Source organism: Salvia hispanica, chromosome 5 (genome assembly GCF_029641045.1).
Source record: "Salvia hispanica isolate PSC_SH4W2 chromosome 5, Shi_PSC_v1, whole genome shotgun sequence".
NCBI classification, from domain to species: domain Eukaryota; kingdom Viridiplantae; phylum Streptophyta; class Magnoliopsida; order Lamiales; family Lamiaceae; genus Salvia; species Salvia hispanica.
Window position 1 is genome coordinate 29,518,173 of NC_142696.1, and position 60,948 is coordinate 29,579,120.

The window sequence follows — 60,948 nt, forward strand, 5'->3', positions numbered from 1 at the left end:
GAAGAAAAACGTATTCACGACCTAAATAGGCTTTGGCTACCTATTGGTACGGTTGCGATGTTTGTGCTAATTCTCTCTTCTCTCTTACCTAAGAAGAGATTAGTAACATCGGTGTGGTAAAGCACTGAAAGGATCTAATCCGAAATGTATTCTTTATTGCTATCTACTGAAAGAATATATTTCAGAGAGTTTAGTATTTTCTAGTCTATGATATTAATATCAATATTGTTTATTCAATCAAACGCCACTTTGACTTATCAATATGTGAGAGTTTGTACGTAACTCAAGTTCATGATATCTTGGGTGGTAGTAATTGAATAACTTGAAGGTATTGGAATATTATTTCATAGAATTCGCGTGCCCAGTGTGGTATGATTAAATCCCTAAGGGGTGATCCCCAAGAGGTGTTTGAAAAAGGAATTTATTATTCAAAAAACTGCGCAGTTGGAATTTATTCCACGAATAATAAATAAAGTTTCAAACTAGAAAAACTCTTTGGAGAATTAATTTAATTATAGTCACATAGCAGACAAAAGAATTAAATTGACTGATCAAGATAATCTTAAACGCGGGAAATATTATAAAATAAAATGGACTCAAGTTATTTGTAATTTGGTGATTTAGATGGGAGTGCATTATTATTCTTTAGTGGAACAAAATAATATTCCATTGATAATATATTAAATCATGGGTCATTTGATTTAATTAGAAATTTATCTAATGGGTGAGCCTAACATCTAAGTCATTCCATGGATCCTCATCCTAGCCCAACAAGTCCATTATAAATAGTGATGAGATGTGGAAACCCTAACACACCACAAGTCACACCTCTCAACCCTAACCCTAGCCGCCACTAGCGTGGTCTCTCTCTCCCTCATTTGGCTCGATTTTCGAGCCTCCAAGAAATAGGGAGCTAGGGTTTTTGGTTTGATCTTGTCTTGTTCATTCTGATCCATAGAATTGAATCGAGATAGATAGTTTGGTGTAGTGTTCCTCCTAGATCTCATCAAGACTATTTTGGTTGTTCGAGATCCACCCACACGGATGAATAATCAAGGACAAGGGAATAGGTTGGAAGATTCATGTTCGATAAACAAAGAATCTCCGGGTGGTGCAGCTAGCAACGTCAATCCAATGATGGATCAAGAGGTAACAATCGAATCTACATCAAATATGCATGATTATGTGTTTATTTGATGTTATATCTATAGATCTATGTTTATTGCATGAAATTGGAGTCGAATGCATAATCACCTAAATAGATCCGTTAAGGACCTGTTTGTTTTCCGTGTCTTCCGCTGCGGTAGTCCCAACAATTGGTATCAGAGCCAATTTTTAGGCTCTGGTTTTGTATTTGATTAATTGAATTTTCGAAAATTGTAGTGTAAAAACGTGGGATTTTCGAAAATAATGCAATACATGTTATATGTTTATAATATGTGTTGGATCTATGTTTTTCTTGATTTCCTTTTCGGATCTATGATATGATGTTCTAGATCGATGAAAGAATATTATGAATCTTGAATTTTATTCAAGTTTTTTCACAAAAATATTCGAGATCTATGATGAACATCATTAGATCTATATGTTCTAAGTAATATATACTAGATTATATGTCTGTTGATTACATATATGTATGTATTTAAGTTAATATGTTTTTGAATCAAGAAATAAAGTGGCCCATGATTGAATACTGGGATCGATGAAAGAATATTATGAATCTTGGATTTTATTCAAGTTATTCACAAGAATATTCTAGATCTAAGCAAGTATTCATAGATCTATAGTTTTATGTTCTTAATATGCTAGAACAATTTAAATTGCTAAATGCTTGATATTTAAATGTGCATATTTGATATGAACATAAAAGATTGTTACAAATTAAGAAACGATTAATTAAGATTTAAGATCGCGGTCGCTTCGCTTGACCGCGATAAATCAAGTTAATTAAAATTGAAAACAAACAAAGGAACACAAGGGTTAAACCCTAGGTGTGTTCGAAGACCAGGCTGCGGATCTCGCCTTGTCGGGGATCGCCGATCCAGATCCGGCTGAATGAGGCAGCGACGGTGGCCGGGGAGTCGCCGTCTTCACCGGGCAGCAGCCGCAGTCTTCGGACAGCGGCAGTTTGCTTTCCGGGCATCCAAGGCAGCGACGAAGGGCTGGATAGCAGCTTGTTCACGTTGGTGTTGACGAAGACAGGAAGCCATGGATCCTTGTTGATCCAGCAGCGGCAGCGGCGTCATCAAGGGGTCAGCGGGCAGCAGCTCCGGCAGCGACTGCAACTCCATTGGGCAGCGGCAGCCCTGACTTCGGTTGGGGCAGCAGCCGCAGTGTTCCAGGCGACGGAGGGCAAGCGGCAACTGCAGTGGGAGCGTCACGGCGGCAACGCTGCAGTGACAGCAGCTCTTTCTCCGGGCAGTGGCGACGCTCGCGGCAGTGGCAGCGGCGGTCAAGCGGCGACGCTGCAGCGGCGGCAGTCGCAGGAGGCGGCGGAGGCTAGACGCGGCTGCTGCGAGGCCCGTGGCGGCCCAAACCCTAATTAGGGTTTTGGGTTGCATCGTCTCGTCGTCTCGTTTTTCATTTCGTTTCGTTTCTTAACGCACAAGTAATTTATAATTGTGGTTTAAAATCCTAAACCTAGAATAATTAAATATCTTGTGGGAATTAGAATGATTTTGCAATTAAATCAAGATTCTAATTTAAAAGAGAATAATTGCTTTCTTTAAATATTGCCAATTGAATAATTAGTCAAATAATTGATTTAATTTGTTAATTAGTTGATTTTGGTGGATTATTTCCATCTAGATAACATCATGATAATTAGCATAAGGAAATTCAATATTTGTTTGAACTAATTTTTGGCTTTTCCATAATTAGATGGATTTTTAAAGAATATTCTCGCTATATGCTTTCATGTTTTATTTTAAGGTTTAATTGAAAATTGTCTATATTTTATTTGGTGTGTTATGGAATTATTTCCTAGAAATATACCTAAGGAAAAGACATGAATTTTTCAATTCTTTTAAACCTTTAAAATTTCGAAAATTACATGTTTAATAATTGGATGAATTTTGTCTTTAATATGATGTAGGTGAATTTTATTTCATCTAGATAACGTCAGTTTAATTAAAGAAGTGAAAAATTCATTTGACATTAACATGCTACTTAAATCCTAAATTATTAAAGTTTTAAATGATTAATTGGATTTTAATTGGAATTCAATTCCTAGTTGGAAATTTGAATTGTATCTTTAATTTTGAAGAAGATGATTTTGTTTCATCTAGATAACATCGAATTGTTTTAAAGATGTGAGAAATTCATAGAGCATTAATTTTGCTATTAAAATCCTTAATTATTTATTTAAGTTGAATTTTGTCTTTAATTTTGATGAAGGTGAATTTTATTTCATCTAGAAAACATCATTTTGAATTAAAGATGTAATAAGAGTCTTCTTGTCATGTGATTTTATGAAACCTATGAGAAATTTAGTTCTCAAATTTAATTGGTGTGTTTTAAATGGATGTAGTCTTAATTGGATACATGCGGATTTATATATCCAAGTGGGCATTTTAAATTGAGACTTAGCTAATCTTTTATGATATACACCTAGACATTAATTTTAGGATAAGGATGGATTAGTTCTATTTAAGTAAATCCTAATAGTATTAAAAGGTAATTCTAATAATCAAGATACGTTATTTTAACTAATAATGTATGATTGTTTAAGATTGGACTTAATGTCTAGATAATCTTGTTTATGTGAAGATAGAATTTTAATTCTATCTATTTTTTTAGATGCTTAATTAAATGATCAAGTTTCGTCATTATGTTTATGTGAATGATAAGGCTAATTTCATGCATCGGTTATGTGATAAAAAGTCACCATTTACTGGGTCTAACACAAATTTTAAGCCAGGTGTGTGAAGGAATTCGCCAGGTCCAGGAAGAACTGAAGGCAGTGGACCAGCGAAGGAAAGAGGCGGAAAGTGAGCAGAATCAAGAAGAAAATGGCTAGACGAAGGGAGTCCAAAGCTGAGGGCAAAGAAGACTATTCACACAAGAGATGCCCCTGCTGGACCCACTTCCACGCCTATATAAAGAGGAGCATGCAACACACGAAATATACATGATTTAGCTCTCAGCTCACACACACACTCACACACTTGGGAAATTGGGGATTCTGGGGTAGTTTAGAGGTTCATCTCAGAGAAATTCTGTTGCAACACCGTCCTCTAGGGCGAAGATACAATTGTTTACCTTTCAGTTTTTGCGTTTTGATTTCTGTCGAACTTCACCGTTTTCGAAGTCGACTGCTCGTTGCTACTTATCGTTGTTCTATGAAGTTTATTTTATGTCATGATGTGTGTAGATTGGTGTTGATTTACGTTGATTTTATGTTCTGAGGAGTTTTATTTCGAAGGTTGATTGTTGTTCTCTGCTTTGATGTTTCTGTACTTGATCTGGGAAATATGCTGTTGATCTGTGGTTGTTGTTGTTAATCTGTGGTGAATCGGCGAATCTGTAGTTATGGAGATGGTTTTTATCGAAGTTTGTTTCGGATGCTTGGATCCGGAGTGGATTTAGCATCCGAAGTGTGGATCTGAACAGGGGAACTAAGTTGTGCATGGATTTGATTTTTTTGCTTTCGATTTCACGTTACTTCGTCTAGTAGCCGTAGATCTGCCTTAGTTTTAACTGTTCTTCGTTTTTGTTGCCTTTAATTCCATCTACTTCGTTTCGATTTACGTTCTCTCTCTATTTTTACTAATTGTTTCATGCCAAAGGTTGGAGAAGATGATGTCGATGTTAGTTAGTCCTTTAGTTAGTTATTTTGCAGCTTTTCAACCGTACTCTACTTTTTCAGAAAATGGTCCCCACCTTCAGTTGTTTTCCCATGTCTAGGTAAGTTAGGGAATAGTTCTTTAGATCTAGTGATTGCCTCGCTTGTTCCGGTTTATATGCATGTTTCATGTTTCTGCCTAGATTTAGCCGTTAGCGTAGCAAATTTTAATTACCAAGTCTAGGATAAAAAGTTCAACCCTAAAATTGCGTGGCAGCAGCCAACACAAAAATAATCCCCAAATCCTTGAACATATTTACTTGCGCATTCATCTATGTGGATTCGATCCCTACTTCCACGTACTAGTTTCTTTTAGCTAAACGGGTTGAGAATTTTTGAAGAGGGAGTTAAGGGAGTGATTGTGTGCCCGACGACAGGTAGTTCAAGGTTCTCTGAGTTCCTAGACCAGTGTCTAGCGGATTTCTTGGACCGAGGGTTTTCTTCAGTATTTTTTTAAGAACACGCTTTCACTAATCATCATTAGCTTCTAGACACACCCAAACAAAACATCTGGACTCTTCAGTGAACCTTTTGTAAATGTGTTTACATGTTTTATTGATGAAAGATGGGTATTTATTTTGAGTTATGATTTTATTTGTTAAAATCTGGTTTAACTCATGCATCGCATATGTACTTATTGCCTTGCATGCATAGCTAGTACATGTTTAATTATTCTTTGAATGTGGATACCTGCCTTATCTTCTTAAGTGATAATTAAACTATTAAAACCACCAACAAGAAAATATGAAGCGATAATTACAACACGTTTGTATATGGCCTCCATAAAATTGGTCTTAGTGCGAAGTAGTGACCGACCTGTCTTTACGGGAGGAACATTACCAGTTCGTAAGTTTGGACTTCTCTAGATAAAGGTTATTAAAATCGTAAAATTAGTTTTTCAGTAATATCACGACTGGTCTTTACCGGAGCAATATTGCTGCGAAATTATAAGGATTGTATTTTAATAAGGCTTAGAGGGAGCTATAGGAGGAGGTGCTTGTCCGGTTCGACATTTCTTTAGAGGAGTTCACGTACAAGTAAAGAATCCTTAGTGCTTAATTTTATGGTTAGACGCTTTAGCAGTGTTAGTCAGCCATGCCATTCTTATGGTCTCTGGACTATCTGTCGACATTGTGGCCAGTAAAAATAATGGATTTCTTGCATGAATATGACACGGCTTCCTAGTAGAAGAACGTTTGTGCTTGATTTTTGTGGATGTAAAATTGATGAATTGTTTTGTGGTTATTTGCAATTCTTTGAAATTTTACATGTTTATATTATTGGTATTTATTCTCAGCTTGAACGAAAGATGTTTACTACTTGGGAAGTTTATAGTGCGATCCTTAAATCAAAGGAACGCGATTCTGATTCTTATTTGGATTGGAAAAGGAGACTTGACATTGATCAGTTGGATAGCGATTTGAGGTTGGTCCTCACTAAGGATCGCCCCTCAGCTTATTACATATCAGACAAGGAAAAGGATGCTTGTGATCGATGGGATATCGCGAGCGGTCATGTCAAGAGGTTTTTGTTGGCCTCGGTCGGCAATGCTCTTGGCTGGATTGACAAGCCCGACAGGTCATTGATTGAAGAACCTAAATGGTTTGATGAAATGTCCACCAAGTGTCTCATGAGATCGGTGGTGAACATTTTGAGGAGAAAGGTCTTGAAGGAGAACCAAAACATTAACGACTATGTTGTGGAAATGGTTGACGGTTTTGATAGACTCGAGGCGTTGGGTGGGAAAATAGGCCCAGAAACCCAACAACTCATGATTCTCGACGGACTTCCAAAGAGCTATGAGAAAGTAAAGAAAGAGATAATGGACAAACTTTGGCCAACATCTCTTCTAGTACTCTCTAGCAAGCTCCTTGAGGCACAAGTCCAGATAAGGAAGATGGAGGGTGGGATGGTCAATAACTCCACTGACCTAAGACGCAAGTCTGACATGGAATAGAGTTCGAGTCAACCCAATGTGATTAGGAGGAAGACATGATCTTAGTCAAGCTATGACATTTATGTTTTGAACAATGAAAGTCTTATTTTGCTTTGTTTATATTGTTGAATTTTTTAGGATTTTTGATACTTGTACATTGTTTGGTTTTGATATCATATGGATTATTGATGTTGAATTTTATTCCTAGACTATCAATTGTGTTTTTGGATTATCGATGTCATTTTATAATGCTTGCATTATTAGATAAATGAAGTTTTGATTATCCAATTATTTATGACATCAAATGTAACATGGTTAATATCAAAATGTTTACTTGTGATTAAATTTGTTGATTCAATTATTATGAAGTTTTCTTCTAGAAATATTGATTATTAAGTTTCTTTAATCCTTAAGTCTTTTGAACCATTATTTTGTTGATAAATCAATAGAACATTAATGTTCGACATGGATTCAATACAAAATAAAATGATCTTATTATCGCGTTTGTTCAAATAAAGGTGTAAGAAAAATAATCACAATAATTGATTACAAGACAAGTAAATTGAATTCAACTAGAAACAAGATAAGTATTTGTTATAAATACTAGAAGTTCTTGTATAGTAAATATATTGTGCACATTAAATTTGTTTTAATGTTCTAAGCCTAGAGTTGACTATTTGATTAGTTATTGTTTTATTTATTTTGTTGTGAAAGTGATAATTAAAATAGTGGGAGCTTTTCTTAATGAAAAATTAAATTCCAAGTGTTTAATAAGAGCGTCATGGCTCGTTTTATTAAACTAGAGTAAATTTAACTCCAGACACTGTTTAAATTGTTTTAATAGCCTTAAAAAATATTGAGACTGGTATTTTTCTACTTTTAAAAGTGGGAGCTAAATTTTGTCTCATAGAATATTCATAAATGGAATTAAGGTAATGTTTGATAGAGTTAAAGGGGTTCACACCCTAGAATGAAAGAAGTGATGAATTGCACACTTTCTAAGACTCTAATAACATTAAAAGATATTTCCAAGTTAGCTATTAAAAATTAGAATTACTTTTGGGTTTCCAAAGGAAGTATTCCTAAAATTCACAACAAATGGTTAAATAAATGAACTCTTGGAATTTATGACTATAAAACAAAGAATGCAATCGTTCGGTTTTATTTTGTCATAAGGACTAATTTCCATTTAGTCATTGTGATAAGATAATTATGTTCATACATAAATTTATATCACAAATTATATAGCAAGGATAATACCAAGTAAGGTTGGTATTATATAATTAAAGTTTTGGGAATCATATTCGACATGATTAAAACTTTATATATTGCTATAGGTATTCTACTTTAATTAGTAGAAACTCAGAATGATCAAAATAATGGATTTTGATAGAGGAATATGTATAAGTGCACTTGAGAAAGACACATAAAATTATTCCACTGGATCAAAGGGCCTAGAAATATTTTGGTCAAATAATCGTGCTCCTTAGCAAGAATTAAGGTTATAAATTACAAGTATATTTTCGTTTTATGTACTCTGGCAAACTATGTTGGTAGATTCTTTTAAAGAGTTATAGTTTTGAGTAAATAGTGGCCAAAGCCTGCTTTGAGTATAAGTGGGAGAAAATGTGTGTGAATGTGTAGCACAACGCCAATAAAGCGGTAGGTATACTCGAAAGCATTCTTTGAGTATAAGTGGGAGATTGTTGGGGTTGGTATACTAAAAGATGCTTCGAGCGTACATGCCTTTGTACAGTTAGCTTGTGCATGTATACGAGAAACGCCACGTCCACTTGTTTACCTATTTATGAGAATAAATAATATAATATAATGGTTTATTATTGAAATATATTTTTGGTGTATAATATTTACTTCTCTAACCATACACCAAACTCAAACCCCCATTTTTAGATTTTTATATGAAACAATACGAAATATGGTGTTACTGCAAATATTTAATGAAATAAAAACTCAAAAAGAGTGTAAAATTTGAATTTGATGGAAATGATTGGAATAAAACTACTTTTTAGTGTGACACATACTCAAAAATGAATTTGAGTTTAATGTAAATGGTCAGAGATGACCGAACAACTTAGCTAATTAAAAGTTGATGAACTCTTAAAATAAAGAAAATTAAAAAGTACTCCTACTGAATAAATATAATGTCCGTAAAGTCAAAAACTTTGGTCAAAATTTGGTATTTCCACAAAGTTTAAAATTGGTCTAAAATATCACAAACTTTATTTTATTTGGTAAATGGTGTAAAGTTTGACCAAAGTTTATGGTTTTAGGGACCAATATCCCTAAGACCAACTCCAATGATATACTAAAACCCATTTTGGTGTAAAAATCATCTCCAATCATACACCAAACTCAAACTCATTTTTGGTGTTTTCTATGGATTTACCCAAATATGGTGTTACTGCAAAAATTTATGAGATATTGGAAATTATTTAAATATGTGAATTAAAACACGAAAAAACTTACAATAACAAATGAACATACTCGAAAGTATTTGAGTTGATGTGACGCAAAAAGAGATAAAATGCTCCTCTGGACTTGTACTAGTTGATCAGTCGTGGGAACAAACACAAATTTCGAGTTTTGAATTTTTTCAGTTTTATATCCATATTGCGGTATAACTTTTTTTGTAATTGTGATATTTTTAAATATGTTTTGATTTATGTTTTAATTTTATCATAGCATGTGAAGTGTATATTAATTTTCAAGTAAGTGTATATTTTTTTAAAATAAGTATAATTATATTATAAGAAAATTTAGTTTATTATTATTTAATTTAGTTTAAATAAGTATGGCGTAAATAATTGAAAAGGTATAAAAAGTAAGTGGATATGGAATATTCTTTTTGATTTGAGTTTGGTGTAAATGATTGGAGTAAAATTACTTTTGGTGTTAACATATATCCAAAAATGAGTTTGAGTTTGGTGTAAATAGTTGGAGATAGCCTAAGCAGCAAAAAGCCACATCTTTCACTAATTGAACCATTAATTTAATAATAAGGGATATTGGCCCCTAATATCATGGAACTTTAAAAAAGTTGGATTTTTTCCACAAACTTTAAACTTGACAAATAATATCATGAACTTTATCCGAGTTTATTATTTCCCACAAACGAAAAAATTCTGGCTATACTAATGGACTGAAGAGCAATTTTAGAGGATGTACTTCAAGAAAAACCTTCCTCAAAGATTGAAGAACCTGAAGCTCTCGAAGTTGTTGTCGAGAAATTAGGAAAAAAATATCCATATCATAGTATTATTTGCCATATTTTTTCACCGATGGAAAATAACAAACTCAAGTAAAGTTCGTGATATTATTTTCTAATTTTAAAATTCATAGAAAAAACTCAATTTTTTAAAAGTTGAATAATATTAGGAGCCAATATTAAAAAAAAATCCAAAGTGCGGAAGATATCAGATATGAATAGGGGTGGCAAAATGGGTAGCGGGTAATGGGTAATTTCCATCTCGACCCGCTAGACGATAACGGGAAACGAGGCGGGATCGGGTAGTGTATTTTAGAGTTTTGCGGGTAGTGGGTATACTCACTACCTGTGCGGGTATACCCGTTAGTCCCGTAATACCCGTTATTATTAGTATTAGTCATATTCCATCTTTTAATACTCCCTCCGTTCCAAGGTGTTTCAAATAGTTAAAGTGGAGAAAAAAAAAGTAAATAGTTAAATAATAATAGCCATATACGCACTCATTTTGAAAAATTAAAAATAAATAGTTAGAACGGAGAAAAAATAAAGTAAGAGAGATAATAATGTAGAAAAAAGTATTCATATTACTCCCTCCGTCCACGAATATGAGTCCCGTTTTTCCATTTTGGTCCGTCCACGAATATGAGTCCCGTTTTTCCATTTTGGTCCGTCCACGAATAGGAGTTCTGGTTCATAATTACCTTAAATGGTAAAAAGACCTCACATTCCACCAACTCATTCCACTCACACATCATTTAAAACTAATATATACAAGTGGGACCCCTATTCCACTAACTTTCTTGCACCCACTTTTCTTAACATTTCTTAAAACCCGTGCCGGATAGAAATGAGACTCCTATTCGTGGACGGATGGAGTATTATATTTCCAAAATGGGTGAAAAAATGAAATGCCTCTATAAAGGCGGAACAGTGGGAGTACTTTATATAATCTAAGAGTTCTTTTAAAACATTTTTATATTCAAACGAACATATAATTGAAAATTCACCGGAACTAGCTATAGAGTGTAACCTTACTTCTATTCTCAATCTATTCAACGTTTACCATCGATATTAATAAAGTAAATTAGGGAATATTGACGGTTATTATTATGGTTTTCAAATTTTTTATTAGGATCTCGGGTTGGGTATGGGTACCCGCAATGTCGGGTACGAGATACCCGTCACGAGTATCGGGTAATCCCGGTATGTCGCAGGGCGGGTATTGGGACAATAAATTTTGCTAAAATCAGGTACGGGTACCCGACTTGTCGGATACAGGTACCCGCGGATAATCCGTCCCTAGATATGAATATTCAATGTGGGATTTTATTCGTAGAAGTATTTCATCAGCAGTCTAACATTTTATTTTTGGTAAAGAGCAGTCTCACTTTTTTATTTTAGGTGTAATTTTCGCAAACACTGCTCAATTGTTGGCATTACAAATAGGCCCAATGTCTGAGCTTGAAAACCGAAGTTTAGGGGAAAATTAGGGTTTAAGCATTCACAGACCAACCAACTTCTGCTGCTTCCGAGCATTCAACCGTATTGGTAAGGACTCCTATCTTCGACTATGAAACGCGCATACGATTCATTATTTCTGTTTAGTTACATGCATGCAATCAATCAATCCTGTGTAAGAAATCAGAGAGTTTGCTTTGCTTTTGGTCAATCTAGGTTTCTGTTCTATCTGCACCGAGCTGAATTCGCAGCGTATGTGTTCTCTATTTGCTTTCATATCCGAAAATGTGGATTTTACTTGTGTTTCTTATGAAATTTGACACTACATTTTCTATTGCTCCAACTATGAGATATTCTGGAATCTGTGGTTGGTTCAATTGGTCATTAATTCCGTGTTCTGAGTAATTTGTGAGATAGAGTGCATTTGTGGGTTTGTACTTTTTCGTTGTTTGTCTATACAATCTCGTCTATGTGCACAGACAACAGCGAAAGACTCATTCTTTTATGATGGTTTGTTACAGATAAGGGGGGTACTAGTGGGAGCAGATGGACGGAACGCCTTCATCCGTTAAAAGGAAGCAGCCGGAGGAGGGCTCACAAGAACAACAGGAAAGCAACGTGCGAGAATCTCCCTCTAAGAGGCGTAGCTTATCCAGGACATGTGTGCACGAGGTGGCAGTGCCAACTGGATATGTTTCGACCAAGGATGAATCAACTCACGGCACCCTTGCGGATCCTGTTTATAACGGGGAGCGAGCTAAGACCTACCCATTTAAGCTTGATCCTTTTCAGGAGGTTTCTATTTCTTGCTTGGAGAGAAAGGAGTCTGTCTTAGTCTCTGCCCACACTTCTGCTGGGAAAACTGCAGTTGCAGAATATGCAATTGCCATGGCTTTTAAAGAGAAGCAACGAGTCATATATACTTCTCCTCTGAAAGCTTTGAGTAATCAAAAGTACAGAGAGTTGAGTCAAGAGTTTTCAGATGTTGGATTGATGACAGGTGATGTCACACTTTCACCTAATGCAAGTTGTTTGGTGATGACTACGGAAATCCTCAGGGGGATGCTTTATAGAGGTTCTGAGGTATTGAAGGAAGTTGCTTGGGTCATATTTGATGAGATACATTACATGAAGGATCGTGAAAGAGGTGTAGTTTGGGAAGAAAGTATTGTCTTCTTGCCCCCTGCCATCAAAATGGTTTTTCTTTCAGCGACTATGTCAAATGCGACCGAATTTGCTGAATGGATATGTAATATACACAAACAGCCTTGTCATGTTGTTTACACAGATTTTAGGCCGACACCTCTACAGCACTATGTTTTTCCTGTTGGTGGATCTGGTTTATATCTTGTAGTTGACGAGAATGAGCAGTTTAAAGAAGGCAACTTTTTGAAACTCCAGGATACTTTCAGTAAGCAAAATCCTGTTGATGGGAGCAAGAGCGCAAATTCCAAAGGCAGTGGCAGAATTGCTAAAAATGGAAATGCTTCAAGTGGCTCTGACATATATAAAATTGTGAAGGTTAGTGGCTTCAGAGGTTGCCATGTTTGTTTAGCTTGGATTCATCTCGGTATCTATGTTATTTAGACATTTAAAATAATCTATTTTTTGTGATTCTTTTATTTATTTTTTTATTTTCTAAAATTCAAGTTTTTGATTGCAGATGATAATGGAACGAAAATTTCAACCAGTCATAATTTTTAGTTTTAGCAGAAGAGAGTGTGAGCAACATGCCATGTCAATGTCCAAACTAGATTTTAATACTCCAGAGGAGAAAGATGTCGTGGGGGAAGTGTTTCGAAATGCTATCGTATGCTTGAGTGAGGAGGATAGAAATTTGCCTGCCATAGAATTAATGTTGCCATTACTTCAGCGAGGCATTGCCGTTCATCATTCCGGTTTGCTTCCTATCATCAAAGAGCTTGTAGAGCTTCTCTTTCAAGAAGGACTTGTGAAGGCCCTATTTGCCACAGAAACGGTATCATCATATCCAGCCAATTTGCCTTTTAGCTCAAATTTGAATAAAGTGATACCAGATCTTTCAACACTGTCACAATTGCTAGAACTATTTACATCTTAATACCCTTACGTATCTTTTTGTTTAAAATTATTCATCCCTTTAGTAGTCTATATTATGCTGTAAGCTAATTTCATTTACTCACTATATGTCAGTTTGCAATGGGGTTGAACATGCCTGCAAAAACTGTTGTTTTCACAAGTGTGAAAAAATGGGATGGTGATAGTCATCGCTATATTGCATCTGGTGAGTATATCCAGGTGAGTAATTTATTTCTTAAAAACATGTGCACTATATCTGCTAACCTTACACCGCTCTTAACATATATACTTGTATGTAGATGAGTGGTAGAGCTGGACGCCGTGGTAAAGATGAGAGGGGTATCTGCATTATAATGGTTGATGATAAGGTAAGGTTGATATTCTCTTGGTTTGATTGAGAAACATCTCCTTCTTTGGAAATAATTTCTCACTAAAAGATGTTTTATAGAAAGAATTTGTAAGCTGGTAGTATTATCAATCCATAATTCCATATGCCTTAGAAATCATTGTTTTGTTTGATGCATCCACTTGACAATGTGTAATGCCTTGGACATGTATAACTATTCTTACAATTTAGTAATTTACACATTAATAGATATTAATATATAGGACCTCAAAGTTAAATTACTTATGTTATATGGAGAAAAGTGAGGGTAATTCCTTTAGCATTTTCCACTAGCCATGTCTAAACAGGCAGGCACCCTGTTACTGTGCTTCTAAGCTGAATAATTATTAAGTATTGATGTATGGTGAGTTTTCTTACAATATACCTGTGCAATGTTTTATCTCAAGAGATCATTGTTCTTAGTCAAAACGATGTTGTTATCTCTCCTTGTCCACAATTAACCCCAAGGGAAGTACTTTTCTCTCTCTAAGAGTAGAAATATCATGGTATAGATATCAGATCAAATGCTAAGTGAGTTCCTAAACCGTCCAAATGAATATTCGAAGTTTCTCATCAGACCGTATATCTAATCATTATGTAAAACCAGAAGACTCTGAACTAAAACTTTTCTTAACGATCCTTAATAGATGTCTGTATAAGTGTTTTTATATATTTATATATAACCTAAAGGGGTTGTGTTAGTGTGCTAACTAATTAACAGTAATAACTACTAACTTTCAATATTGTGTATTAAAATTATCAACACAAAGATATAATTATATCAATACAACATGTAAATTTAAAATGTCAAGACAAAGACATAAGTTTATCAACACAAGAAGATTGATAAATTTATGTCTTTGTGTTGATGTTTTTAACATACAAAATTGATATTAGTTATTAGTTATTACCGTAACTTAGTTAGTATTTGATCACACACCTAACCTCTAAAGTTCTATATATCTTTAGTGGGGTATTAAAAAGAGATAGATGAGATTGTTGCTCTTGGAAAGATAATTATATTGTCCAAAGGTATGTAAATCATCACAGGCCTAGTTAAATCACCTTTTCAGCAATGATACTATTACTGTATTTTAGCTCTATTGTTTCCATCTTTCTTGATTGGTGATTGGTCTTCCATACAAATCTAATTTTGTTACCTCTAATCTGGTTATTTGAAATTGGCAATTGAAAATATACTTTTTGTACAATTGATCTAATAATTCTAAAAATTTGTTGTGTTTCATATAAAGAGCAATTTATCTTAATTAACATTTACCTTTCTTGTTTTGACATCAGATGGAGATGAACACACTTAAAGACATGGTTTTGGGAAAACCAGCACCTTTGGTCAGTACTTTCAGATTGAGCTATTACTCAATTCTAAACTTGATGAGCCGTGCCGAGGGACAATTCACAGCTGAGCATGTTATCAGAAATTCCTTTCATCAATTTCAGCACGAGAAGGTTTTACTTATAACTTGATTTTCCTGTTCTCTGATAGGTTCTTCATAATTTCTAAATCTATGAAATTTCTGCTTTTTTAGGCTTTACCTGACATTGGAAAAAAAGTCTCACAGCTGGAACAGGAAGCTGCTGTGCTTGATGCTTCTGGAGAGGTAGGATTTTGCTTTCACCTGGAGCTTGTAACATCTTTTTTAGGATTATATATCATATAACAACAGAGTTCTCCTATTTCACCTACTAGGCTGAGGTGGCTGAGTATCACCGGCTTAAGCTTGAGTTGGCTGAACATGAAAAGAAAATGATGGCAGCAATAACACAACCTGAAAGAGTTCTCTCTTTCCTTCTACCTGGTAGACTGGTATGTCCCAGTATGGCTGTTTTCTGATAACATCTTGATTGCTCAGGTCGCATGTATGGCCAACCTTATTTGTGGCTCATTTCAAATTCTTTCTCTATATAGTTGTTGTTGCTTTATAGAACAACTTATCTACTGGGTTGGTTGGTCTATCTTTAACACTTTTTTACTTGACTCCGAATTTTCTCACTGAGAGCTTCTTATGTAACTTTGCAGGTTAAGGTAAGGCAAGGAGGAACTGATTGGGGTTGGGGAGTTGTTGTCAATGTGGTGAAGAAACCGCAAGCTTTATCAAGTTCTATGCCAGCTGAACTTGCTTCTTCACGTGGTAACAACTATATTGTGGATGCCCTGCTCCACTGTTCTATCGGCACAAGTGAAACTGGTTCTCAGCCAAAGCCTTGTCCTCCTCAACCAGGAGAAGAAGGTGAAATGCACGTGGTAAGTTGATATTTCTAAACAGGAGGTGGCTGTGACTCAACATATTTGAATTCTGTCATCTTAGTGCAACTGACATGTGCCATTAAGAATTACCCTTGTGATTCGTGTACTTTATTTATTCATCAGGTTCCTGTTCAGTTGCCTCTTCTTTCTGGACTTAGCAAGCTTAAAATATCGGTTCCTTCTGACTTGCGACCAAAAGAAAGTCGGCATAACGTTCTCCTTGCTATGCAACAGCTTGAAAAGCGCTATCCACAAGGCTTTCCAAAGCTCAACCCTGTGAAGGTGTGAATGTTAGTCTGGTGATGCTTTTCTGATCCTATTTTGCACTATTTGAGGATATTGCTCAAATGGGACTGGGAGCTTTGTGGCTACATATTGTAGCCTTTTTAATTTAAACCGTGTGTCACATTGTTGGTCTGACAGTTGGCTTGAAATATTTCTAGGTCTTAATGCGAAACTTGGGAATTTAACAATCGTCTGCAATAGCCAATCAAGTGCTAATGTAACATGTTCATGTGGTGTGATAGGTTTAACATAATTTGTTGCTTGTAATTACTCCGAAAACATGATTTTTTTGAATAGTGTATGCATACTTATTGTGAAACTGAGACATAATATGGTGCGATACTAAGCAACTAATAGCTAAGAGGACAAAGTGGCTAGTGATGGCGCAACAGTAATGTTTTCAGTCATTGTAATGCCACACTTGCTGATGGTTATATCTGTACCATCACAGACTGCCTCACTTGTGAGCATCATGCAACTCCTGTTGTGGTGTGGTCTTTTGTGTATGAGTGATTAATTTCCTTAATGCTTCATAATTGCCTTTGCACCTTTTTATAACTTGTAATGTTCTGCGACTAGGTCTAAAAACAAAGTCATATTTCTGGTAGCCTCAAAATGTTTCTGTTATATGGAACAAATTTTCTGGACTTGAGTCTGAGAGAGGGTATCTGTTTCTGACATTGTGTAAATTTTGTCAGGATATGGGAATTGAAGAGCGGGAATTTGTTGAGTTGGCTAGCCAAATGGAGGAGCTTGAGCAGAAGTTGTTTACTCATCCCCTACACAAGGTACTTGGAAGTGTCCCTCTCTCTTTCTTCTCTCTCTTACATTTAGCTCAGTTTGCTTGTTTTCCCATTAATCTGAATTATGATACAACAACGGTTAACTGGCATTCTTGCAAGCATGCTAATCAGCATTTTTACCCGCCTAATTCTGCTTGTTGCTTCCAGTCGCAAGATGTACATCAGATTTCCAGTTTCCAGAGAAAAGCAGAAGTCAATCATGAGATTCAACAGCTAAAGTCAAAAATGCGTGATTCTCAGGTACTTATGTCTTGATGTTTACACCATGCCTTAGACTTTCTGCACTGGCTTCTTACTCAAGATTGATCAACACTTTTTACACATTCAGTTTTTTATTATATCTGGACTAATGAATTACGACACTCTTCATCTGTTTGATTCCTTGGTGACTATATTTGAAAACACTGTTTTTAGGTTGGCTCTGGCCTCTGTGGTTCCAAATACATCATGCTTATTGATTAATTTAAGAATTGTTCTCCTTTTATTTTCTTCAACCCCCCCTCCGTTGGTTTTTTCTAATCAAATACTTAAACCTTTTTCAGCTTCAAAAATTTCGTGACGAACTTAAGAATCGATCAAGGGTTCTCAAAAGACTGGGTCATATTGATGGTGACGGCGTTGTTCAGTTGAAGGGACGTGCAGCTTGCCTGATAGACACTGGAGATGAGCTCCTTGTCACAGAATTGATGTTCAATGGTGAGCTTCCTGGAAGCGATGTATATCTCAAATTCATGATTGCTTCTTGTAGCATCTAGTTTTAACAACAATTATCCGTTGTCTAATTTTTGTTGGTGTTCATTGATAAGTAACAAAGTTTTTTCTCTAGCCTTAATAAAAATGTGCTCTCTGACATAGTAAAAGTGTTTTTTGTTCGGTAATAGCTTCAATTCTTCACTCTTTAATAATGTATTGTGATTGGTTAAGTTAATTTATCCTTTCACGGTATATCCTTCGATGTACTCGAACTTGGTAACAAACATAATGTGTTTATTGTGGATTCTGTGGATGTATTGGACAGGTACCTTCAATGATCTTGATCATCATCAAGTTGCAGCTCTAGCTAGTTGCTTTATTCCTGGGGACAAATCGAGCGAACAGATACATTTAAGAGCTGAACTGGCTAAACCTTTGCAACAACTTCAAGACAGTGCCAGAAGAATAGCTGAGGTGTCTTTAGTTTGATCAAATAACTGTTTTTCGTAAAAAAGTTTTAGAAAAATTTGTTCCCCAACAAAAATACGGACAGTGAAATATATTTAATGGAAAATTGAATTTATTGTATTTTGCAGATACAACGCGAGTGTAAACTCGAAATAAATGTGGATGAATACGTTGAAGCATCAATAAGGCCCTTCTTGATGGATGTGATTTATTGTTGGTCAAAGGTCAGTTTATAGCTACACCATCTCCTACATGGCATGCAAAACTGTTAGTGATGCTAAAAGTTGCAACTTTTTACTGTCTTTTGGAGCATAGCCTGTCTGAATTTTTGTTTACATTTTGCTTGGTTGACACTTAGCATGACTGCATTTTGATAACTTCTGTCTGTACTTCTATCGCATCTCTTGTTGATAATGTTGAAGCATTATCATATCTTTGTTTCAATTCAGGTGGAATTCTATTTTACCCATTTTTTATGAGGAACATGTTAGAAATCACAATATCACATGCATGGTCAAAACTTGCCACCGGCAAATACCAAAATCCCATTTTGCTGGAAATGGCGTTTGTTTTGTCTTTTGTTAGAATACTGTTTTTGCATGCAAAATTTGTCACATCCAATGCCTTCTTGTCCCTTCACTTAAATATAGGTGTTTTTAACACCTTTTTGTAAAAGTGGGTACTTTTACCCTGTACCACATTTCTTTTAACATAACAATTAAAGTCTGTTAATTAGTTGAGGTTGTTTATGCAATTAAATTTTATTGTTGATTTTCCATTTTTTTTTTCAGGGAGCATCTTTTGCAGATGTTATTCAAATGACTGACATTTTTGAAGGTAGCATCATAAGGTTGGCAAGAAGGCTTGATGAATTTTTAAATCAGGTAAGAGTTTTTCACTACCTTGAAGCAGCTTTTAAAGAAAATTATATGTATTTTATGGACTTCCATTTCAAGACAGTCAGGTTTGATGTTTAAAATCCCCTCACAACCAAAAAGATTATAGTGACGGAATAAAGAACAATACTCCCTCCGTCCACGAAAATTCGTCCCGGTTTGACCGGGCACGGGTTTTAAGAAATGTAATGGAAAGTGAGTTGAAAAAGTTAGTGGATTGTGGGTCCTACTTTTAAAGTATTAGTTTTATAATAAAATGTGAGTAGGAATGAGTTAGTGGAATATGGGGTCCACTACCAAAAATGGTAAAAGTGAAATGGGACAAATTTTGGGGGACGGACGGAAATGGAAAACTGAGACAAATTTTCGTGGACGGAGGGAGTACTATATAGCAAAGCACTTATAAGAAATGTTTTTCATTTTTTCTTTGTTACCATTTCTAGCATAATAAGATAGCAACTCATTTTTGCATCATTTTGATTGGACATATTCCTTCCATGAGGATGCTTTCACCTATGGAACTAGTCACTTGAGTGCTATAAAAATCCTCTATTTATTTTTTTATAAATGTAATATGGAATATATAAATTGTTTATTCTCTGGCTGTAGCACTTCAATATAAGTTCTAATTTAGGCAACTATCGTGCCTCGTGTTTTTGCAGTTGAAAGGCGCTGCTCATGCAGTTGGTGAGGCTGGTTTAGAGGAGAAATTTACTGCCGCGAGCGAAAGCCTTCGTCGCGGGATAATGTTTGCGAATTCATTATATCTTTGAAGTGGTTGAATTTGCTGATTTGTGCTGCAAGTGAAGTTTTCCTCTCTAAAATTAGATGGGTAACATGTTCTCAATTTATGGAATTTAGATAGCTTATAGCTAACATCTTCTGCATTAGCAAACCACACTCCCAACTCCCCCAAAAAATAAAATGTTGTAGCTTTGAATCTATATGGTGTATTCTCTGTGGCTAGGTGATAGATTTTTTGGTAGACTAGCAAAATGTTGTGAAATTGAAGAGAATTTTTGGAATGAAGATTTTTTTTATTCTAATGTCCATTTGATTAGAAATATTAGCAGATTTATATTTATCTTGTAAACGTTTTTGGTACACTAGCAAAATGTTGTGAAATTGAAGAGAATTTTTGGAATGGAGATTTTTTTATTCTCATGTCCATTAGATTAAAGATATTAGCATATTTATATTTGTTTTGTAATGAAATTGAAGAGAACTTATTATACCCTTTTCGATCACGATCAATAATCTTTTTTTTCTTTTCTTAGACCGTCACAAAAATTAGTCATTTTTCGATTTTTATACTCATTCCATCCCATTTAAGATGATCACCTTTCTTTTTTTGTTTGACCACATTCTAATTTTGGAAATAGCCTCCTCTTTCCTCATTAAAATATTCAACTACCTTTTTCCTTTCTACTTTATTCCACCTAACAACACTTCCTAAAATCTCGTGTCACTTAAGAATGTGACCATCTTGAATGAGACGGAGGGAGTATATTTCATTTTTTACTATTATTTTATTATTTTTTCTTTCTATCTCTTTTAGTACTCCCTTCATCCCAACTAAGTTAAGTTGTATTCATTTTTGAAATGTCTCAAATAAGTTGAGTCATTTCTTTTTCTGACAAAAAAATTATGTATTACTATATTTTATTGATATTATATTTGTCCAAATTTTGTTTTTACTCCTATACCAAGTCTGTTTCCTTTTGATCCCAAATATTATGTTTTACACTTTTAGTATAAAGTGAACAATTCCGTTAAAAATTTAACGGTTAAACGTATTTTGCTAAATGTATGACTTAATTTTGAATCTAAATAATCCAATTAACCTAATTAAAATTAATCTGGTTAAATTAATGACAATTAATAAGGTTAATTGGATTGTCTAGATTTAAAATTAAGTCACTATTTTGGTCAAACCATGTTTGACCGTTAAGTTTTTTAATAAAATTGTTAATTTTGGACCAAAATATATTATTTGGGACTTTGGTAATAAATTTGATGTACGTGACTAAAAGTTTTTTAGAATACAAATAATGACCAAGTTTATACTTTAGTCTAAAATTTAAGTTAGTTATTATCATGTGCATTTATACTTAGCAATAGTTTGAGGAGTTTCTATTTATTAATTTTTATTTTTATATTGTATATAGATTCGAATAATATTTGTCGGTTAAACACCCTTATGTATTAAGGTCGTTTCTACTTTCTAATGCTTAAAAATATATGTTTGCTAGTATAAACATTACTATTGGATATGGAAGATCGTGAAAAGAACTCGTTAAAAATTAAATTACAACGTTAGGTTAAAAAAAAATGAGGAAATTTTTTTCCTTTTCTAATAAGTTTAAACAAGGACCTTTTGTTTTTTTAATCAACTAATGATATAAAAGTAAGTAAAATACAGGCATAACTCGGGTATGCTCGAGGGGTACAGCCAACTAGCCTAAGTTAGCGAGTCGGGGAGGGGAAAATACAAAATACACACAAGCTTGGGTATGCCCAAGGGCTTGTATTAAGCAAGATTACAATAGCGCACTCCACTGTCCGGAATTGAAGAAAAAGTCCCTAGCCAGCCTAATGGCTTAGACAAATGTCCTTGCCAAGTAGATTTTAGAGTGTCCACTATAGTTGGCCGGGCCAAGCCACAAAGTGTGGTCATGCCACAAAATCGTGGCCGGGCCACCAACGCTCATGTTTTCCACTATAGTGGACATGCCCAAGCCACCAAATAATTTAATTTTTTTCATTTTGTTTATATTTTAATTCTACTACAATAAAAGTTATTGGACTATAATAATTGAAAAAATGCATAAGAACTAAAATTAAAACAAAATCTTCGTTGTATTATAGAAAAGAGTAAAATTATACAACGAAAATTTTCGACGTCTCATAAACTACATTCCCAACGCATATCACGCTCTACCCCCTCCTCCCCTACGATTCCAAACCTCTTCGACCATATCAGCCTGCAGTGTCGTATGTGATGTTTCCCTCCGCATATCGGCGAACCGTTGGATCAAGTATGCATTACTACGCGGTACACCCATCTGCAGTGGGGCGGTTGCAACACCGTGACTCGTACTAGTACCCTCTTCCGGTGCCCAGTTCTCTGCAGAATATCCTTCGTCATCTATTATCATATTGTGCAATATGATACATGCATACATAATGGAGGCGACATCATTTTCATGCCATTGTCGAACCGGGCACCGTAGAATGGCCCATCGCGCTTGGAGGACACCAAAAGCACGCTCAACATCCTTTCTAGCACTTTCTTGTTTGGCCGCGAAATAGGATTGTTTCTGCCCAACCGGCTGCCGGATCGTCTTGACAAACACGGGCCAACGAGGGTATATCCCATCGGCTAAGTAGTATGCCCTGTTGTACTGCGTCCCATTGGCCATGAATCCGACCATCGGACCCTCACCCTGACACTCATCATTGAATAGATGAGACAAATCCAGTACGTTGATGTCGTTGTTCGACCCTGCGACACCAAAATATGCATTGCCAGATTCGCAATCGGTAGTCAGCAATAGCTTCAAGTATCATTGTTGGGTGTCTCCCTTTGAATCCAGATGTGAACTGCCCCTTCCAAGCAACCGGGCAGTTCCCCAGTGCATGCAATCGATGCTGCCCAACATCCCCGGAAAATTATGCACTCTCCCGTGCATATCTATCAATCTCTGGCACTCATCGACATTTGGCTTCCATAGATACTCCGGACCGAAGATGGCCTGGATACAATTACAAAACTGCCTCAGCGTCGTTAGGGCAGTTGTTTCACCCAACTGTAGGTATTCGTCAAACATATCAGCGGGTCCGGCATAGGCAAGCTGCCTAATTGCAGGTACACTTCTGATATGTTGACAACCCGGGTCGGCTGCTAGCATCACTGCGCAATGTGAAGCACCTGTACCGCTGCGCCAATGTAGTCGCTATACGGATGAATAACCGTTGCGACATTCTGAAGCGGCGACGGAAAATCTCTGCTGGGTAACGGGGGTTATCGCCAAAGTAGTCTTCCATCAACCGCTGGTGTGCCCCGACATGGTCACGGCAGATGGTTCGCTGATGATAGAACGGGCGAACGAACGCCGCCGCCGCCACCTCCTCCTCTTCTGCTTCCCGTTGCACCTCTTGAACGAGTTCATCGAACTCCCTATCCACCAATTGTTGGAACTCATCGTCGGAACTCATTTTTCAAAAGTAGAATTGGTGATAAAATGAAAAGAGTGGAGATTGGAATGGTGTAAAAAATTGGGAAAAAATGGGTATATTTATAGAATTAATATAAAAAAAAATCGAAAAAGGGGAGCCGCGGCAGAGCCGTGGCCCGTGGCCGCTGCAATAGGAGCGTCGCGGCCAGACCACAAGCGTGGCGCTCCCTTGGGCACCCCCCCACCCCCCCGCCGCCACAGCCGCCCATCCCTGTCACTATAGGGAGCCGCGGCTCGCGGCTCTCGCGTGGCCAGGCCGCAGCTCCCCTATAGTGGATGCTCTTACAAGAAAACATACGCATACCTATGCGGGATAGTCCGAGTCTATCCCGAAACCACAAGCAAAGACCCTCCTACTGTGACATCCCTAAATCCAAAATATGCATTTTTCTTACATAGTTTATTGCCAGTATATATTAAAGTGTCATTTGCAATATAGAAAATAAATAAGTAAAATTAAAATAACATTTTAATTAATTATGTAAAAGTAATATAATCGTGTATATACACATAGGTATGCGTGTGTGAGAGTATACACTGTAGCTAGGTATCATGACTCTATTATTTATAATAATAATAATATTATTATTGTAATACTTTTATATTTATTTTAAAGTACATGGGACGCCATTTATAATTGGCTTTTAGAAGTGATCAAAATTTAGCCTTTCAAGCTAATACTTTTATGCTTTAATATAAGGGGTAACTTCTTTTAAAGTCACCAACTTTCCATGAATTCCGGTTTTTTCCACAAGCTTTAAAAATTTCGTGTAATGTCACGAACTTTATTGTCGGTTGTCATTTTCCCATGTCAGGTTTTCCGGTCTGATTCAAACTGTTCGTTTCCTATTAAGACAATGTCCAAATTCTTTTTTCTTACTATCGTTATCTTCGTGTTTGAAATAGCTCTGCGTGGGTACCTTGTACGCCTTAATCGGAATTCGGATGAAGAAGTTATGGCCATTTGATGAAGGCTGCGACCTTTGTGCGACCTTGTACCATCATAATGACCATAACTTCTTCATCCGAGTTCCGATTGTGGAATCAGGTACGACTTAATCAGGTGTGTATAAATCACACTTTTAATTTTACATGTTTTATGTGCTTCTTTGCTAGGTGTTAAATAAAGTGAATAATTTGATTATATGATGTGACTCTGATATAATTGTGTGTTATTTGATATAGATGGTGGAATATGGTATGGATATGTGATTGGTGCAATGGATATATTTTATATATTGTAAATGAATTATATGATAGAAATATGTAATTGGTGAAATTGATGTATTTACACATGATTTTGAAATTATTTATGAATCATATGATTAAAGAGGATTTGTGACGGTCTTGCCCTGGATCTGGGAAAAAAAATATAGAGGGACCTATGAGTCCAATACAGAGGGACCTTCGGGTCATAGAAGAATCACGGGCAGATACCAGGCTTGATGTGTCACGGAATAATAAATTGAGCAGAGAGGCATATTATGCATATGGATCTGAAATTGTTTATGATATTTGATGTTTATTTATATGTGCGGATTTAGAATATTTGTAAATAAGTCTAATAAATGATGGATTTTGAAATTATATTATTTCGATGGTGGAATGATTAATATGCGATTTCTTGACTTTAATTTGTACTTGTTTATTATAAGTATATACATCAGAGGGGTTAGGGTGTGACACCTACGATGGAGGGCGGACCTCGTTAAAACTTCTTGAGGCAAAACCTAATGGGATAAAATCCACAAGATTAAAAAGAGTACCCTAATTGGAGGAATGAGGGAGGAGGATCATTTAAATTTAGTATGGGGCACCCAACCCTTGATCATCGAGCTTTTGTTTATCATATAAAGTATTACTATATTGACAGCCTTGGTCTAGGAAGGCCCATTGTTGTGGGGGTGACCTTATCACTGAAATGGGTCATGAAAAACTGCATCATGGTGGCGCTCGGCATAAGCCATGCGTGTAATGAGGTCCAAAACTTTTCCCCAAGCTCCGTGCAACGTTGATGTTACAATCAAGCACATGAGAAGGGTTGGGGACTCAGCCCAAGCCCTAGGCCCAAAGGTGTATGCCCGACTTAAACTTTTGACCAATCGACGGGGAAAACTGATGAAAATTAACAAAAACAACCATCCTACCATGAAAGGGATTCCAATGGCAGTGGTAAACTCACTCGACCAAGGCAATCCCTTGGCACCCATTTTATTGCTACATAATAACGATGTGGAGTAACAAGGTAAAAGAGTGGTGCCAATCTGGAGTAACATTTGGTTCTCAGGCACTAAGATACATTTGAACATAATCATGTGGGTACATGAAATAAAGAGTAGCGTATGATACCTTTTCCACTTCGAAAATTATGTGTCCGGGATCAAATGTAGCACCATCATGAACCAGAGCATTCCGGGCCCTCCAAGTGAGACTCACCGTTGCCATGAGTGCCAGCCTTCTCGCCTTTGCATCACGACTGTGCCACTTTGTTTAGTCACCCACTTGATGGAAATTGGGATGGAGTTGATCATTTTCCTCAAACCAATCCATCCCTTATAGTTGTTCACACTTCTCTAGTATTTACGCATTTGAAAAAAAGATGGTCGGCCGACTCATTATGTGTCAAGCAAAGTGGGCAGTGTTGATCAACGTCCCTGTACCCATGTCTGTTCCTTGTAGCAAGGTAACCTTTTTACGGCTTGCCATGTTGTGAAGGAATAATTTGGTAGCACAAAGTCTTTTCAAACAAATTTGGGTCAGAGCTTGCGCTTCCCTTTTGGGCGGAACCAATTGTATGCCTCGATGGTGTCCCTTGCTTCGTATCACTTGGCCCAGAGTTTTCCAACTTCCCTACGCGGAAGTGCAATTAGCATATCCATGATCTCAAGTATTCTCTTAAACAGTGGCGAGTCTCGTTTCCTTGGTATCTACTCCCAGATTGTCTTGCTTAAAAGGAATTCACAATGTATCCACTTAATCCATAGTGAATCTTTCTTGCTATGGATGTTTCACAAGTTTCGGGCTAACAAGGCTTTGTTCCATGCTTCGAGATCCCGGAACCCTAAGCCACACTGCTCCTTCAGAAGACAAAGATCTTTCCATGCAATAGGTGGGTGTATAGTGCCCCAAAGGAACTCTTGGCATATTGATTTGATGTGGTCTCTCACATTTTTCGGGAGAGGGAAGACTTGCATCCAATAGCATTCTACGCTTTGCAATACTGAGCGTATGAGTTCTAACTTGCCCACATAAGAAAGGTTAGTACCCATCCATTTGTTTGTGGTTGATGCAATCTTTTCAATCATCGGGGAATAGTGCATGATGCTGAGTTTTTTGAGTCTAGGAGAACTCCCAAATATCTAACAGGAAGGGAGCCAATTGGAAGCCAAAGATGCCTCTAATCTCCTCGAAGTCCCGACTTTGAGCTATCCCACATGTGAACAGGTGGGACTTGTCCCTATTGGTATTCTGCAAACTCTTGTATTGTGTCTGCGAGGATGGTCGTGGACATAACATTATCCCTACCAAACAACATAAGATCATCAAAAAATGCAAGATGAGTAATTTTTTGTTTAGTACATCTCGCATGGTAGTTGAAGTTTGTATCCGCCGTTCGAGCGGCAAGCAAGCACGATAGATACTCCATGCAAAAAATGAAAAGGGTTGGCGACATGTGATCTCCTTGTCGAATACCTCTCTTGCCTTGAAAGAAGCCATGGGGGTTGCCATTCAAGTCGATCGAGAACCTTGGTGAGGAGACACATTTCATCACCCAATACACAAATTTTGGATGGAAGTTGAGTCCGAGAAGGACCACCCTGATGTATTCCCAATCCATTGTATCGTAAGCCTTGTGCAAGTCAGTCTTGATCGTGCTCCTTGGAAAATTCTTCTTATTTTCATATCCCCGCATCAGTTCCTGGGCTAGGTGTATGTTGTCCATGATGCTTCTACCTGGTATGAATGCCGATTGTGCTCCATGGATCAACTTATTTAGCAAGGGTTTTAGCCGACAATTTTTTGGTGATTAGTTTATAGATCACATTGTAACCAGAATAGGCCTGAAGTCCCCAATTGCCAGGTTAGTTGTTGTCTTTGGGATCAGGCTCACCACCGTAGTATTGAGATTTTTGAGCAACTGGCCCGTTGTGAAGAATTCCTTGACTGCTTGGATCACTTCCTCCCCAATCTTGTCCCACTGCGTCTTGCAGAATGCTGACGAGTACCCATTAGGTCCCGGGGAGTTGTCGTTTCCAACGTCAAACAATGTAGCTTTGATATCTTCATTTGTGACTGATTTCACCATTTCCCTGCAATCGTCGTCACTCGCAAGTAGCCCTTGTCGTAGTACATCGACATCAATAGGTACGACCTACTTCTTCGTTCCAAAAAGTGATGTAAAATATCCCACAAAATCTTGGATAATCTCTCCCTGGTCCCTTGTGATTGAGCCATTTGAGAGAGGAGAAGAACGTCGCCCCGATCGCTAAGGAGGGAGTATTTGAGTTTGGCCTTCCGTTCATACAACTCCCTTTTAGATTCTTCTAGGTGAGAAGCCAGGTGCCTTTGGCTCTTAATATGCTCTCTCAACACCAAGTTAACCGTATCGGCATCTGACCATTTTGTAGCTCAACCTAAGTCTCAGCAACTTCCTTTGCCCTCTTGGATAGTTCGTTGAATTCTTTGAAATTGAAGGCTTTGAGGTGAGATTTGAACTGTTTACCCCGTTCGGCAAGCATAAATTGGGCCGTTACTGGAAGGGGTACGTGCCATTTCTCGTCCATATGCTCGTTAAACCTTGCATTTGCATGCATGAGCCTGAAGTTAAAGAACTTAAAAGGCTTGGGATAGGACACAATATTACTGAACAACGTCGTGACCGCTGGCGAGTGGTCCGAGTATCTCCCGGGCAGCATGATCCCGGTTGAGGCAAAGTATCCATTAAATACGTGGATACACCATATTCCATTAAATACGTGAATACTCCATTCGTCTACGAAAAATAGTCTTGTGATATCCACAAAAAATAGTTCCATTTATAAAAATGGAAAGTTTCTCTCTTCTAGTTTACCTATGTTTCTCTCATCTCTCATACTTTACCCACTTTCTTGTTTCTCTCTTATTTTACATACTTTTTCTCGATCATCTTATTTTACCAATTTCTAATTAAAACTCGTGTCGTCCACAAATGTGACTATTTTTTGTGGACGGAGAAAGTATGTAAGAATCATACAACTAGAAAAAAAATACATAAGGAAGTTAGTATCAAGAATCTTGGAAAGTTAAATACCCCTTTGTCCCCAAAGATTATGCACTTTGAGTTCGACACGAGTTTTAATGCAAAATTAGTAAAGTAAGAGAGAAGCAGAGAGAAAAAGTAATTAAAGTATTATTAGTATGGAATGAGTCTCACCTTATTAGAGAGAAAATAGTTTCTAAATGGAAAATGCATATTCTTGTGGGACGGACTAAAAAAGAAAGAGTGCATATTCTTGTGGGACGGAGGGAATATTACTTTTTTTGTTTTAAGAATTCTGATTATTTTTTTAATTTAATTAAAATACGAAAAAATTGTGATTATTTGTAATTTGATTAAAATTCAAAATAAATGCAGAAATTTTTATCAAATCAAATTACTCTCTCAAGTATATTTCTAGCAACCAAACATGATCCCATTGCTATACATCTGGTTGAATTTAGAGGTCAATTACTAATTCGTACAAATTGAGGGGTAAAATTGTATAGTATCACACTACAAGGCATCTTTAGCAGCACGAAACTCCTTTAATATATTTTCTATATTTTCCCCAATTCTTCGAGCTCAAAACTCTCTGTTGTTAATTCATCAAGTTCAAACATATTCAAATCGATCTTCAACAGAGCATTATCATGGATTCAATTTACAACGACCTCAACGCTCCGCACTCGATGGGAACCACCATCATCGGCGTCACATACGATGGCGGTGTTGTTTTGGGCGCCGACTCTCGCACCAGCACCGGTATCTTTTATCTTCAAACAATTTTTGTTACTTCGTACAATTTTTTTTTGTCGTCATTAAGTATTTCTTATATGGATGTATTTGCAGGAATGTATGTGGCGAATAGGGCGTCTGATAAGATCACTCAGTTAACCGACAACGTCTACATTTGCCGCTCTGGTTCGGTGAGAGCTTCACACGTTTTTTTTTTTCGTTTATTCGTTTGGAAATTGGTTTTGCACATTTAGTGTTGCTTTTCTCTAATTTTCTACCAATTTTTTTGTACTCTCTGAATTCGAAAAATTGTACTCCCGGCCTGAGCAATACGTTTCTATTTTGGCACAAAAAATTAGGTAGTGGTGTTTATAATTAAATTATTAATAGTAAAGAAGGGGAGAGTGTAAAGTATGAAAGAGAAATAGAGAATAAATTAAGAGATAGACAAAGTAGGATAGATGAGAGGATAAATTAAGAGGGAGAAGTGAGTTAATTATTGTCAAAAAAGGAGACGGTCTCACTTAGCTTGGACGTATATCAAAAAGGAATACGTCACACTTAGGGGACGGAGGGAGTAGCTTTAATGGGGAAAAAGCTGTGTATACATGTCCGAGCCTTGCTGCTACATCTTTACTGCCTCCTTCTGTTATGTTATGTTCTGCACTTTTGGTGCCACTGCGTTTTCATATCAATTCCTATTGATGATGGTGATGGCCGTTCACAATTTAGTGTATCATCATTTTTGGCTTTTAGTGCAAAATCGTGGCTTTATCTATAAGCTCACTCCTTGATAAATAAGCTGCATAATTGGACAGATTTCCCAACCCTTCATCAAAATAACACAATTGGCCTTATTCTTTTGATCAGGCTGCAGATTCTCAGGTTCTTTCAGACTATGTTCGTTACTACCTCCATCAACACACGTAAGTCCAGATAACAACTATCACATATTGTCGCTTGATTCATTGTTTATTTTGTTGTTCTATAAACAACCAGCCCAGTACCTAAGAATTTAAGAACAGTGAACTTCTTCCATAGGTTGCACGAATCTATATATCCCAGTTTTAAAGGCTAATAGGCACCCTTACTCTGGGTTTCACTAAATTGGTTGCATATGTTATTAAGGACTCCTAAAAGTGTTAAATAAGATGACACTCTTCTAATTGCTTATGGGTGCAGGATACAGCTTGGGCAGCCTGCAACTGTAAAAGTTGCAGCAAACCTTGTCAGAATGGTATCTTACAATAACAAGGTCTGCCAATGCTCCCTTATATTCAACTGATCTCTGTGTTCATAGCAAGTCAAGTATTAGAGTAATCGATGTACAAAACATCATTCTTTATCTAACTACAAGGGCATTTGTTGCTTCTTATTATAAAATATCCTGGAACCCTAATTTGTTATTATATTTCTCATTTTTTATTAGCTTGTGTGACTGAATGCAAATCATCTTTCTTACGCAATTGGATCTCATGCATCAGAATCTTTGACTATTGGCCACAAAACCTCTTGCAGTGAAAAATTGTGTACCTAATGAGATAATTCTCCTTGCAATTTTGTCACATTGGTAAATTCAAATGGAAGTAAGATGATGGAGATTATTCTATATATTTGTCACGCATTATTCCAATATATATGCAATGCTGAAATTGTTAAATTAATTATTTTGGAGTAGGCACACAAGAAAAAATAACAATGTAGTTATTCAGTATTTGCAGTATTTGGAGTAGGCTCTTCATGATTGCTGCGAAACGGTGGTTTTAAACAAGATATAACTGATTCCCTTAAAAAACAATGTTTCATGAGAGAATGAATGCTACTGATAAGCTTACCATGTGAAGTCCTAATTTCTGCAAAGGTTATCCACTTTTTATAGTTCATATTATTCATTAATTGCAAGTAGATTTGCCTTATGTTTATTAGTAAAACAGTTCATTCTGCTCCACTGAATTTTGTTATAGAGATTCAAATCTTTCTTAGACCACAAGAAGTGTATAATTTCTCGATGCAAAAATAAATAAGTCCAGAATGTTTGTTAATAGAGAAATGTTTCAACTCAAGCTGGTGATCTTATGTGCACTATCCAAGAGTCACAGCAATATGACGATAATTTTTTTAAAACTCTCCAAGATGTTTTGTTCTTTGTACTTTTATTTTAGCTGGGTTTCACTGTTTTAGAAGTAGCTGCATACTATTTTGTATCTAATGTTGAGTTTACACTAACCTATTTATTTTGCAGAACATGTTGCAAACTGGATTGATAGTTGGTGGGTGGGACAAGTATGAAGGTGGTAAAATTTATGGAATACCTCTCGGAGGAACTTTGTTGGAGCAGCCTTTCACTATTGGAGGTTTCCCATCCCATCTTTTGATCTATATCTGCTCTGTCCGGTTGTAATCTATTTCAGAATCGCCCAGATGTTCAATATAGCCATATCTCCTTAATTAGTAGCCTCCATGATACTAAATAAGCATGATTTTGATATTGTTGACCATAATAGCAGTTGCTTTGTACTAGTAGCAGTATCTAGGTAGACGTTTTGCCGAAACTTGAATGCAGAAATATGTTTTATTCCACATATCCTTATTTCTATCCTTGTATATTAAGTTTCTTGAAGATCCTTTAGTCCATATATTTTTGTTGGTGCTGGTTTCACAATAAGTAGGGCTAAAATTTTCTAGTTTTCACTAGCTGAATTTCTCAATGTAAAGCCTCTGCTTCCTGGTTTCAACTTGCATTGTTGCATGTCAGGTTTAATATTTCTCCCTTACTCATGGAGGCAGATTTTATATAGCAATTCTATCTTTTTATCTCAGGATCTGGCTCATCGTATCTGTATGGTTTCTTTGACCAAGTATGGAAGGAAGGGATGACACAGGATGAAGCTGAGGTTTGTGTTTTGTCCGAATTCTTATGAACTTGCAAGACTTTAGAGAATCTGTTCTGAGAAATAGGTGTTGGAACATGGAACTCTCCTTCGCTCACTAGCTTCTAATCTGTGACTCTTTAAGTTCCGGCTGATTAAGATCTCAGTATTCATACTTTCCTTATATAACTAAGATCCTGCGCATGCTTTTCTCCTTGATCAACTATAAATTTCTTAAGAGATGTTCATGTATTCTATTATTCTCATAATTTTGCTACCTTCTGCAATAAATTCTTTTTTTTTATTATGTAACCGTTTGGATTTTTTGACATCTTCACAGAAACTAGTCGTTAAAGCAGTCTCTCTTGCAATAGCTCGTGATGGTGCCAGTGGTGGTGTTGTTCGAACAGTGACTGTGAGTACCTTTTTGATAATGCAGTATTCTTCCTGGTTACATTATGACCCACCCCCCGTTTAAAGTTGGAAAAATTAAATCTCAGACGTGCTGCGTTGTCTGCTCCACCTATATTCTGCCTAGTTTAAATTAAGTGCATATAGTTATTGCCCAACTCTGCAAATGAAAAGTTCTAGAAATATACTTATGGGTGTTTTTGACAACTAGCACAGACTCAGTCTGTAAGATGTTTCCCCCAATTTCAACCAGTATTATTAGGTCGGAGGTTGAGTCAGCTAGAAGAGTTGATGTGAGAGTGTGTAGCCCCTATGAAAAGGGTGTTTTTTAGTTAAGGCTTAAAAGTTAAAACCAACATTTATCTTCTCTACAAATGATACCCCATTCTTCTATCAGAAAAGCTATTATTGTTGTGACACAAGATATAGAGGGCTGTAGAAATCTGATAGTTTTTGGGGTGGTTATTGCAGATTAACAAAGACGGGGTTTCGCGGAAGTTCTACCCAGGCAACACTCTTCCCTTATGGCATGAAGAGCTGGAAGCAAAGGATTCCCTGTTGGATATTTTGTCTGCCGCCAGTCCTGAACCAATGGTCAGCTAAATCGTGGGTCGTCCCAGCCACAGTGTCTACTACTAACTCATGCTCTGTTCTTGCACTTAATTCCTTAATCTACTGTCCATCCATGTACTCATTCTAGAATTTTATAAATTTTTTCTTGTTTTTTTCTGATACCCCTCAAAACTAAAGACTTCAAACTCTCATTTTCCGTTGCATCTTTTCTTGACGTCAATTCTCTGATTCTTATTTGGTTAACATAGGCTATAAGCACTGGACAGTTGGAAAAAGCACTAGTTTAATTGTCCAAACCCTTGTTTTTAAAACAGTGAGTTGTAAAATCCTAACCACCATCATTTTTATTCCCGAGATAATGCCTCGGCTAGAGAAACTATATTTAGGAATTTGGTCTTTCTGAAGAAGTGAGAGTGTACTCGCCGGTGCCAATCAGGTCGATGTTGTGGTCGGATCACTCATCGTGGTGGCCGCGAAGATGGTGAGCCTTCCACCTTCTTGTCCAGCAGAGCCAAAATTAAATGACAAATCATCTGAACTGAGACTGTCTTCAACCATTTACATCAAACTCAAACTCAAACTCATTTTTTATTATAGTACTCCCTCCGTCCCGCTTTAGGAGTCCTGGTTGAGTCGGGCACATGTTTTAAGAAAAAAGTGTTTAAGTGTGTAATAAATAAATGTTGTAGTGGATGTTGGGATCCACTTAGTGTCCAATAAATAAATTTTATAGTGGATGTTGAGACCCACTTTTAACACTTTTTTATTAGTTGTAGTGGATGTTGGGACCCACTATTAACACTTTTAACACTTTCTAGGTATTTTTTATTAATTTATACTAACCGGGACTCCTAAAGCGGGACGCCCAAAATTAATAAACCGGGACTCCTAAAGCGGGACGGAGGGAGTATATGCTAACATCAAAAGTAAGTTACACCGAATTCAAACTCAAAAGAATATTCCATACTAACCTACTTTTTATACATTTTCAATTATGCCCAAGTACTTATTTCAATTACACATTTATGCACAACATTATATCAAAAATTTAAATTAAATTAAATAATAAAATAAATTTTCTTATTATATATTAAATATACACTATATTAAAATACATTAATTTTAAAATTAATATACACTTCACGTGCTATGATAAAATTAAAACATAAATCAAAACATATTTAAAAACAACATAATTACAAAAAATGAGTTTGAGATTTTTTCACAGCTGATCAACTAGTGCATGTCCAGAGGAGCATTTTACTTCTTTTTGCGTCATATCAAGTTAAATACTTTTGAAATCGAGCATCTTCGTTTGTTATTGTAATTTTTTTTTTCGTTTTTAAATTCAGATAACTAAATAATAATGGACCGATTTGCAATATGTCATAAATTTTTATAGTAACACCATATTTGGTGTAAGTCCGTTGAAAACACCAAAAATCGATTTGAGTTTGGTATTGAAGATACTAATGTTTTGGTTATGAGAATGTGCTGGTTAACGAAAGAGTGTTCTTAAGAAAATACTGAAGAAAACCTTCGGTCCAGAGGATTCGCTACTGGGTCTAGGAATTCAAAGAACCTCAAGCTACCTGTCGTTGGGCACACAATCGCAATCTTAATTCCCTCTTCAAAAACCCTCAACCCGTTTAACTAAAAGAAACTAGTACGTGGAAGTAGGGATCGAATCCACAGAGATGAATGCGCAAGTAAGCACGTTCAAGGATTTGGGGTGGTATAGCTATTTTTGGGTTGGCTGCTGCCACGCAATTTTAGGGTTGAGCTTTTTATCCTAGACTTGGTAATTGAGATATGCTATTCTAACAACTTGATCGAAAGAACTACTTCCTAAATTTACCCAGACCTGGGAAAACAACTGACGGTGGGGACCATTTACTGAAAAAGTAAAATACGGATGAAAAGTTGGAAAACAACTAACTAAAGTACTAACTAACAGCGACATCATCTTCTCCAACAATTGGCATGAAACATCCAGTAAAAACAGAGTGAGAACGTAATTCGAAACGAAGCAACAGAAATTAAAGCGACAAAATCGAAGAACAATCAAAACTAAGGCAGATCTACGGCTACTAGACGAAATAAAGTAAAAAGAAAATAGAAAGTTCAAAATCCATGCACAACTCGGTTTCCCCTGTTCAGATCCACACTTCGGATGCTAAATCCACTCAGGATCCAAGCATCCGAAACAAACTCCGTACAAAATTATATCCATAACTACATATTCGCCGATTCACCACAGATCAACAACAACAGCACAGATCCACAACCTATTTCCCAGATCAAGCACAGAAACATCCAAAACAGAGAATAACATTCAACCTCTGAAATAAAACCTCAAAACACAGAATCAACGTAAATCAACACAAAATGAACAACATCGTGACGTAAACTAAATGCATAGATAAACGGTAAGTAGCAAACAACCAATTGACTTCAGAAACGTTGAAGTTCGACGGAATAAAAATGCAAAAACTGAATGTAAATGATTGTATCTTCGCCTTTCGTGAGGATGGTGTTGCAACAGAATTTTTCCGAAGATGAAACCTCTAACTACCGCAGAATCCCCATTTTCCCAAGTGTGTGTGAGTGTGTGAGCTGAGAGCTAAATCATGTATATTTCGTGTGTTGCATGCTCCTCTATATATAGGCGTGGAAGTGGGTCCAGCAGGGGCTCTCTTGTGTGAATAGTCTTCTTTGCCCTTTTCTCCCTTCGTCCAGCCATTTTCTCCTCGAATTCGCTCACTTTTTTCGCCTTTTTTCTTTGCTGGTCCACTGCCCTTTAGTTCTTCTTGGACCTAGCGACTTCCTTCACACACCTGGCTTAAATAATGCGTTAGACCCAGTAAATGGTGACTTTTCATCACATAACCGATGCATGAAATTAGCCTTATCAAACTACTCACACTTAAACCATACTTGTCCTCAAGTATAAAGACAAGAAAAAAGAATAAGGCGAATTTCAACGCATGGTTATCCCCTGACCGACTCTCTAGACTCTAACTTAACACAGACACCTAGACCTAGACACAAAATAGCACACACAATAACAAACCCTTAAAGAAAAAAAACACATAAACACATATGCATGAACTAGCTTCAACTTTTAGGCAACCGTCCCCACAAGATTAAGGTCAATCCAACAGGCTGCATTTCTCCAAATTGGCCCCTTCCCTTTTTCTACCTAATCAATCTGTCAGTTCGTCAAGATAGCATTTCACCTCCCCAATTATTGGATTCACTTGATCACTCATTCCTCACAAGGATGTTAGGACCGAATCTCTCATAAGTTATTGCCTTACCACTGAAGCGTCGGGTTATGAGAGTTTTCTCCTTTCTACACTTCGTCCCCCCCCCCCTTTTTTTTGCTGGGTCAGGTTACTATTGCTTCCTGCCCTTAGACATATTTCTCCTGGACTTCGTCCAGCTTATACCTCCTCTTTTTTCATTCATTTTTTTCTCTCTGGACTTTGTCCAGCTTATTCCTCCATTTTCTTCTTCTTTTTTTTTTCTCTGGACTTCGTCCAGCTTATACCTTCATAACCCAATTTCCCTATTTTTCTCCTTCATGACTCTTCTCCCTAAGCATTCAGTGGCGGCCCCATTTACATGTGTTAGCTCAAAATTGTTTTAGGCTTATAACTCGCTCTTATAGTGGGGCTTCACAACTAAGTCAGCTAAGACATCTTCTATCGTTCTTACTTCATCCAGATTGACCTCGGCTTATTAAAGGAAAAGGCTTCTAAGTTGAAATACATCCTATCTTCAATTACTCTCACTAAGGAGATCATGCCGTATTATATTCACCAGCTCATGCGACACAAACAAAACCTAGACTTAACGACTCTTAACATGTTAAACAAATACACGCATTGACTCCCCTCCCCCTCCCACTTCACTCAAGCTTGTCCCCAAGCCATCGTCGTGAAGGGGGGAAACAGGGTAGTCAATTCAACACACAACAAACAATATAGCCAAATAAAACTTCTCACACTTAGACCGAGCATCGGGCTAAGTGGGAGAAGACAACAGGAAAACAGAAAACACAAACTTCTCACACTTAGACCAAGCATTGGGCTAAGTGGAAGAAGGTAAACACATATAACAATTATTAACAGAGACACAGAAAATAACACAGACATAAAGAACAAAAAAATTACGCTAATACAGAAAATAAAAGTTACTTGGTCATGGGGGCAATTCACTTCTGGGTCTGGCCCCATCGAGAGCCAGACTGGGGTGGGATTCCGGGTCGGGTCATCTCCACCTTCTTCTTCGCCGGCAGCTCCGGCTCTTCTTCCTCCTTCTCTTGCTGATCGGACACTGGTTTCTTTAACGTCAGGGACTTTGATTTGGATGGGATTAACACTGGCTTGGACGCGGATGGGGTGACCACTTGCTTGAGCGGGTGTGGGGGCCGCTGGAGGGAAGAACTGCCTTGGCCGGGCTGCTTGACCTCACTGCCGGATCCAGGAAGAACCTTCTGCTGGGTCAGGGGAGTGTCTTTTCCAACCATTTTAACATTTTCATTATCAACTCCACAACCTCCGCCATCCGCTCATTCTGCTTGGAGGACTTCACCGCCAAGTCTGCAATGTTCTCTCGCAGTGTCTTCACCTCCTCTCTGTTCCTGCTTAATTCCTTCCGCATCCCACCAAGCTCTCTCACCATCTCCTTCCTCATCACTTGCATTTCTTTTCTCAACTCTTGCACATCTTTCCTCAACTCCTCGACCTCCTCACTGGGCACAGCCTCCACCGCCTCCGTCTCCGTTTTCACCTTGTCTCCTACCTCGTAGAAGAAAGTCTCTTTGCCGTGAGCTTGGAGCAACCCTTTGTTGAAAAAGTATTCAACGCTGAAAGTCTCCGGGGGCTCGCACATCACGACCAAAGGAGCGGTTTTGGCTATCTTCATGTTGATGTTCCGTTGGAGGTAGGCGCCGAGGAGATGGCAGGTATACATATGTCGAGCAGGGTTGCTTGTCATTTGATGACATGCTTGAGCCAACCAGTAGCCTAGATGCACCTTCACGCCTTTCGCCATGCACCAAGTGAAGTAGAGGTCGGTAGTTGTCAGAGCTGAGTTCGCCGTTCCCATTAGATTGTAGCTAATAAATGTCTGGGCGAATCGGAGGATGCGGTCTTCAATGTGTGAGGCCTTGGAGTAGCTGGATTTGAACGTCCCCGCGTTAGAGTGGGTGACCAGCTCCCATGCTGCCTGCACTTTAAACCCTGGTGTGTTCTTTGGTATGCCGACCATCCTCTCGTTCCAGATGCCCTCGTCATCTTCAGCCCTGGAAAACAACCCCATCCTCAAGGACCACTCCCTGATGCTCATCTCATATTCTTCATTGAAAAGCCTGAATGTGATGGAGTCCGTGTCGAGGTCAGAAGTGTTCTTTAGTCGGAACGTTGAGAAAAACTCCCGAGCTAAGTCCACCGGCACCTTTGCCTGGCTGTGCTTCAATAACCACTCGAATTCGATCGCGTATATACATGCGTGGAAATCCTCATCGCATGCAATCATCCTAAGCTCCTTGGGATTGTACTGCTTACCTGATTTCGCCATCTTCCCTGCGCTACATCTCTCCTTATATGTGGTTGCCCTTTTCTGATCATCAAAGCGTCTCATCGACTCAAGCAGCTCCCTATTCACCCAAACCTCCGGGCGCTCATGGCTAAACTCCTCATCAGATTCTCCAAGTTCGGAATTAGATCCAGGAGTAGGCTCGGCTTGTTCCTCGGTAGAGGGAACTTCGGTCAATAGGGAAAGTGGCTCCTCAACCTCCTTGACGGAGGGAGCTTTCCTTGACCGCTTTGACTGGGTCGCAGCTGCTTTTCCTTTCCTCGTCCTTTCCTTGGCCAGGCGACGATCCTCCACCTCTTCAGCTTCTGTCTCTCGGGCAGGGAACTCCTCTTTCTCAGAATAGACAAGTCATCCACTTCGTCTAGTAGACTCCTCCTGGCCCTACGCCTCTCTGTTCTCTCGTCCATCCGGGGTTCGTCTTCTTCCTGGTCATCCACCAGGTCCACGATCAGATTTTTCCCTTCCTCGGCGGGCTCTGGTACTCCAGTATTGTCGGGGTTTGTCTCCTCCAAAAACTCTTTTGGGGTTTCCCCCACATCATCCACCGTTGGGGTCCCCCCCTCGATATAAACAGGGGTTTTCCCCCCTGACATCGCTCGGGGTCGCCCCCTCCTCCATTGGTTCAGGGGTCGCTCCCCTAAAATCCTTTGGGGTTTCCCCTCAGCCATCATTTCTAGAACAGGGGTTTCCCCCTCAGCAACTTCCTCTCGAATAGGGGTTTCCCCCTTTTTCTCACCCTTAGAGTTAGGGTTTTCATCTCCTTGTCTCTCGGACTCCACCGTCTCATCACCATCTTCCAGTCCACCATCTGCCGCCAGTTCCCTCGTCGCCTCTTTCTTGTCCGCCTCCAATGAACTTGTGCTTGGAGCGGTTTCTGCCTGTTGAAGACCAGAGTCTGATACCCTGGTTGAAGCTTGAGGCCTCTCGTTGTGGGGAACTGCGGGTTCGGCCGCCGAATCAACAGGGATCGTCGGCGGTGGTGTGGCATTCACGGTCGTCATTAGGCTGGTTGAGAATAGGGTGTAAACCTCCTTCGCTTTCTCGACGCTTCCCAATTCCGCCAGAAGAACCGCGCCGTAGACCTCCGGCTGTGAACTTCTTGTGGCCTGAGTTGGATCCATCTCTGTAAATCTGAAATCAAAAGAAAACTCGGTAGAAATAGGGTTAGGGTTTGTATTTCTTGAGAGAGAAACGAAGTAGAGAGAAGGGAGAGAAACTGTGGTTCGTCGTTTGGGATTATTGGAGAGAGAAACTGCCGGTTGGCCTTTTTGGTGAAAAGATGGTGCGGTTACAGGCGTGATGTAAGCAACCGTACACCTCCCATAAATATCGACCAATTTGAAATTCGAATTATCTTCATCCCTCCTAAAATTCCTTCTCTAGACTCTCCTTCCCTAGCTGATTTCCTTGACCACGACTTTACACTTAAAAAGAAATTGAAGACGCCAGACTCCTAGGTCAAGGATAGAATACAAGACAACGGTTTTCCTACGGAGTCTGGTGCTTCGAAAATATTTTTGGAAGATTTAGATTTTCCTTTTTTTTTTGGACTTTTACTTGAATTTTTATAACGCAATTAAATTATTTACACATTCCTTTTGAGTATTCCCGAGATCCTCTGGTTCAGTGTATATATTTAAAATGTAAACCAATTTACCTGACCCAGGAATTCATCGAGAATACTTCCTTGTCTGACTAGGTGATAATAGAGAGTGCGCGTAGTGGCACTTCCTCCACTACACACAACTCAGAATTATCCCTATAGACTTTCACTCTATGACCATTAACAAGGAAATGGACAGAGTTAGAGGCACTTCCCTAGATCTCTACTGCTCCATTTGCGCGGAGGCCAACAATGGTACACAGTCCGATCCACTTAGACTTCAATTTTCTTGGCATCAGCTTGAGCCGGGATTGGAAAAGAAGCACCTTCTGTCCCACATGGAGTTCCTTGACCCGGAGATTCTTGTCATGCCATAGCTTTGTCCTTTCCTTATACCACATAGCAGACTCATAAGTCTCCAGCCTCAGTTCCTCCAGCTCTTGTAACTGCAACTTCCTTTCCTCTTCACAAGCCGAAGGCTTCATATTCATCTCTTTTACTGCCCAGTACGCCTTGTGCTCTATACCCACGAGCAGGTGGCACATTTTGCCAAACACCAGCCTATAAGGCGACATTCCGATAGGAGTCTTGAAAGCAGTTCTGTAGGCCCATAATACATCACCGAGCCTCTTACTCCAGTCTTTCCTTGATGGATTAACTGTCTTCTCCAATATTGCCTTGATCTCGCGATTAGAAATTTCTGCTTGGCCGTTAGACTGAGGGTAGTACGGGGTAGATACCCTATGATGAACATCATATTTCTTCGTCAGAGCTTCGATGGTGCGATTACAGAAATGTGTACCTTGGTCCGAGACGATGGCTCGAGGAACTCCGTATCTGTTGAAGATATTAGTCTTCAGAAACTTTGCTACCTCCTTCGATTCACATGTCGTGGTGGCCTTGGCCTCTATCCACTTAGACACATAGTCCACTGCGACCAATATATATGTGTTCCCATAGGATGATGGAAACGGTCCCATGAAGTCCATCCCCACACGTCGAAGATTTCGCAGACAATCACCAGGACCTGGGGCATCTCGTCCCTCCTTGAAATTCCCCCTTGTCTGTTGGCACCTCTCGCAACACTGACAAAACTCGAAGGCATCTTTATTAAGCGTCGGCCAGTAGAACCCACTATCCAATACTTTCCTTGCTGTCTTCCTTGGTCCAAAGTGACCTCCACACGCCAAAGTGTTGCATGTTCCTCTATATATAGGCGTGGAAGTGGGTCCAGCAAGGGCTCTCTTGTGTGAATAGTCTTCTTTGCCCTCAGCTTTTGACTCCCTTCGTCCAGCCATTTTCTCCTCGAATTCGCTCACTTTTTTCGCCTTTTTTCTTCGCTGGTCCACTGCCCTTCAGTTCTTCCTGGACCTGGCGACTTCCTTCACACACCTGGCTTAAATAATGCGTTAGACCCAGTAAATGGTGACTTTTCATCACATAACCGATGCATGAAATTAGCCTTATCAGGTATATGATGGGAGATGATTTTTACACCAAAAATTGATTTTGGTGTATAGTGGAGTTGATCTGAGGCTCCTCAGTATCTGCATTGCATTTATAGTGACATAACCTGCCTTCTGTTTCTAGCCAAATCCTTAGCATTTGTCCGTATCAAACCTTTCACCATTTTTTCTGTAGAATATGCACAACCCTACTCATTTCATTAAAATTACCGTTCAAAAACTTAAATATAGGAATTGAGATTTCCATTCTATTAAAATATTGTCTACTTTCTATTTTAGGGTGTCCATATTGTGCCTCATTTACTTTTTTTCCTCCTAGGTAGGCGGCTCCACATTCAACTATATCATTATACTTACATTTCGCTATAAAATTAAGAGTGTCCACAATAAGGCGGAACAGCCATGCCACAGCCACAAAAAACTTATCCGCCTAATAAAAACTCTTCCGCCACATCATCACAAAATAAATTAAGAAAATAAAAAAAAAATGGCGTAAGAGACTGTCGTGGCTCCCTTCAGGGCATGCAATACACTCCGCGGCTCCGCCACCACCTCCGCCCTCTCCCCGCCGCAAATGCCCCCCCCCCCCCCCCCCCCCCACACACTACGCATGGCTGTCCTCGTCCAGCAATAGACCGCTGCGGTGGGCTTATTGTGGACACTCTAATATTCCATCAGTACCATAAAAATAGGGACATTTGGGATGATACATATTTTATAAGGAATGATGTGCTACATACCTTATGCAAGCTTCTCATGTGAGCACCATTCTCGTTTGACACATGTTTTGTAACGCCCCACTTTTTGAACCCTAATTTTTTGAACCCTAAAATTTTCGCATTTAATGCTTTTGATGTCGTGAAGTCGGTGGATTTATTAGCGAGTGAATTTTGGTTTTGAAATGCTCGAGACCTATTTTTATTTGGTGTTTTGACTATGCGTTGATTGAGTCAATTTCATTTATTACATGAAGTGGCTTTTGGAATAATGGGTGCTTGACGAATCTATTTGTTTTATGAGTGATGATTTAGAGACATAATGTCTCCGAGCCATAATACCCCTATGTCACTTTGCCATAAACCAAATTATTATATGGACTAATATACCCTTATATTAAATTAATATTAAATTATAAAAGGAAAGACAATTCATTTATTATGTCATTTATCTAAGTAATCAATCAAATACATATCAAAAGTCAACTCATTAAATTACACTCTTTTATCAAAATATACTCAATCATCTAAATATACTCAAATCAAAACTAACGAGAATTAAACAATTGCATAAATCTCAAATATATTAATTTCTCACTCCATAAATCATAAAAATGACTACATGCATATACATACTTAATTTCTTAGTATCATCATCCAAAGAAATAGTAATAATCATTCAAATTTAAATTATTTTATTAATATTAAATAATTACTAAATTCGAAGTCATAATAATGACTACATATATATACACTTAATTTTTAATTGTTATCATCCAACGAAATAGTAATAATTATTCGCATCAAATTATTTTCTTAGTGGTATTAAATAATTATTAAAATTCTAAGTCGTAAAAATGACTACATAAACATACATACTTAATTTTTTAGTCTTATTATCCAACGGTATAGTAATAGTTATTCGCATCAAATTATATTATTAGTATTAAATAATTATTAATATTCTAAGTCTTAAAAATGACGACATGCACATACATACTTAATTTCTTCGTGTTATCGTCCAACGGAATAGTTATAGTCATTCTCATCAAATTATTTTATTAGTACTCTATTAAATAATTATTTTTTTTAAGAAAGTATTAAATAATTATTAAAATTCTAAGTTATAAAAACGACTATACGTGCATACACTTCATTTTTAATTGTTATCATCTAACAAAATAATAAAAGTCATTCGCATCAAATTATTTTATTAGTTGTACTATAAGATAACTATTAAAATTCTTAGTCATAAAAATGACTACATGCATATACATACTTAATTTTTTAGTGTTATCGTCCAACGAAATAGTAATAGTCATTCACATCTAATTATTTTATTAGTACTAAATAATTATTAAAATTCTAAGTCATAAAAATGACTATATGCATATACATACTTAATTGCTTAGTGTTATTGCCCAACGTAATAGTAATAATCATTCGCATCTAATTATTTTATTAGTATTAAATAATTATAAAATTCCAAGTCATAAAAATGAGTACATATGTATATAGGGGAGTGTTATATTGTTAACTCAATACCTAATTGCTAACTACAACTAAATAATAGCCATTAGATATTCAAATTAAGAGCCTAGATCATCAACCAAGAAATATCAATACGATCAATAAAAAACGTCAATAAAGCTATAGGATTAATTTCATAAAATATCAATAGGGGTATTAATGTCAATTAACTACATGTTTAGTTATAACTAACTTTTAAAAGAAATCCCAAAACTTTAAATTCATATAACATATATCAAATTAAAGATAATTTTATAAGGATTCCAACGATATCATATATGCATATGTTTCGACGTCAAAATTTGAAAAAAAATTCAAAAATTTTTCAATTTTTTCGTAAAGCAGAAATGTCAACATACTATATAAAATATGTCAATATAATACATGTAGAATGTCAATATAAGCAATGGGTTAACATTCTTAAAGCATCGTGTTGACATTCTCAAAGCATTGTGTTGATATTTCCGAAACACTATATTGACATTTTCATCTAAAACCCTAATTTGGCGTTTTTTTTATCTTTTTTGATTTTATTAATAAAAACGAAAATTACACGTGGCAAATTGTAGACCACACGTTTTCTAAAATCCTATGGCCTTAAATTAGTTGTAGTTAGCAATTAAATGATGAGTTAGCAATTGATCACTCCCCTATGTATATATACTTAATTTCTGATTGTGATCATCTAATGAAATAGTAATAATTATTCGCATCAAATTATTTTATTTGTAGTATTAATAATTATTAAAATCTAAGTCATAAAAATGACTAAATGCACATACATACTTAATTTCTTAGTGTTATCATCCAATGGAATAGTTATAGTCATTCGCATCAAATTATTTTATTAGTATTACATAATTATTAAAATTCTTAGTCATAAAAATGAATACATGCATTTATATACTTATTTTCTTGTTATCGTCAAACGAAATAGTATAGTCATTCACATCAAATTATTTTTTTTATTAAATAATATTTAAAATTCTAAATCATAAAATACTAGTAGTATACCTATGTTATATACTGTACTTGTTATCATCTAATGAAAGGATAATAGTCATTGGCATCAAATTATTTTATTAATAATTATTAAAATTTGAACTCATAAAAATGACTACATGTGTATATATACTTAATTTTTTAGTGTTATTATCCAATGAAATAGTAGTATTCATTCGCATCCAATTATTTTGTTCTTAAATAATCGTTAAAGTTCTAAATTGTAAAAGACTAGTATATATATGTGCATATGTATATTATATATATTTAATTGTTATCATTCGACGAAATAGTAATAGTCATTCTCATCAAATTATTTTAATAATATTAAATAATTATTATAATTCTGAATCATAAATATGACTATATAGTAATAGTCATTCACATCAATGGAAGGGAGAGTTGCGAATAAAAAATAATTTTTCTTTATTGTTAAACATGACTATTAATTTTCTAATAGTAAAAAAAAAATATTTTTTTGACACCATGCAAGAATTTAATTTCAGTATACAAATTTAAATCGTTGTTCCCTAACATTTTGTCCATTAATAAAAATATAAAATAAAAGATGTATAAATTTCAAATTTTAATTTTGATGTTCTAAGAACTCATGCAATTAAATTGATTTATTACTTTTATAAATATAAATTCTAGATTCAATAATGTTTTGTAAAAATAAAATTAAGATTGAGTATTAAATCTATTAAATACCTATAAGTTTAGAATTTAAAAGATATTGTATAAAGTATTATTTAAATAAAGGTTAGTTCATTATATTAAAGTAAATGTAAATAAACTAATATTACGTGAAGTTAGAAAGAATAATTCAAAAGCATATTTATGTAATGAATTTAAATAAACTAATATTACGTAATAAGCTATTTGGAAATTTATGAGAGATTGGCGAGAAGATTTGAGTATATATTTGCTTAAATCAAGCCATTCATAAATATACACACAATTTTCCTAAGCAAGATTTTTAAATACAAATAAATGTTTCATATGCACGAGGGTAGTATGGTATATTTACAAAACATAAATTTAAATAAAAATCTAAAACAATCTAAAATGACTATTTTAACCTCATTATGGCATTATGGTTTGGAGAAATTATGTCTCTAAAACATTTTCCTTGTTTTATAAGCTCGAAATTTGTGATGGTAAAATCACAATGTGAATTTAATTAAATCCTTTCCTTGAGGAATAATTATTGGACTCAATTCCGAGTTGGATTTGATAAATTAAATAAATAGAACAAATTAAATATTGCGAAGAATAAATTGTGGGCTGCACAATTTAAATAAAATACAAAGGTTTATGAGCCAAATTTATCTAATTAATCCTTGATCCTTTTTCTTGAGCCCAAAGCCTTCTCTTAAAAGATCCCAGCGCGGATCTTTCCTCCAGTCTACCGTGTTCTTCTTCCAAATCTGCAAATAATTTTGCCAATTTAAAATTTAGTCAAGGCAACTCTTATTCTCAATTTAATTGTGAAATCCATTACTAAAAATACTCTCCTCCCATGATTTCACGCTCCCTCACCCTAATCTGCAAATAATACCCAAATTTAAACTTCCATTAGCCATTAAGATGATTTATTTTGTGAAATCAAATTCCATATTCTACTCCCTCAAATCACACGCTATATTTATTTCAAATCTCCCAACTCTAATCTGCTCTTTTTTCTACCGCCACTCCTCCATAGTATTTCATTCACAAATCAAGTTCCACTCCTGCAAGAATTTACAAGAACAAGGCTGTCCTTCTTCCTATCCCCTCGAAACAGATTCTAGGTAATTTCATATGCAGATTTTCCCCCTCCTGCTATTCTAAAATGTTTTAGAAATCAACTCTTCCATTCTTCCTGTCAGAAACTGAGAGCTAAAGAGAGGGAGATCCTGCTTGTTCGTTCAGTTGCAAATCTGACAATCTAAGGTATACACCCCACACACCTACACCAGCATTCAATTCTATCTCTTTTCGTTCATACATCCTACACCACATACTGAAAATCTGGAATCAATCTCCTAATTGAAGAAATCAAAGCAACCCGAATTAAAAATTTGAAAAATAGCCAAATCAAAATCGTACCTTTAATGGGAAAACGGGGCTGCGCTTCGGGGTGAGTTTGGGGCTGCCGGAGCAGCGACGCAGTGGCTGCTGCGACGACGGTGGGTGCGGAGTGCCACCAGCGAGCCGACGAAGGGAGCTGCGGTGGTGACCGATCGGTTTGTGCAGGGCGACGGAGCTTAAATTTTTCTGTTCTTTTGGTGTTGTGATTTTGAGTGAGAGCCGACGGGATTTATTTTGTGGAGGGGTGCTGAGTTTCAAGTTTGGAGTTTTAAATTCTTGTTCAATGTTTGGGAAGAAACAGTAGAGAGAGAGAGAGTAGCCGATGGATTTTAGGAAGGAGAGTGTTATGTTCGTTACTTTTTCTTTTCAAAAAGAATTTCAAAGTTTTGTTTGTGGATGATGGAAAGGGAGTACACATGAGTTTGGAAGGGAGTATTTTCTTTTGTTGGTTATTTAAAACCTTTTCCTCTCCTTTTTATGTTTGTGTTTAGTTTATATGTTTGGGCTTAATTAGATAATAGTGGGTTGATTTATCTTTTCCAAAATTTGCTGCGGCGTGAACTGGAATTGATAGAAATTCTTAAGCTTTTAATTGGGAAAAATTCGTAATCTACTCAATAAAAATAAACAAGATGCATGCATCTATTTATTTATTTGATCCATTGTATTAATCTATGTGTTATTTAAATTTAGGGCAAATTGGCGTGAACTTTCATAAAAGTTTGGTTTTTCCCGTAAAGTATAAATGTTGCGCAAAAAATCGTGAACTTTCATTAAATGTGCCGATTTCCCGTATCAGGTATTCGGACTAAGATGGCGATATTGACGCTGACGTGGACAATGAGTTGACTGCTGAGATGGAATATTTTTTTATAAACTAAAGCATTACTTATTATACTTATAATACTTATCCATAAATCCCCAAATTGACTGAATTGACGGAAACGAGAATTAGCAAACCCTTCTTTTGCCTCAAGTGCTCCCATCTTCTGACGGCGACGGCGACGCCTACGACTGCAACAGCGGCGGCGAGGGCTACGACAACGGCGGCGAGGACTACGGAATCTAACCTCGATTTCGAACCCTACATCTAACAATCGATTTCGAACCCTACATTTAACAATCGATTAAATCTAACCTCGTATTTGATTGAAGACGAAATCGCGACGGGATGGAGGAATTGCAGCTGGGGAGGAGGACGAGATGGAGAATTGCAAATGGAGGAGGAGAATTAGCGATGGGATGGAGGAATTGCAGCTGGAGGAAGAGGAATCGCGATAGGAGGAAGAAATTGAAGAAGAATAATATAACCCAATTTGATTAAATTTAATTTTTTACCAGAAACTACACAAAACGACGTCGTTTTGAGCGTGTAAAAACGACGCCGTTTTGTGTATTGACAGTTGGTATGCCATGTCACAACTCCGGCAGCCACGTAGGATAAGTTTTGGCCGGAAATATACCGGGTCAGGTCTTACGAGAAATTTACACAACTCGACAAAGTTCACGATTTTTTACGCAACATTTATACTTTACTGGAAAACCCAAATTTCTATGAAAGTTCACGATTTTAAAGCCAATTTGCCCTTAAATTTAAAGGTGATATTTCGCAAGTGAGCCGTGATCGCAAGGGAAAGAATCTAATTTCGGATTAAGCACTCGAGGTGGGCTCTCTTTTAAATAAGGACAATGTCCTAACTATTTTTATCAATGAGAATGAAATGCAAATACGTTTATCATGCCGTATTTTGTTTTAACGTGCCTATCTGAAATGGCTTCGCCATTTATTATTTAAATCGAATTTGGGTCCTTGTAGGGCCGCAAACCCTACTTGGATTAGTGTACACTTATGGTAGACCGTGTGTCAGCGTACGGGGGGCCGGTCTAGTGACTTAGTTTGTGGCCACATTCCAAGTCTTGTATGAGCAGATATGGTAAATATTTATGGGAAAATTGCTGCGCAACCGCGAATTTTGAACAAAGGAATATTTTGGTGTCTCGGGCCTTTAAAAAGCTAAAACCCCGATGGCTACCTACAATGGCATGATACATATAAATTTTTTTGATAACTTGTTTTCGGCATGAGTCCACTGAGTATTTTATAGTACTCAGCCATGCATATGTTTTCCTTATGTGCAGATTGAGCGGCGACGAGCTTGTGGTGGTGTTGAGTCGAACCTTAATCATTCTTGGATTTATTTTGAACTCTAAGGGGCGTCGTGTCTTCATACATGGCGTCACTCTTACTCTTGAATGCTTCCGCTGAGATAATACATTCTTTCACAACTATGTTATGAACCCTGTTTACTATTGGTTTATTAAATATGATACCTGTTGTCTTTTGATTTAAATGCTAAGGCATTACTCTGATTATTCCTCAGTTATTTGGATATTAAATGTTTCAGTCAAATTATTTATTGAAACTCTAGACTATTTCCCTTTCTTAAAGTCCCATTGCGACCACCCGCATTTACTAACCCCTGAAAGGTCGGTCGTGACATGTTTAGTGTTGTTCGTTTCGATTTATATATTTAATTTGACTCTAATACATTTAAAAGTGTTACGGAAATTTTTAATTTCACAAAATTCATAAAAATCAAAGTTTGATTTGCTCGTTTATAATTTCAAATAAATTAATAAAACAACAAATCAAACTTTGATTTTTATGAGTTTTGTGAAATTAAAATTTTCAATAATAGTTTTTAATGTATTATAATTAAACTAAATATATAAATCAAAACGAATAACATTAAACGTGCATCAAACGAGAGTGATGCTCATATAAGAATGTCACATATGGTATGTAACATATCATTCATCTATATTTGAATGCACAATTTGTAAAGTGAGACATATAGAAAGAAAAAGTTATTGGAGTATGTTAGAGCATCAGCAGCGGCGGACGTTCGCCGGGCGTCAGACCGGCGTGCCCGACGTCCGTGGCGGATGTCCACCATTGGGCGAGGAAGGCAGGCGGACGGACGTCCCGTGCGGATACGGGAGTTCCGCGGTTATTGCGCGACGTCCGTCGCGAAGACTACGAGACGTCCACCGCTATGGCATGCGGACGAACGTCCGATATAATTAATTTTTTTTTCAAACTCTATATATACGGCTCGTTGAACTTCATTTCATTCGCACCACTTGTGTTAACAAGTTTCTCTCTCTCTACGTTTCTTATTACAATGGCAAGTAGCAGTGGAAGTGGTAGTGATAGTGGTAGTGGTGCGGGTGGTAGCGGTGCTCCAGATTGGTGCCAGGTCATTAGGGATGAGCAGCGTGCCGTTACGTCTAGGAAGATAAATCGGGCGTTACAAACGGCCATGCAACAGCAGCGACTGAAGGAACTAGCAGCGGAAGCGCGATCCGAGTTACATAATTTAATAATTAATCGAACAAATAAATCACATAATAATCAGATCTATTTAGCAGATTATTTAGAAAAAATCTATTCGCGTAATTTTCACATGTATCATGCTCATAACTTGAATTGATAATGCTTTAAGTATATAGAAACCTAAAACATGCTTTTCTACGGAGCAAAAGTAATACCTTATTAATTTTCCAAAGAATCGACGATGGCTAGCGACTTCTCCACGTGACGCTTTGTATACTAGACCACGGATCTTCTCTCTGGTTCCCGAACTGTACTCCAATATCAGTGTGGGCTGATCTCACCGGAATACTAGGATTTAAATAAAGAAGACAGAAGAAATCCTACTCCTAAGAGGAGAAAATTTCGAACTCCTCTAGGTAGAGGGGGACGAAAATTTAAGCAATAAAAATTATGATTTCTGTCTCCTTTATTCTCCTATTTATTTTAAATTCCTTTTGGGCCCAGACATGGATCTATGGAAGGTTTTAGATATGGGCTCATCCAATTTACTTTTTACTAACTAAATTGAACCCACAATTTAATATAAGCTTTAATTGGAATATTACGAGCAGCAACTACAGAAGTAATATTGAACTCTCCCCATCCAAATCCGAAATTATAAGTAATCCGAGTTTCCGTTTAACTTTCATTTCCCGCGCTTAAGATAAAAATATCCATTTCCAGGAGTGGACTTAGCATGAAACGCTTATTTATTATTCATAGAGTGATCAAACTCCAACTAGCTAGGTTCCGAATGATAAAACCTTGTTTCGCGCTCCTCTTGAGGACATTATCAAACGAGACCCACCTCGCGCACGATTCAATATAATAGCAATCCTAGCACCGCTAGATATTAATCACCACTACCCAATATATTAGGATTATTGGTTTACGAAAAACCCGCACCATTTGGTAAGTCAAAGTAGTGCATAATCAATACCGTATGCTCAATGCTAACGTACATTGATTAAGAAACAAATATTTGTAAGACCTCGCCTTTCAGTACATAGCACAAAGACAAGTCTTGCTGTTAGATCCGTTCAGTGCTTTACCACATCATTGTCATCTTATTTCAGTAAGGCTTAGAAATATGCGGACTGGCATTGCAACCTTTCACGATGGATAGTCTAATTTCATTTAGGTCGTGAAATCCTTTTTTTTTTCTTGGTTTAGGACTGACCGTGTTATCTTAAAGTGGACATCGCCCACAACCGCTCTACTAAAACAAAGACTTAGACTTTTTTAAGTTAACTTATACATTTAAACATGCATTTAACATCCACTAAATGTAAAACATAACAACATTATGACAAAAATAATCTGTTTAATTCCTTGGAAAATAAAATAAGAGTTTTACAGTATTCAATCACTGTTTTAGGATGAGTCGTCCACTGTTTCTTCGTATTGTTGGTGCTTTAAAGTGTAGATACGAATATTTCAGGATGAGAGAGGATGCGGTTGGTAAACCCGGTCACACGCCCATTTAGAAGTGCACGACATCAATCAAGCAGCTGGCGTACGGAGGTACGGCCGACATGGTCGACGAGTACCTCCACATCGGCGGCGAGTCGACTGCCCGCGAATGTCTGGAGTTTTTTTTGTCAAGGCATTAGGGAGATATTCAGGGATACCTATCTTCGGAAGCCTACCTCTCAAGACTACCAGGATATGATGAATATGCACGGGGCTCAGCACTGGTTTCCGGAAATGTTGGGCAGCATTGACTGTAAGCATTGGGAATGGAAGAAGTTGAAGGGGTTGGCAGCGAAAGCGCTAACATAAATCGATTACATAATAATCCTGATCTATTTAGCAGATTATTTAGACAAATTCAATTCGCGCAATTATCACATGTATCATGCGCATAACTAAAATAAATCATGCTTTAAATTAATTAAAACCTAAAACATGCTTTTCTACGGTTTAGCTATTTTACCTTGATGATTCTCCAAAGAATCGAAGATAGCTGGCGCCTTCTTCAGGTGAAGATCTTCCGTACTAAACCACGAATCTTCTGTCTGGTTCCCGGACTGTAAACTGATATCAGGGTGGACTGATCTCACCAGTATACTAGGACTTAAATAAAGAAGACGTAAAACCTATCCCACGGAGGAGAGAAAAGATGAATTTTCGTCATCTTCAAAGAAGAGAGGGGGATGAAATTTTGCTTAAAAAATAATTGTGTTTTCTGTCTCCTTTATTCTCCTATTTATATTAAGTCACATATTGGGCCCAGATAAGGATCTATGGAAGATTTTGGATATTAGCTCCTCCAATTAGCTTTTTACTAATTAAATTAAACACAATTTAATATAAGCTTATAATTTGAATATTACGAGCAGCCACTACAGAAGTAATATTGCATTCCCCATCCAAATCCGAAGCTTAAATAAAGAAGACGTAAAACCTATCCCACGGAGGAGAGAAAAGAGGAATTTTCGTCCTCTTCAAAGAAGAGAGAGGGACGAAATTTTGCTTAAAAAATAATTGTGTTTTCTGTCTCCTTTATTCTCCTATTTATATTAAGTCACATATTGGGCCCAGATAAGGATCTAGGAAGGTTTTGGATATGAGCTCCTCCAATTAGCTTTTTACTAATTAAATTAAATCCAATTTAATATAAGCTTATAATTGGAATATTACGAGCAGTCACTACAGAAGTAATATTGCACTCCCCATCCAAATCCGAAATTATAAGTACTCCAGGTTTCCATTACTTGATATTTATTTCTCGCGCTTAAGATAGAAACATCCATTAATTAATTATTGCCTGCTATGGACTTAATTAATTAATATCTTATTTATTCCAAGAGTGGACTCAGCAAGAAAAACTTATTTATTATTCTTAGAGTAATCAAACTCCAACTAACTAGGTTCCGAATAATAAAACCTTATTTCAAGCTCCTCTTGAGGATGTTATCAAACGAGACTCACCTCGCGCACGATTCAACATAATAGCAATCCTAGCACCGCTAGATATTAATCACCACTACCCAATATACCAGGCTTATTGGGTTGCGAAAAACTCGCACCATTTGGTAAGTCAAAGTAGTGCATAATCAATACCGTATGCTCAATGCTAACGTACATTGATTAAGAAACAATAATTTACGAGACCTCGTCATTCAGTAGATAGCATAAAGACATGTCTCGCTGTTAGATCCAATTCAGTGCTATACCACACCAACGTCATCTTTTCAGTAAGGCTTAGAAATAATCGGACTGACATTGCAACCTTTCACGATAGGTAGTCTAGGCCTATCTAGGTTGTGAAATTTTTCTTTTTCTTTGTTCAGAACTGACCGTGTTACGTTAAAGTGAACGACGCCCACAACCGGTCTAGTAAAACAAAGACTTAGACTTTGTTAAGTTACTTATCCATTTAAACATGTAATAAACATCCATTAAATGTAAAACATAACAGCATTATGACAAAAATAATCTGTTTATTCTTTTGGAAAATAAAATAAGAGTTTTAACAGTATTCAATCACTCGAAAGGTGATTTCTAGGATACAAACTCTAACAGAACTGCCCCTCCTCCTAGAAAGGGTTGTACACAACCGATTTCAAGAGCAAGCATCCCACGATTGTCCTTGAGGCGGTAGCTGACTACCGTATGTGGATTTGACATGCATAGTTTGGAGTAGCCGGTTCGAACAACGACATCAATGTCCTACAGTCGTCCCCTCTTTTCAACGACCAAGAACTTGGCGTTGGTCCGGCTGTCAGTTTCGTCGCCAACGGCAACCAGCACAACATTAGCTACTATTTGGCGGATGAGATTTATCCTATGTGGCCCGTCTTCGTGAAGACGATTAGATGCGCAACAAAAGATAAGAAGAAATACTTTGTGAGTCGTCAGGAGGCAGCGCGCAAGGATGTGGAGTGGGCATTTGGTGTGCTCCAGAGTCGATGGGCGATAGTGAAGGGTCCATCGCGGTTGTGGCATATGGACTGCATCGCTGATGTCATGTACGCATGTATTATCATGCACAACATGATTGTCACAGATGAAGGTGCAACACTGACTGATTGGGCCAGTGATGATGATGATGGTGCCGGTCCAAGCCACGGGGTACCCCAAGAAGGGGCCGACCGGGTGCGTGCGTTTGCCGACATGCGCCAACGACAAGCCCATATTCGACTCCAGAACGATTTAATTGAAGAGCTATGGTTGCGTCGGGGTCATCGTTGATATGTTCATGAGTGTAATTTGATTAAGTTGTTTTTTTTGTTGTTTTTTTTATCTAATGAAATTATTTTGCACTTTGTTTAATTCTGTATTCATGCCGAAATTTTAATAATGTACATTGTTCAATTCCGTAAATTGTTTATAATTTGGTGAATTTGTGAAATTTTTTTAATTGCGGGAAGTCCGCGCGGGAAGGCTATGGGATGTCCGCCACTGTGCAGTGGGAAGTCCTTATGACGTGGCAATGGTAGGAAGGCTATGGGAGATCCTTTTGACGTGTCAGGAGGTGTTTTTGAGAAGTCCGTCGGAAAGATTATGGGAAATCCGTCCCCACTGGAAATGCTCTTACTAGAGAATAAAAGTGAAAGAAGTTACTATAAATAAAAGTGGACTATATTTGGAAATAGTTTCAATTTTTATAGGACAAATGAAATTACATAGAAATAGGATCCATATTCCGCTAGAAACACGTTGTTAGTGAAATTACTAGGAACACCCTTATTCTCTCATCAATGAGCCTCCTATGGCGGATGGCCTTTGAATAGACGGAACGCAGGTTTTAGATTCAAAATACACTTGATCTTACCTGAAACCTAGAGAGAGAAAGTAGTGAGTAGAAAGAAAAAGATGGGGGGCGGAATGGAGACTAACAAGAACCGTTGGATCGAGGATTGGGCTACTAATAGAGAGAATCTCGAGCACCACTTCCGCTGGACCCGTCGCAACCTTGCCCTCGTCGGAATCTTCGGCGTCGCCGTTCCCATCCTCGTCTACAAAGGCGTCGTCAAAGAATTCGTACGTTCTTTTTATATTCCCCCAAATCAATTTATGAATCATCTCTTCGCTTGTATCTGTGCCCTAACTTACTGCTTCATGTTTCCGTTAATTCTATCGGTTTTGTTTCCCTAAAAACGCGAAATGTGTGCGAAATGCTGGCTTTCTCTCGATTGCTTTTAATTTTTTATCTTTGATGGAGTATAAAACTCAATTCGATCGTCTAGAGTTGTCGTTGATGAGAAAGAAAATATTAAACTCATATCCTTTCATAGCTTTTATTAATTGAATTTCTCAAAATTAAAGTGATTAATCATGGTTAGTTATTTGGAGTGTGAAGCAAAAACTGCTTGAAGGCTTTAGTTGAGATGATACTATGGAATCAATGAAAAATTCTAGGCAAGAGATTGAGTAGTATCACTGGTAGTTATCTGTAACAATTCATTGGATATAACACCTTTCATCTTTCTCGTAGCTGTACATTCATGTTCATATACTAGTGAAGGGTGCAGTGCACTCTTATCAGTGTTATTGGAAGGATATGCTGTCTGCTTTCTTATCCGTGAACTCTTCGATTATTCACGCCACAGATTATAATCAGCTGAAGACATACCTTAAACTTTTCTTATTGTTACCTATTTGCCTTTCCTTTTGTTGTGTTAGGAGTCTCATAATGATTAGAATTAGAGCCCATGGCCTAAGAGAAATTATATTCAGATTAGGATTCTTTCTGAATATTAATAGCCTCTGATTGTAATTATAGTGGGCATCATACTCTCTAGTGAAATATCTTTGGCTTTACAGTGCCCCTAGATGTAGTCTCGTAGAGTCGAACTGTTAACCAATTCTCCTATTTTTTATTGCTTTTTTTTTTGTGATTGTATGTTTGCTTTGTTATGTAAGCCATAATTTGCTTTGTTATGTAAGCCATAATTTACTTTGTTCAGTTCCATCGGTACTATATGTTACTTTCCCTATTTAAGATAGCAAATACTCGATGCAAATATGCAATTAAGCCTATTATTTTTAACTTCCATTTCCTGCACTTTTCATGGTTACTTTGATGAGGTCCATTGCACAATTGTTAGGTGATGTCCACGTAAAATCCTTTGTATTAATTGTAGTCACTTGGTGCTTCATGGTCTATTTGAGTCAACACGACATACTATTCATTATTCTGCTGTCTGGCATTCACATCGCTTTTGATATTCTATTTTTTAACAATACGAAGCTTGTCCATGGCACCAATTTAGACTTGTCCGTGTGTTATCTATCCACCGCTTTCCTGTGTTTCGAAAATGGTATTGTTGTCCCAGTCATGAGTGTTTAATTATATTCTCGTCTTTATCATTAAATATTGTGATCATTCCTCTGGTACCTAGTAGGTTAAATATTGACTGTGATAGCATAGACCATTTTTCATTAGGATTCTGCGGAAGCGATACACCATTGAACATGAGAACTAATTTTGCTTTCAAAATCAAAAGTGACTTGGCCGATGTGATTCCACAGTTTCTGAACTTTACTGGTGTGGAAGTACTTTGGTCTTAGGTTCCTTGTGTACAAAGATGTCTCTTGTTCTCGTTTGTAGATTATTATGAAACATAAGATTCTCTAATGACTAAAGTCTCTTTATGATCATATTATGTGCTGTAATATAAAATAATTACAAGTCTTGACCAGTGGTCATCCTTTGGAAATAATGCTAGTGTATATGATACTAGTTTATTTTGTTTTCTTGTTTATTAGTATTTGGATTTTCTTCCAAACAATTCTTGTTTTCAGATTACTCCTTTAGGAAATCGAATTATATTTAAACATGTGAGTTTAATATGATTACTAAACACACGATTAAAGCTAGATAACAGCTTGTAACTTGTTCTAACATAGCTACCAAATGTCCCTCGAGTGGCAGCGGTTTGGGTTCATAACTGATTACTCTTTCTTGTTACTCTTGATTTTGTTGGTTTGATGTGACTTTCATGGTTATAATCTGTTCAAATGGGTATCTAAGAAGCTTAGTGCTTTAAATTTATTTTAATTTAATTTCATAGTGATTCTCCTTTACCATGGCTGTGACCTGGGACTATTTTCCAATACTAACCTCCATATTTATTGTGGCAGCACATGCAAGATGAGGATGCAGGAAGACCCCCCAGAAAATTCTGGTTCACATGATGCAGTGATCTTGTCATTCCCTGTTCGTTTTTTTGCTTTTGCTGAATATCATCTTCAGTGGTCATTGGAGGTTAAACTGCAACTTTTTTTCCCGAATTATGTTTTAACAAATAAAACGGCAAACTTTACTTTGTACGATAATATTTTATCAGTTTTGGTGTTTTTCTGTTTGCAAGAAATTACTCTCCAAAATGAGTTTCCCATCCATTTCAATAATATTAGTGAGCTGCAGTTATGTAATCTATACATGTTACTCTATTAGGGTGTGATTCATTGCTAACTTTTCTTAAGTTGTTAACTTGTTAACTCATCAGTGCAATGTATTAAAAATATCAACACGATGATATTGAAATGTCAATATAAACTTATGTTGATATTTTAATATATTATGTTGACATTGATATTTAAATGTCAACATAGTTTATTAAAATGTCAACACAAATATGTATTGACATTTTAATGTGATCATGTTGATATTTTTAATGCACTACGTTGATGAGTTAGCAAGTTAGCCATTTAAGAAAAGTTAGCATTTTAACACATCATTTACTCTATGATAGTATGATACTTCCTTCGTCCCATTCTAAATGACATGGTGTAGAAACATAATTAAAATTTTAAACAATAAACTTTTTGCAGCACATTAATTTCCGATTTGGAAAAGTAGGATAATTTTTATATTTTACTGTATAATTTCTGATTAATTTATTTTCCTGTGGGCGGATCTAGTAAAGGGATAGGAGGGGCATTTGCCCCATTTCATATTTTCTACTCCACATATATATATTACCCATTACCTATTGTGAAATTTATTTCTTTTAATTTCTCACTAAATGCCCTCTTCAAAATTTTAAATTTCCTTCATAGATAAATTTGTGCCCTTTCCTGCCAAATCATGGCTTCGCAACACAACAAGTTTGGAGCCACCTCGTAGGGGATAACCCACTCTCACTCCCCCCTTCGCGTGAGTCTCGCCGGGAGGCAGAACATGTTACACATCTCCCTATCTCGTCCCGCCGGAAAGGGATCCTAGTTTTGCTTTGCGGATGCTCTCATACCCCATCTCATCATATACATAATAACAATGGTAACTAGTAGTAGTTGAATAAGTACAAGATAAGGCTGTAGTGGCTAAACGTTCTATTCAGCAGAAAACACTACTTAACACATAAGCAGCTAACAAACTTCCATAGTGTTTCTCATTAAAATATGTATTTTTAATCGGGCCTCATTTGATCACGTATAGCAGAACTCATTTACAACCCAACAAAGGTGAAAGCTAATTTGATCCATTTTCCAAGTGATCAAGCAAGGAGAATCCCATTTTATCATTAAACAATACCACACAAAGAAGTGCCAATCAAACCGTGCCGTGCCTCTCTCCAAGCAGATGAAAACCCACATCTCATTCCAAGTACTTCAATACCTAGAGCTGAAGACTGATGTCGCGTCGCCTAACCTAATCACCGGTACCATACAATCGGCGGTGTAGTGTTCTGAGGAGGTTGCAAGATCGTGCAGTGCTGCCATTGAGGCAAACCTTGGCTTACTGCGACCGAGCCAGAGCTCATTTGTTGGATGCTTGAACTATCATCAACATCCATGCTTGCCTCTCCCATCGCTTCATCGTCCACCGTTTCACTACCACCTCCACCCGAAGATGGAAACTGCGGTGGAAACCATGGAACAACAGCTTGGCACCCGTTGCTAGGGCTACTAGAGCTGTCATCCTCTGTGGTAGCCTCAGCTAGTCTCCAAGAATTTCCGGTGCTTGACCTCAACACTTGATCTACACAAATCACACAAATCAGTAAGATGGTGTCCGGTTTCCTAGATAAAATAATATCAAGATATAATATAGGATTGAACTATGAGATTATCCCATGTTTATCCATCAAAGATCGAGTCGTGAGATTTAATCTGATGAACCAAACACACTACAAATTTAATCTCGAGATATAATCTTGCAAACCGAACGCCCCCTAAGTGTTTGCTTAAATAAAGAGTTCAAACACAATTGGTAGTAGAAATGTTGGTACAAAATGAAAAGACTAATGAGGCCTTAATAGCATAACATCTTGACCTAATCAGTACAATTATAAGTATGACCTAAGGTTAGATCAATTTCACAATCAAATTGGGATTTCTTGAGACATAAGGTAGTAAATTGCAATTTCTACCTTTCCAGCCCGCAATGAATCGAGGATCAAGGGAGACCGAAAAATTGGAAGGAGAATGCATGATTGGATTTGGTGTAGTGATGGTTGGGTGGAAAAGCACGATAGCCCTCTCCGAATTGGGCAACTCCTCAATTTTGACACCGCTGCAGCTCTGTTCCGGCGATTGATCGACGACCTCAGGTTCGTCCTCTACGATTACCATCGGCGGCAATTCAGCATCCTACACTAGTATAAATTAGTACTCGTAACTAAGCTAGTAATTAGAATTAGCTAAAACCATGAATTTACCAGCCGACGGATTTTAGTTGCGGGAGAAGAGAAGATAAAATCTGAGACATCATCATCAACGTCTTCAAAGTCTTTCCTTTTCATCGAGATTCCGAGGAGAGACAATCAATCGATTGAAATTTGGCGTCAAAAGTGGGATTCTACATTCAACTAGTTGGGAGTATATTTATACGACTGAATTTTTCCAGATGTCTCCAGAAACTAGGAGACCTGTCTCTGTGTAAATTTATGTTTTTATTCTACATAATTCATTATGCAGCAATTTATTTTACATTTGAAATTAGTGCTTTGGTGGATAGTAGTACAGTACAAAAAGGGTTTAGGTTGTAAAATCCCAATAGAAAAAAGATGATTAATCTGCATAGACTTAATGTTTCTATATCAACCCTTCAAATATTATGTTCAATCAATTATGATATTATATTTTAATAAAATATTACCCCTTCCATTTCAAAGAACATGAGTCACGATCTTTGATTAGGTGGTCAAAATTCTTTGAAAACCTGCTTAGTGACTCATGTTAGGGTTAATATAATGAAAAACATATTTCAAGATATTCCAAGATATACGGATACCCATGG

The 60,948-nt window shown here is 37.0% G+C and overlaps 5 protein-coding genes, 2 long non-coding RNA genes and 1 pseudogene across 7 annotated transcripts; 5 read left to right on the forward strand and 3 right to left on the reverse strand.

Moving 5' to 3' along the window:
- Positions 1 to 6,152: 6,152 nt before the first annotated feature.
- LOC148926610 (uncharacterized) lies at positions 6,153 to 6,800 on the forward strand. The gene has a single exon (XM_089059189.1). It carries the CDS (start codon positions 6,153 to 6,155, stop codon positions 6,798 to 6,800), a length of 648 nt encoding a protein of 215 aa, XP_088915315.1.
- Positions 6,801 to 11,390: 4,590 nt separating this feature from the next.
- On the forward strand, positions 11,391 to 20,481 carry LOC148926611 (DExH-box ATP-dependent RNA helicase DExH10-like). The gene is made up of 17 exons (XM_089059411.1): positions 11,391 to 11,553; positions 11,985 to 12,984; positions 13,127 to 13,441; positions 13,636 to 13,740; positions 13,821 to 13,889; positions 15,206 to 15,373; positions 15,454 to 15,525; positions 15,615 to 15,731; positions 15,945 to 16,169; positions 16,296 to 16,454; positions 17,156 to 17,245; positions 17,408 to 17,500; positions 17,803 to 17,956; positions 18,279 to 18,427; positions 18,550 to 18,645; positions 19,213 to 19,305; positions 19,980 to 20,481. Exons 2-17 carry the CDS (start codon positions 12,010 to 12,012, stop codon positions 20,088 to 20,090), a joined length of 2,991 nt encoding a protein of 996 aa, XP_088915537.1. The 5' UTR covers positions 11,391 to 11,553; positions 11,985 to 12,009; the 3' UTR covers positions 20,091 to 20,481.
- Positions 20,482 to 25,838: 5,357 nt separating this feature from the next.
- LOC148926612 (uncharacterized) lies at positions 25,839 to 27,498 on the reverse strand (annotated as a pseudogene).
- Positions 27,499 to 29,322: 1,824 nt separating this feature from the next.
- Positions 29,323 to 33,586, forward strand: LOC125186749 (proteasome subunit beta type-6). The gene is made up of 8 exons (XM_048083195.2): positions 29,323 to 29,556; positions 29,644 to 29,720; positions 30,400 to 30,455; positions 30,712 to 30,784; positions 31,772 to 31,883; positions 32,350 to 32,423; positions 32,740 to 32,814; positions 33,282 to 33,586. The coding sequence occupies exons 1-8, from the start codon at positions 29,445 to 29,447 to the stop codon at positions 33,411 to 33,413; spliced, it is 711 nt and encodes a 236-aa protein (XP_047939152.1). The 5' UTR covers positions 29,323 to 29,444; the 3' UTR covers positions 33,414 to 33,586.
- Positions 33,587 to 46,545: 12,959 nt separating this feature from the next.
- Positions 46,546 to 47,818, reverse strand: LOC125190959 (uncharacterized). The gene is made up of 2 exons (XR_007171005.2): positions 47,396 to 47,818; positions 46,546 to 46,734 (listed from the first exon to the last, which is right to left on the reverse strand). It is a non-coding gene; the product is annotated as an uncharacterized LOC125190959 (long non-coding RNA).
- Positions 46,730 to 49,757, forward strand: LOC125190960 (uncharacterized). Its single transcript, XR_007171006.2, has 3 exons — positions 46,730 to 47,097; positions 47,176 to 47,239; positions 49,517 to 49,757. It is a non-coding gene; the product is annotated as an uncharacterized LOC125190960 (long non-coding RNA).
- Positions 49,758 to 55,436: 5,679 nt separating this feature from the next.
- On the forward strand, positions 55,437 to 58,106 carry LOC125187269 (uncharacterized). The gene is made up of 2 exons (XM_048083824.2): positions 55,437 to 55,742; positions 57,846 to 58,106. Exons 1-2 carry the CDS (start codon positions 55,575 to 55,577, stop codon positions 57,897 to 57,899), a joined length of 222 nt encoding a protein of 73 aa, XP_047939781.1. The 5' UTR covers positions 55,437 to 55,574; the 3' UTR covers positions 57,900 to 58,106.
- Positions 58,107 to 59,076: 970 nt separating this feature from the next.
- LOC125186950 (uncharacterized) lies at positions 59,077 to 60,590 on the reverse strand. Its single transcript, XM_048083436.2, has 3 exons — positions 60,368 to 60,590; positions 60,080 to 60,299; positions 59,077 to 59,688 (listed from the first exon to the last, which is right to left on the reverse strand). Exons 1-3 carry the CDS (start codon positions 60,449 to 60,451, stop codon positions 59,363 to 59,365), a joined length of 630 nt encoding a protein of 209 aa, XP_047939393.1. The 5' UTR covers positions 60,452 to 60,590; the 3' UTR covers positions 59,077 to 59,362.
- Between the last annotated feature and the right edge of the window lie 358 nt (positions 60,591 to 60,948).

What these genes read in the sequence shown, in the direction of transcription:
- LOC148926610 (XM_089059189.1), top strand. Translation starts at nt 6,153, where the DNA reads ATGTTTACTACTTGGGAAGTTTATAGTGCGATCCTTAAATCAAAGGAA.
- LOC148926611 (XM_089059411.1), top strand. Translation starts at nt 12,010, where the DNA reads ATGGACGGAACGCCTTCATCCGTTAAAAGGAAGCAGCCGGAGGAGGGC. An exon ending in ACATATATAAAATTGTGAAG is followed by an intron (nt 12,985 to 13,126) that starts GTTAGTGGCTTC and finishes TTTTGATTGCAG; the next exon opens with ATGATAATGGAACGAAAATT. An exon ending in TCCTTCTACCTGGTAGACTG is followed by an intron (nt 15,732 to 15,944) that starts GTATGTCCCAGT and finishes GTAACTTTGCAG; the next exon opens with GTTAAGGTAAGGCAAGGAGG.
- LOC125186749 (XM_048083195.2), top strand. Translation starts at nt 29,445, where the DNA reads ATGGATTCAATTTACAACGACCTCAACGCTCCGCACTCGATGGGAACC. An exon ending in GCAGCCTTTCACTATTGGAG is followed by an intron (nt 31,884 to 32,349) that starts GTTTCCCATCCC and finishes TTTTTATCTCAG; the next exon opens with GATCTGGCTCATCGTATCTG. An exon ending in GTGTTGTTCGAACAGTGACT is followed by an intron (nt 32,815 to 33,281) that starts GTGAGTACCTTT and finishes TGGTTATTGCAG; the next exon opens with ATTAACAAAGACGGGGTTTC.
- LOC125187269 (XM_048083824.2), top strand. Translation starts at nt 55,575, where the DNA reads ATGGGGGGCGGAATGGAGACTAACAAGAACCGTTGGATCGAGGATTGG. An exon ending in AAGGCGTCGTCAAAGAATTC is followed by an intron (nt 55,743 to 57,845) that starts GTACGTTCTTTT and finishes TTATTGTGGCAG; the next exon opens with CACATGCAAGATGAGGATGC.
- LOC125186950 (XM_048083436.2), bottom strand. Translation starts at nt 60,451, where the DNA reads ATGAAAAGGAAAGACTTTGAAGACGTTGATGATGATGTCTCAGATTTT. An exon ending in CAACTAAAATCCGTCGGCTG is followed by an intron (nt 60,300 to 60,367) that starts GTAAATTCATGG and finishes ATACTAGTGTAG; the next exon opens with GATGCTGAATTGCCGCCGAT. An exon ending in ATTCATTGCGGGCTGGAAAG is followed by an intron (nt 59,689 to 60,079) that starts GTAGAAATTGCA and finishes TGATTTGTGTAG; the next exon opens with ATCAAGTGTTGAGGTCAAGC.